This window comes from Castanea sativa, chromosome 2, assembly GCF_040712315.1.
Source record: "Castanea sativa cultivar Marrone di Chiusa Pesio chromosome 2, ASM4071231v1".
Classification (NCBI taxonomy): Eukaryota; Viridiplantae; Streptophyta; class Magnoliopsida; order Fagales; family Fagaceae; genus Castanea; species Castanea sativa.
The window spans coordinates 17,076,388-17,148,476 of record NC_134014.1 but is presented as its reverse complement, the minus strand read 5'-3'; the positions used below and the strand labels follow the sequence as shown (position 1 = coordinate 17,148,476).

Below are 72,089 nucleotides of genomic sequence, written 5' to 3'. Positions count from 1 at the left end.
TCTAAAACAAATTAGTGCCCATCAATAAAGCCCAAGGCCCAAATACCCACCTAGGCTCTTTTAGTCCCCACAATAGCCCTTCAAAACTTTATTATTCCTCATCCGAGGAGAAAAATAGGGTTTTGATCCGACCAGAGCTCCCTTCACACGTTTCGTACATCACCATGCGTGTGGGGGTCGTTTCATTCCTAGAAAATGCCATTTGGCGCTTTGATTTCCAGAACGCGCGCATTTATGACTGCAAGTTACACCCTGTTTCCCACGTTCAACAGTGAGATGAACATCCAATGGTCCTCATCACCTCTTGAAAATTTGGGCGGGAAGAATCCAATTTTGAGGCCGCCTCTCGCACGTCATGACGTTTGGAAATCTGTGCCCTCATTCAATTCTTCAGAATTCAATCACATCAGAGCGTCAATCATCATCTTTTCTCTCCAGAAACCCGTGGAAACTCGCATAACTGCAAACTCGTAAGTCCTTACTTTCTCTACATTTTTCTCCTCGGATTCTGTTCTCGGCTTCCTTCTTAACCACATTCCTTCTTGAAGCTTGCCTTTTCCTTTCTCTTAGATGGGTAGATTTAAGTGTTTAGTTGATACCGCCACTGGGATGGAAGGCTTTAGGACCAAATACCATATTCCCAACGACATGGGTTTGAAATATTGTCCGGCAGAAGCCGTAGGTGGTTCTAGGAAGACGGGAGAGGTTATTATCCCCATGATTGCATTCATAGAAGGTGGGATGACCCTCCCCATGACCAATGCGCACCTAATGTTTTTAGGGTCTTAGGAAGTGTCGACGCTCTAAACGAGCAGATGGGCTTGAACCTCACTTGGCATGATGTCGTCTTCATGTACGAATGCCACAAACTTAGGAACGTAGGCTATTACATTAAATCTCAGTCTAGTGTAGTTAGGTTAATTTCTTGTCTGCCCAAGTCTAATAAAGGCATGAAGGATGACTACCTCATCGCCTCAGGCAACTGGCACGACGGCCCTCACTGCCCAGTTGTATGGGGAGACCCAGGTGTGATTCTTTAGGAGTTAATTTTTCTACCCCGAACTTCAATCTCAAAATCTTCTACTGTTTATTTCCTTTTACACATTGTCCATTTCGATTTCCCATATGCATTGCAGATCTGACCATACTTGGCTTTTTTGGTGTTCTTTCTTGCAGATAAGCAATTCGTGCACCCCCGTCTGAGCCACTGCAACGTTGCTGACCTAAACCGCGTACTTCGCTCAGAAGTGTTTGTGAGCGAAGACCTGCAACTTAGAGCAGCTCACCTAATACTAGGGTACGACCCAATATCCTTGGATTTCTAGGAGATAGAGAACGCGATTATCGCGGGAGATAGGAGGCGCAAGAGGATAAACGTAGCAAGGCCGCACTTTTTTGCTGACTACGACATCCCCGACGACCTCAACACCATCTTGTACTCGCGGCCCATCGCGGCGATCCCTCTCTTGACGCACTCTCAAGCAACTGCTGTCCCGGAGGAGCACGTGTCCTCTTCGCACATGTTGGACGACGAGATAGACTAGTTTCAGCTCAAGGACGTCGAAAGACCCCGAGGAAACCAGTTTGTCGTTCTCTCAGACGAGGAAGAAGAGCCTGTCTAGGCCTCCGAAGTTGCAGGTTTAATAGTTGCCCAGCCTGACGACGATTCCGAGGAGGAAGAAATGGACGTGCTCAGCGGCCTTCTAACTAAGAGAGGCGAGAAAGTTGCCCAAAAAGAAGCGGGAAGGTCCCAAGTTCCTCCGACCTTGCCACCTCCCCCTCCTCCAACTGATCCTAAACCTCCAATTGAGGAGCCTAAGAAGAAAATGAAGGGAGAGGCCGAGGAGGCTAGTGGCAAAAAATAAAAGAAGCCAAGACAGCAGCCACAACAAGCCCAGCAGCGGAAACTGGACAAGGGCAAGGGACGTGCCCGTTCAGTTAAAAATGGGGAAATTAGGGATATGGCCGAAGTGCGCCGAGCGCCGGCTACCTGGTCTCCTGACTTGAGATTGGACAAAGCACCAGTCTCTTGCCAGTCCAGCATTAGGGCACTCCAGCAAGGCCACACCCACCATCTGGTCGAGGCGTTGGAACGTCCCCTTCTGCTACCCAAGGATATGGATGCCTTGGAGAAAACGAGCCAGCCTCAACTGTTCCTTTCTTTAAAAAGGGACTTAGCCCTGGTATGTCTCTCTCCGTGCGTACACTTCGTTCTTTATAATATCTGGCTATTTGTAAATGTTTTACTACTCCTAACCCTCTAATACTTTGTCACAAGCCGTTCAAGAGGTCTTTGCTGCTGAGAAGTTCATGGAGGATTCTCGGAAGAGGGCCGGAATGGAGCAAGAAATTCATCTGGAGACTGAGAAGTCCTTAGGCCAGGCCCTAGCTAAAAACGAGAGACTCTCCTCTCAGTTGGCCAACTTAAAAAGAGAAAGAGACGACGCCGAGGCCAATCTGAGAACGATGAGGACTCAAGTGGAGGGGCAGCGCAAGCTTCTTCATCAAAAGGATGATGAGCTCTCCCAAGCCCAGAAGGAATGCTCGGACTTGGAGAAGGAGCTTGCGTGACTGAAGGAGGAAGCTAGCACCTTCAAGAATTCTCTAGAGGCCGCAAAGCAGGCAAGTTACAAGGAAGGGGTAGCTGCAACGGAAGACCAGCTGACAGAGGCTTTCGCGGTCGTGTGCCGAGAATACCAGCAGGTCTGGGGGGAAGCCCTAAACGTAGTAGGAGTTCCTTCAGCCTCCGAGTTGAGGAAGTCCGAGAACATTTGGCTTCCCCTGGACATACAGGAGATAGAAGAGGCTCCTGCTGCTGCTCCTGCCCCTAAGACAGTTCCTCCTGCTCTTCCTCCTGTGATCCCAGAGCTCATTCCGAATCCTATAGAACCTTCAGGTTCCAATAAAGAGAAGGAAGGGAGTGGGGGTGCCGAGAAGGGCCTAAGCCAAAGTGTGGAACCTATCATCCCTCCAACCACTACAACAGACAAAGGAAAACAAGTTCTGTCTTCCTTTGAGCTGGAATTAAAAGACACTGAGGCTACCATCACTTCTCAGCAAGACCCTCCTCCGAAAGCTTAGGGTCATGCTTAGGGCTTCTTTTTCTCTGTACTTAGAATTTTCCATGTAATGATGTATATCGACATAATTAAAGAAAGACAGTTTTATTTGATTTTGATCTGAATTGTGTTTATTTCATCTTTTCATCTTTATGCTTACCATAAAAGTTCTCATTAGCACACAGCGAAAGAAAGAATGAGATAAATAAGTCCACTTTCTGGTTTAGCTGGTAAGCAGTACCTCATTTTGCAAACCTATGTGATGCTTAGGACTTGTAACCTAAAATGCTAATTTTAGTAAAGTGTGGGGTCCGAGGACCCTACCTTATCAAATTTCTGCCTGACACTTAAAAACATATAACTTAAGACTCCATTTTAACCACGGTTTTATTCAACAAACAATCAGATATCAATTTTAACAAGGTATAGGGTCCAAGGACCATACTTAACCAAGTTTCAGTTTGATATTTAGTAATATATCAATTTCCACCAAGTATGTGTCCGAGGACCATGCATAACTAAGTTTCTGTTTGAAATTTCAGAACAGTAACTTAAGATGTTAATTTCCCCAAAGTAGAAGGCCCGAGGACCCGACATAACTAAGGTTCTGTTTAACAAATACTAAGATATCAATTTTCACTAGGTATGTAGTCCGAGGACCATGCATAACCAAGTTTCTGTTTGACATTTCAGAACAGTAACTTAAGATGTTAATTTCCCCAAAGTAGAAGGCCCGAGGACCCGACATAACTAAGGTTCTGTTTAACAAATAATAAGATATCAATTTCCACTAGGTATGTAGTCCGAGGAACATGCATAACCAAGTTTCTATTTGACATTTCAGAACAGTAACTTAAAATGTTAATTTCCCCAAAGTAGAAGGCCTGAGGACCCGGCATAACTAAGGTTCTGTTTAACAAATAATAAGATATCAATTTCCACTAGGAATGTAATCCGAGTACCATGCATAACCAAGTTTCTGTTTGACATTTCAAAACAGTAACTTAAGATGTTAATTTCTCCAAAGTAGAAGGCCCGAGGACCCGACATAACTAAAGTTCTGTTTAACAAATGATAAGATATTAATTTCCACTAAGTATGTAGTCCGAGGACCATGCATAACCAAGTTTCTGTTTGACATTTCAGAATAGTAACTGAAGATGTTAATTTTCCCAAAGTAGAAGGCCCGAGGACCCGGCATAACTAAGGTTCTGTTTAACAAATAATAAGATATCAATTTCCACTAGGTATGTAGTCCGAAGACCATGCATAACCAAGTTTCTGTTTGACATTTCTAGAGTTGTAATTGATAAGTCCATATACATTTATAATTTAAACCATAAATGACAAAAGTGCCTTTTATTAATAATAATACCTTTGAAGGTTGTTTACATTCCATGGGCGTTGTACAACTTTTTCATCTAAATCAGCTAGTCGATATGACCCTGTGCCTGCTACAGAAATAATCCGATATGGTCCTTCCCAGTTCAATCCTAGTTTTCCCCAAGCTGGGTTTCTCGTAGTACCTACAACCTTTCTCAGAACCAGATCCTCAGGCGCAAGTGGCCTGAGCTTCACATGGGCATCATACTCTCGTTTAAGCTTCTGCTGATAATAAGCCATTTGAACCATAGCTGTTTCTCGCCGTTCCTCAACTAAATCTAGGCTCTTCTCCAGGAGGCCGTTGTTATTCTCTAGGCTAAAAGTACTCGTCCTTAGTGTGGGGAAACCAAACTCTAAAGGTATCACTGCCTCGGCTCCATAAGTCATAGAGAATGGCATTTCTCCTGTGGATCTACGCGGCGTAGTTTGATACGTCCACAGAATATGTGGTAGTTCTTCCACCCATCTGCCCTTCGCATCGTCCAGCCTTTTCTTGAGTCCACTAACTATAACCTTGTTAACGGCCTCGGCTTGCCCATTTCCCTGAGGATAAGCTGGAGTGGAGTATCTATTAATGATGCCCATGTCACTACAGTACTTCCTAAATGCTCTACTATCAAATTGAACCCCATTGTCCGAAATGAGTGTATGTGGTACCCCAAATCTAGTGACAATGTTTTTCCAGATGAACTTCTTCGAATCAACGTCCCTAATATTTTCCAAGGGCTTGGCCTCGACCCACTTGGTAAAGTAGTCAATGCCCACGAGTAGCCACCTTTTGTTTCCTACTGCCCTCGGGAATGGCCCCACTATGTCCAATCCCCATTGAGCGAAAGGCCAAGGACTGGAAAGAGGGTTAAGAACTCCTCCAGGCTGATGTATGTTAGGAGCGAACCTCTGGCATTGATCACACTTTCTTGCATAATCCTAAGCTTCTCTCTGCATATTGGGCCACCAATATCCCTGAGTCAGGGCCCTATGGGGCTAGGGACCTTCCCCCAGTGTGGCTTCCACAAATCTCCTCATGCAGTTCTTCCAAAAGTGCATCCGTTGACTTGGGGTGCACGCATAACAGGTATGTTCTGGAGAACGATCGTTTATACAACTTCTGATCCTCAGACAACTAGAAACGTGTTGCCTTTCGACGGATCTTGTCTGCCTCAGACTTGTCCCCGGGAAGAATGTCATTTTTTAGAAAGGATATCACAGGGTCGATCCAACTAGGTCCAGACCTTATTAAATGGATACGGGGTGCACCGACGATGGCAAGAGCTGGCTCTAGCAAATCTTCAACAAGGATAATCCTAGGCAATCCCTGGGCTGAGGATGTCACCAAGGTAGCCAAGGAGTCTGCATATGTATTTCCACTTCTAGGGACGTGAGACAGGATAAAGGAATCGAATTTAGATTGTAAACGTTTGACCTGAGTCAAGTATCCTTGCATTCTAGGGTCCCTAGCCTCCATGGTCCCCATCACTTGGCCGACCACTAACTGAGAATCCGAACGCACATGAACTCCCTTTCCGCCCATCCTATGCACCATGTTCATACCGACCAAGACTGCTTCGTACTCGGTCTCATCATTAGTAGCCGAGAATGCCAACCTCAGAGATTTTTCAAAGACAATTCCCTCAGGGGATACCAGGACAAGTCCGATGCCAGATCCATTCTAGTTAACTGCCCCATCAACGTACACTTCCCAAGTGGGAGGTCCTATGCCCGTGATCACGCCAACTGATTTTTCATCCATGTGTGATTCCTTCACAGCTTCCTCCAACAATGGTTCCGCGAATTCCGCCATCAAATCTGCAAGAACCTGGCCTTTTATTGAGGTGCACGGCATGTACTTGATATCATAAGCTCCCAAAATAGTTCCTCATTTAGCCACCCTTCCAGAGTAGTCAACGCTGCGCAAAACTGACTTAAGAGGCAGTTGGGTCAAAACCACAATGGTGTGGGACTGGAAATAATGAGGAAGTCTCCACGTGGCATGAACTATGGTTAAAAGTGCTTTTTCCAAAAGTAGGTAACGCACCTCGACCTCATTCAGAGTTTTACTGACGTAGTAGACCGGTCTTTGCACCTCACCGTCGTCCCTTATGAGGACTAGGCTGACCGCATGAACGGCCACTGCTAGATATGCAAACAGTTACTCATCTACTTCAGGCCGAGACATAATAGGTGGCCGGGAAAGATATTCCTTAAGTTGTTGGAAGGCTACAACGCATTCCTCGGACCATTGGAACCCCCTCCACTTATTCAAAATTTGGAAGAAAGGCTTGCATCGGTCAGCCGACCGAGAAATGAACCTGCTGAGAGCAGCGACCATTCCGGTCAATTTCTGAACTTCTTTAGGATTTCGAGGTGGCTGTAAGGTCTGAATAGCTCTGACTTGCGCTGGATTCACCTCTATACCTCTATGAGTGACCATGTAACCCAAGAACTTCCCAGAAGTTACACCAAAAGAACACTTCGAAGCTTTAAGACGCAACTTGAACTTTCTAAGTACCTGAAAAGTGTCGGCTAAATCCTTCACGTGTGCAGATATCATCTTACTCTTCACTACCATGTCATCCACGTATATCTCAATGGTCTTTCCAAGCTGCAACTCAAACATTCTGGTCATCATCCTTTGGTAAGTAGCCCCAGCATTCTTCAATCCGAACGGCATCACTTTATAGTGATAATTCCCTGTTGGAGTAATAAAGGCAGTTTTCTCCCCGATCTTCGCTGCCGGTGGGGATTTGGTGATAACCACCGGAAGGCATTCAAAAAGCTCATCCGAGGATGTCCGACGGTGGCATCCACTACGGCCGATGCGCGGCATCGGGAATGAGTCCTTTGGGCAGCTTTGTTTAAATCTGTGAAGTCCACATATACTCACCATTTCCCACTTTTCTTTGACCACAACCGTGTGCGCCACCACTCCGGATAGAAAACTTCCTTAATAGCCCCGGCCTTCGAGCTTCGAGCACCTCTTCCTTAACGGCCGAGTGCTCCCGCGGAGGAACGCTGAGGGGGCTGCCTTCTAAGTGGAATAGCAGGATTAACGTTCAAATGATGACAAATGAAGCTTGGGTCAACCCCCGGAGCCTCATAGGGGTCCCAGGCAAAAACATCAACGTTTCTCTTTAGAAACTCCACCAATTCCATCTTCTCCTGGTGTGGTAAACATACCCCAACTTGGAAGAACCTTTCAGGATCATCCGATATCAAAAACTTCTCAAGGTCTTCGCATATGGCCTCCTCTGCTGTCACCACGTCGGGCACATCCAGAGTCGTTAATTGCTATAAGTTTTTCACAGCCGAGGTCGAGGACTGCGGTTCGGTCTGATGCAGCACTACGGCCGATATGCATTGCCTGGCCATCAATTGGCTGCCGAGAATCTCTTCAATGCACTCCCCCGAAGGGAACTTAACCTTAACATGCAAGGTGGAGGAAACGGCTCCCAGAGCATGCAGCTAGCGCCGGGCAAGGATGGCTGTGTATGGAGAATATGCATCGACAACGATAAAATCCACCTCGACCGTCTCGGAGCCAGATTGCACGGGCAACTGAATCTGTCCCTTTGGTATAACGGCTTTCCCTTCAAAACTTATTAACGGCGAGTCGTAAGGGGTGAGGTCCTCTAATTTCACCTTTAGCCCCTTAAATAAGTCAGGATACATGATATCTGCGCCGCTGCCTTGATCAATCATTACCCTTCTCACATCATAATTCCCTATCCTCAGAGTAACCACTAGGACGTCGTCATGGGGTTGGATGGTCCCAACCTTATCTTCCTCTAAAAATCCCAAGACGGGCACATTTAGCTTCAATCTCTTCGACTTGGACCCCCCTCCTCGGCTTGGGAGTCCAAAACTGCCATCACCCTAGTAGGACATGAGCCAGTCCTACCAGGCGCAATGAAGATAACGTTGATCGCTTCCAAAGGAGGCCGAGACGAGTTATTCCTCTGATTATTCGAGCCAGACTGACTGCCCTGCCTGCTAGGTTGGTACAGGTGCTGCTTTAACTTTCCTTCGCTAACAAGCTACTCCAAGTGATTCCAAAGGGTCCGACAGTTCTCGGTAGTATGACCCACGTCTTAATGGTACTGACAAAAGAGATTCTGATTCCTCTTGGCAGGATCCCCTACCATCTTACTGGGCCATCTGAAGTAGAGTTCCTTACGGACCTTCTCCAGTAGCTGGTGCACCGGCTCTCGGAATACAGTATTAACTGTCTGAGGTGCCGACGAGCCAGACTGGCCGGAGTAATCTCTTTTCGGCTTGTTGTTGTGATACCTGTCCGATCTGAAATCCCTTCTCCCCTGCGGGATAACCTTTGCCTTACCCTTCCCCTGCTGTTGGTCTTCCTCGATTCTTTTATATTCGTCAATACAGTCCATGAGGCGACGTACACTCCGTACGGGTTTTTTGGTCAAGGACTTCCTCAAGTCATGATCAGTTGGAAGGCCCACTTTAAAAGTATTGATCGCCACCTCATCAAAATCACCATCTATCTCATTAAACATCTCCCAATACCTGTCGGAGTATTCTTTCAACGTCCCGCCCTCCTTCATAGCCATAGACAACAGTGAGTCCAATGGTCGCGGAACTCTGCTGCATGTAATAAACCGTGGCGCGAATGCTCTAGTCAGTTCCCCAAACGAACTTATAGACCCTGATTTAAGACCGTTGAACCACCTCATAGCAACAGGTCCCAAGCTAGAAGGGAAGACTTTGCACATCAAGGTCTCATTGTGAGAATGCACAACCATTCTCTGGTTAAAGTGGCTCACATGTTCCACTAGGTCGGTCCGGCCGTTATAAATGGTGAAGGTGGGCTGGGTGAACCTCCTGGGGAGCCTCCCATTCTCAATCCTGCGTGAGAACGGCGATTTGGAGAGCTGGTGCAACGCCCAGGTCATGGCATCGTTCCCTAAGCCCCTTGAGGGGAGCTTCCTGCTCCTATGACCCGATAGGCCATCCTCTTCACAAGAGGATGTTCTACTGGGGGGCGACCATGACCTCGAACTATAACTACTTCCCCAGGATTTCTCGGAAGAGGTACTGGATAAGGGTGAAGCACGCCTCCGCCTGACGCGACGCAGCTTCTTCTTAAGGTGATCAATCTCCTTCTGCATGGCTTTAGCACCATCTTCATGGGCGGTACTGGCACCTCCACTGTGAGTATGACTCGTTCTAGGATACTCGATGTGAACGCTACCCTCTCGATCCCTTCGGCGCTCAAGACGCTTGAACAGATCCTCAAGTTGCGATCCCTGAGATTCTGCTTGGTGTGAGCCTAAGCCTGCCATGGTGTTCAAGTTCTGCCATGCTAGATTCCCACAGACGGCGCCAATTGTAAGTGCACAATTGCGCCTGGACCCCAAAAACACACGTGGGCTCAGGCCCAATGAGCCTTAAATAATGAAATTTGTAGAGTGTGGGCTCGTAATCTAGTCTAGTGACATTTGAAACTTGATGAACAAGCTAAAATATTACAGTGTTTGCAAATAAGAGACAAACAGGGCGAAGTAAATCTCCTCGGACATAAGCCGAGGACCAATTATATATTATTTCTCGTTTCTTTCTCTCAAATGTCACAGTTCTTAATATCTCTCTCGCTTTTCTTTGCTCTCTTTCCTCCTTAAATACTTCTTCTTCCCTCCTTATTCACGTGTAACACAAATCACCCTATTAGACACCTATCCCATCCACCACCCTCTGGAAGTCTTTAAATTATAGCAAGAAGGCTGACTTCTACTATTCAAGGGTCACTCCCCCATTAATGCGGCCAGGGAGGTAGGTGCATGGTTTTTAATGTGGAGGTAGCAGCCTTTTTCTAAGATATTTCTCTCACACCGTTGCGTCTGGAGGGTGCTTATATCTCCCTTTTAACCAACAGTTTTTCCAGAACTCTACCTTGATCCTTTTGGCGAATCTCAAGGTCATTGCGGGTCTGTCCGAGGAGAGATTCGTCCTCGGATGCATCCTCGGACTCTCGACCCATGGGCCGACCTGCATCCTGGGACAAATTAGTGTCCATCAATAAAGCCCAAGGCCCAAATACCCACCCAGGCTCTTTTAGTCCCCACAAAAGTAACTATACGTTTATTTTTATTTTTTTAAAATAGAAAAATAAGTTAAACAACTCACACTGTTTTTTTCCTTTAAAAAAAAAAAAACCTTATATTTATCCAAAAACAAAACAAAATATCAACAAAAAAAAAAACTACTAATAGTTATCAAAAAAAAAAACTAAACTACTAAATAGATATATACACTTATAAATTAGATTCTCAATATAAAAATTATATATATAAAATAAAAAAAAATTTTTTTTTTTTTTGCTACGACCACTAAAGAAAAAAGAAAGCCTCATCACACGCGCAAAGCGCATGTGATGAGGCTAGTACTATATTAACTTATTTTGACCATCCTAATAAAAATGTTAAACAACATAACCTAAGAATCACTAGAATTTGAATTCATAAAAAAAAATAATAGTAATGCTACATCCACAATATTTTCACAATAAATTTGATGTGATAAGCTGTTACTAATTTTAATTTGGGCTTGTTGATGCTCATTTTGGAAAAGCCCAACAATATAGGCAGGAAAAGAGTTATTGGATTGGGCAGGAAAAGAGCTATTGGATTGGGCAAAAAACTCATCAAGCCCAAATGACAAGAATAATGGGTCATAAGCCCATAAAGTAAACAAATGGGCATTGGGAAAAGCAAATGAGCCTAAAGGAGCCCAAAGGAAGAAGCAGTAAACCTATGGGCATTATATGATGTAAAAAAGTGAGAATGGGCCACAGCATGCCCAAAGTAATGAAGTATGAAAGTAAAGGGTTGATGAAAAGCCCATAAACCTCAAGGATGAAGGATATGGAAATTAGGCCAAGGAAGTTCAAAAGAGTTAATAAAAACCCATGGGAATGTAGAGTTAGAAATGGGCCAAGGATGCCCAAGGGAAGGAAATGGGCCGAGGATGCCCAAGAAGGAAGTAATAGGCTAAAGGAGCCCACAAGCAATGTAATGGGTCAAGAAAGCCCAAAGTAACACGAGTATAAACTCAATGACAATATTAGGACATTGTAACTAATTGAGGGAAGAGCATGTAGTAGGCTTGAAAGAGGCCCAACAAGCATGGATCAAATAGCACCGCAGCAGGAATAACAGAATGGCATGGCAGGAATACTGGCAAGCCAATGAAAGGAACAAATAGTGGACTAAAAGAGAGAAAAGCTCACACTCAAGCAAGGCCCAGCCCTTGGGGAAGCAAGTCATAAAGAATGGAGAATCAAAAAATAGTTCACGCCACAAGAGGTCAAGAATGAGCAGCAGAATGCACAGGCAAGCCTCTAGTCCATGGCAAACGCATGAGCAGCAAACAAGCTTTGGACATACACGGAAGTGGAGCACGCACAAGGTCCAAGCACCACCAACCTGTACCCAACCAATATAAGAGTGGTGGGTCATGGGTCAAAGGTAAGAGAGGGTATGGTTTGGCGGTGGGGAGAAGGGAAAGCCTATTCTGCGGTTCGCGCTCAAACTCTTTTGGGGAAAATATCCTGCTAGGATGACATACCACCCAAAAGAAAGAAGGATGAGTTGGAACCACTAGGTGCATGCTATGAGGGATAGCAAGAGAGAATACCCACACTGTGGTGGATAAGAATGCCATGGTGAACAAGTAAACAAAACAATTTTCTTTGTCTGGTAATGGGGAGTAACACAACCAGCACAAGTAAATGGTGGTGGTTGGGCAACTGACAAACCAATGAGTGGTCGAGAAGGGCACCCACATGCAAACAAAAGTAGTTAAAAGGTAAAATGGTAAAAACTAGTCACGGCAGGCAGTATATAAAGGGCTCTCGCCGTGCACAGTATCATCATCACAACAGTAGCAACCACTAGGAGAGAATTACAGCATCACCAACACCATAACACTACACAAGTAAGCACTAAGAAAGAAAGAAAAGGAGTGGGAGAGAATCAAAGTTACAAAACAAATCAGGAGGAGAAATAGAAAGTGTGGAATGGCAAAAATGCATCAATAGGCCAATCCATTCTCTCCCTCTAAAAGCCTACCTTCTGTTGAATTCGTTTGGACATAAGCCATTCAGACTCGTTCCCTCAAAGTGGATAATTTCTACAGCAGGATCCTCCTGCGAGGTTACTCAAGTTGAGGAAGTGGTTCCCTTCTTGGTCTTAGTCCCGTAAGACAACTGAATACGGCAAACTAACCTTTTCCTTTTGATTTTATTATTTATCGTAATTATTTCCTTTCTTGCCTTTGCAATTTCATTTATATCGTGTTTCTTATTGCTATATCATTCTTTTTTTTTAAGGATTCCTTATTTATTTCATCTAACAGGAAGCATATTGCCTTTATTATTGTCATACTATACTTGTCTGCCATAACTCTTCTGTAATAGTTTCCCCTGCCACGGGCATGTGACCAAAGTTTCAACAAAAAGGACAAACTTTGTGCACAAACCAGCCTAAGGTGGGTTGTAATTGGACCGATCCCAACTCTCCTATCCAGAACCCTTGGGCCTCAGTACAGCAGGAGGCAGTCCAGCCCAAAATCATAAAAGGCCCACCACAGGGCTCAATATTGACATATTTTACCCATCAATAACAACTTGTTGCTTAAAATTTGTTATGAACTTCTTATAATTACTTTATTATTTTCATATCAGCATTTTCAATTTCCACTTGATCTCTTATTAGTCTTTTTTTTTTTTTACTTTCTAATACAAAAAATTGTAATATTTCATGTATTTGCGTTTTTTTTTTTTTTGTGACATTGATATATTTAAGTTGTCTCTTTATTAAATTTTGTATAATTTAAGTTTCTTAGTGACCACTCTAAAAAAAATTTATAAAGCCGCCACTGCTTTTGAGTAGAGGTTATGGTGTATCTTTGTATTAAAACATATTTTCCTCTCCTTTGTGTGTGTTTGTTTCTCATAAAAAAAAATAAAAACACTATTGAGCACAATCATTAAAATCACCCCTAAAAATTTCTCCACATGCCGTGTAGATTAGAGTAATGCATTTTCTTCTAATGAAATCCAAGGGGATTCAAGTGGATTAATTTAAAATGGGACAAATCAACATGTGAATAAATTGGGGTAATGAGGTCAAACTGACTTTCATAGTGTTTTTTCCCAATAAATTACCCATAAAAATGATTGCATTTCATCTAAAATTGCAATGCATTGGGTTGAAATCAAATTTTTTGCTGATTTTAGCATTGTCACATAAACATGCATATTCATGCATAATAGCAATGTTTATACATTCTTAGGGATTGGTGTATTCTTGGTGTAAAACTTTATGCTATGTTTAAGTTTATTTTGCTCTTTGATTCATGTTTGTTTTATTACATTGATAGTTGGGGAGATTTTTTTTTTTTTTTTTTTGCATTTATCATTAATTTTGAAATATTTTATTAGTTGTCAAGTTTGCAAAACTATTTAACAAAATAGCATCTCGCAATCTAAGGCGGAAGAAAAAATCCACGTGGAACTCGAGTTCCTTCATTAAGAAATACCATTCAACTGCATTTCTTCATTCTGGGTTTCTTCATTTTCCTGGGTTTCTTTTTCTTCTTCATCTTTGTTCTATTCTTCTTCTACTGGGCTTCTTCTTCGTTTTGGGATGCATTTATTCGAGGCCCTTGTTGTTTGATTTTCGATCGGTTCAAGCAACAGCTAGCCAATCCCAAACCAAATCAGCCCACAACTTCATCATTAAGGTTGAGTTTTTTTTTTTTTTTGGAGATGCTTTTCTTGTTTTCTTTGTTTTTTTGGTTTTTGAAAAAAAAAATCATGTGGTTTTTTGATGTTCTGGGTTTCTTCTTCTTTGCTCTGCTGGGTTTCTTCTTCTTTGTTTTGCTGGTTTTCTTCTACTGGATTTCTCTTCTTTGTTCTGCTAGGTTTCTTCTCCTTCTTCGTTCTTCTTCTCCTCTCTGTGGAACTCGGGTCTTACAAACTCAATTTCCACGTGGCTTTTTTGTTCCACATCGGATTTGAACTCAAGTCTGTAGGACTCAATTTTCATTACTGATCTCAACTCTTTAATGCTCGAGATGCTAATTTGTTAAAATGTTTCCAAAACATATCAACTAAAAAAATAGTTGCTAACAATAATGCTACTCTGCAAATTACTCCTAGTTAGGGATAAGGAGATTTAAATCCTAACTATTTGTTGGAGACACAAGAAGTATCAACCAATTGAGGTACAAGCTTTTTGGCTTTTGATTAAAGCTTATAGGGTTCCTCAGAGTTAAATTATTTGATCATTATTTCTTGTCAATTTTAATTTGTGTATTTAATTATAAATATGAAGTACCCAGTTTTTTATTTATTTATATGTTATGTTCAAACTAATTGTATGATGCATGTGTAAGTCTATTTATATTGGTCATAGTACCCTATAAGTTTGGTTTTAGAACCGAGGAGGGTACATATCACATTCACGATCTATAACTTTAATCTATGAACTTAGTTTAAGAAACCTAGATTTAGCCATAATATTCTCTTTTATTAGATTTTATCTAGAAAAATAAAAGAAGATTTGTCTTCATTCTTCAAGCTCCGCTAAGAGAGATGTCTTCACTCTTCGAGCTACACTGAAATAAGTAACATTTCTCTAAGGCTTCGTTTGGGAGTTCATAAGGGAATGAAATGGAATAGAATAATCATAAGGGAATGGAAAAGAATGGAATGGAGTGGAGTATATTTAAGTAAGGGAAAGGAATGGAAAAGAATGGAATGGAATGAAATTAAGTAGCCTTGATTGAATGTTTTAAAATAAAGGAATGGAAATGATTGAAAATGAATGGAATGTAAGTAATCTTGTTTGGGAGTAACATGGAGGGAATGAAATGGAATCATTTTATAACAATATTACTATTAGACCCCTATTTTAAAATAAAGAGTTGAATATATAGGGGTATTTTGGAAGTTTTAGTAAAAAATTCATTAAATCTAATTTCATTCCCTCTCATTCCTCCCAATTTCGGGGGAAATGAAAATTTGAGATTTTAAGGAAATAGAGATGAATGAATGTTCCCTCCTACCCATTCCATTCCCTCCCACTTAAACTCCCAAATAAGGGAATGAACTTTCCATTCCCTCTATTAAAACTCCCAAACAAGGGAAGGGAAGAATATTCTAAAATTATTCTTTTAATTTCTTTCCTTTCCATTCCATTCCTTCCTCCCAAACGAGGCCTAAAGTTCTCTAAAATGTAATAGATTGTGACGTGTTTCATATTAATGGGACATTTACTGTAATTTTTTTTTTAAACTAATCTTTAAAGTTAATAAAAAGAGAAAAAAAAAATCTCTTCAAGCCCCCTTCCCCCCCCCCCCCTCTCTATTTTCTCACCAAATTAGAGAGAAAACAAAATCACCATAAATAGTGGGGTAGGAGAGAAAACTCTTAGACCTCACCAAAATTTCCCAAGCTTAGTTCTTAAATTGTATTAAGCCGATCTTTTGATCACACTCTAATATGTGAAAGCAAACTAAGGTTGATTATGCTCTTGTGGTAAATGGCTAACTTCTTTTGGTGTCATGGCAACAGAATTGGCTTCCTTAATTTTGGATTGCATGGCCATCCTGGACCAAGAGTAGATTTTCTGTCTACATCACATCTTCAGCGAAGCCAATGACGTGGTGGATGGACTAGCAAAGAGGGGTAGGGAGCAACTGAACCGGCTAGAAGAATACAATTAATGTCTAAATTTTATTTATGACAACTATGCTTGGGATATTCTGCAACTTGGCAATTCTTATTCCTTAAGGATCCGTTTGGGAGTTTATAAGGGAATAGAATAGAATGATCATTAAAGGAATAGAATGGAATTGAATGGATTTAGTATGGAATGGAATGAAATTTAAAAATCTTGTTTGGATGTTATAATATAAAGGAATGGAAAGAAGTGGAATGTAACATTGTTTGGAAGTGACATTGGAAGGAATGAAATAGAATTATTTTATAATAACATTACTATTATATCCCTCATTTTAAAAAACATAAAAAATAATTCTAGTTTATAGAAAAATAAAATTTTATTGTAGCTAAAAAACAAGTTATGTATATTTCTATGTTGCAAAGCAATTCACGCATTACATATTTATTTTCAACAAAATAAATATTGTCTAAAAATGCAAACAAATATATATAAAAAAATAAAAATAAAAACTCCTGTAATGAGTTTTGCCAAAAAAAAAAAACCATAATCCATTCCAAAACTAAAGTTAGCCAAGAAATCCCATACTTTTTTAAAAAAAATTTAGGTCTAGACATCAGTGTCAATAGGACACATTTGCGCTCATGATTTGGGCAACCAAAGAACGTCTCCTTATATGTTGGATTTTCTATAAAAAAAATATGTAGGCCTCAGTCTTTGATATTGGATCCAAGTCCAAAACGCCCAAAACTGCATGAACTTCTGCTCCATATGACTTTGAAAAGTACTTTACCATAATCTCAGTCGCCCTATCAATTGCCATTGATACATTATCAAATGACTAGGAAATTACATTCCCAAGTTCATCATCTTCTGCCAGTCATCTTTTCTTGATTTTAGAAGACATTGCATCTTGTGATGACACTTGAGAACGTGCAACATTAATTTCTAGTGACCTCTGATCATCTTCCACTTCAAAGTTTTCCAAAGAAACTTCATTTTGAGAGATCAAATTATCAATCTCATTAATAGTGGTTGATGCAGCATACCTAGCATATTTTTCCTTTTGCTCTATCTTTAGCCCAAAGTTATGCCATCTTAGAGTAGTTGGGCATAGATGTTGTCATCCACTTCTTAGCCACAAGTTTAGACTGTTACAAGCCAAGAAAAATTGTTATACAATAGATATAATTATGTAATATAAAATTAAACTCACAAAAAATAGTAATTTATCGCTATGAGTAGCTCCCAAACTTCTAGTTCAGCTGTCGAAATATTTAAAGAATCATTCCATCCAAAACCACTCAATCCATCTTTAAATATGTCATAGCATTAGTGAAAATTCTTTTTCAATGTCTTTTGTCGATTTTTCACTTTATCCTTATTAATCTCCATTTGAAATTTTTCATCCAGCTCTTCAATATGTCATCATATGCCTTAGAGGCAAAAGTTCCATCAACTCTAGTACCTATGATCATCTGATGTGAAATACCATCCTTTAAAACATCATCCATAACACTACTCCATTGTACTTCTTTGCTTGGATCTCTACCATTCTTCTTTAATATCTTATCCATGCTATAATTAATAGGACAAAAAACACAAATAAAATATTATGTAAATATTAATATTGATTATCAAATGATAGAGAGCAATATCAAAATGACAAGAGAAATTTGCATAACATTTAGGTCTAAGTAATTGAAACATAACATAGTCTTAAATGACATGACAACAATAAATCCAAAAACTATCACATTTGGACATAGTTTTGCCACATGGCTCACGCTATAGAATCTCTTATAATATCTCCTTGCTTAATATCCTCATCATCTTCTCTTGGATTAGAGGCCGCATGTTCATGATGAGAATGTAAAATCTCTTCATCAACTTCAGCAATAAGACTTTCATCAGGATCGACACCCATTAAATAATTATAAAGTATGCAATATGATAAAATGATTTCATTGTGTGTGTCAACACAATAACTAGGCTCTGTAGTACTTGCTATGATAGGAAATTTCTTTTTAAGTACATCAAATGCTCTTTCAATAGCATTGCACAATGATGCATATCGCAAATTAAATAATTCTTTAGCATTTTCAGGGGGACAAACAGAGTACTCTTTTAAATGATAATGCACTCCCCTATAAGGTGCAATCAGAGGACTTTTATTCATGTATCCTGCACCAACAAGATATTATTTACCTAATAAAAAATAACAATTGTTAATTATATACCATAAAGTTTTTAATTATAAAGAATACATCCTAATATGTATTTGAATTCAATTTACTTGTGGGATTTTCAAATTATCGTTTCTAGTTAAAGTACTCTTTATTATTCTCGAATCTGAAGCAATTCCTTCCCAACCCGGTAATACGTACATGAATTTCAAATCAAATGAGCATGACACCAACACATTTTGTGTTGGGTAACCCTTCCTACCCCGATATCTTGGTGAATCCTCATTAGGCACTTTGACACAAATATGTGTTTCATCAAGTGCCCCCATACAATCCTGCAATTAAAAATATCTCTCAAAGACATTTACCTTAAAATATACTTGTACTAAACTATTATCAAATATATAATATATACATGATATATTTACCTTAAAATATGGATTGAATCTACTACTCTGTAGTATTTCAAATGGCACTGGGGTTCCATCAGCTGTCAAAGGAACTGATCCTCTAACATAATTATTGATCTTAACACATTATGAAAATGGCGACTAATGGTCTCACCTGAACGACAAAAAAAGGACATTGTATGGGTCTTCACATTATGTGATAGAGTGTGAAGAAATTTGGCAACTTGCTCTTCAACCGTAGCACATTGTGTGTCTTGAAGATCACCTTCTCTTCACAAAATGTCACACAAACCTTGAAAAGCTTGTGGACCCATACATATTACATCATAACATTTTTCACTAGATCTAAGTTGAAGCATTATATCATCATGAACTAATTGTCTTTCTATAGTTGATTGGGTAGGAATGTGGGGAACACGTCTTTTCAATTGTTGCTTTCAAAGAATAATGTAGCACAAATAACGGCATGAAACATGAACCAAGGCTAGTTTCCGCATATATTCCGAAAAAATTATAGTCTTAAGTACCTCATCATTCAAATCCAACTAAGTAAAAAAAAAAATAGTTATGTTATTAGTCAAAGAAATTATAGGCACATTCATTATAAATTTTGGACACTTCACAATATGTTTTTGCATTCTTTTAAACTGTAAATTAAATATTTTTTATATTTTAACATATAATTAAATATATGAACAAGAAACTTTTACAAAAGAAATAAAATGTCAAATATTTTAATGGTAGTAGACAAAGTGGCATAAAGTGTGTATCAAATAATGTGTATAACACGTAGTCTTATGCATATCACGGTAGCAGACAAAGCAAGAAAGAAAATACTAATGTTATGATACCATTCTGGACCCCATTTCAATTTGTCCAATGAAACAAAATATTTCGATACTGACTTATTTCGACGTACCGTTTTAGAGTGTTTCAGGTTTCCAAATATATAAATCATTTTGTAACTAGACACTCCTTACGGGTGTCAACTGGTCAAAACCAATGTGTATTGCTCTTGTTATTAATGAATCAACCCCTCTTTCTAACACCCAAAAAAAAAAAAAAAAGTGCTAATCATTAGCTTAACTAAATTCAGTTCCTTTTGTAACTAGACAATATTCCGGTAGGGGTGTCAACTGGACAAAACTAATGCGTACTAGTCTTTTTATTAATGAATAAACCCCACTTTCTACCCAAAAAAAAGTGCTAGTCATTAGCTTAACTAATTCAGTTTGAGTAATTAAACTACCTAAAAATAATCTAGCAAACTCAGGCCAACTTGGTCTTTAAATCTAATTGATGTCGACTTGGTCTGAAATTCTGAATATATTCTATGACAGCCAACTACACCTTTAATTCATTGACTTTTGTTTTTGTTTTTTGTTTTTTTTTTGAGAAGATTAACGCAACCATATAATATATATTAAAGCCATTATTTTATAATATATGTGCTCATATATTTCTTATATATAATATCATAGGTGAAAGCTATATATCTAGGTTGCACATAATTGAACTAAGTATTACATTTGTTGTAAAATGTTTAGTAGCTTAAGTGTTTTATTTAACCATCTACAATATTTTTGTGTCTTTTTATCTCTCTCAAGGGTCTTGTCTAGTTAGTTATTACTATTAGTCCTTACTTATTATATTTTATTTTTGCCTTTTTTTTAATACTAAAATAGTAAGTATGCTAAAAGACATGAAGAATAGAGAAAGGTGTGGTGTAAACTTAAGCAATTAATGAGATAATAATAAAATAAGTTAATGTGAACTTTTGGGTAATAGAAAGAGAAAAAAAAAAAACACTTAATGAAAAGAAGTAAAAAATTCCTACTTTTCAAAAAAAAAGTAAAAAATTGCTAAATACAAAATTAGAGTGTCACATGGTAGGACCTCATGCACTCTCACATGAGGTCTCTGCTTATATATATAGATTGATTTCTCGGACGAGTTTTGACAAATTTAACAATTTTTTGTATTGTAGATGCCGATTTTGTCCAAAAGGGTTCAAAAATGACTAAACCAGATCACCATAAGATCCAAGCAAAAGGATATATAAATTCAGCTCCATTTGGTTTGCAATTGCGTTTGGAGTGGAGCGTCTGCATCTGGAGTCTTTTTTTTTTTTTTTTAAGTCCAGCGCCTGTTGCACTATTCATGGAACATGTACAGTGCAATCAGGCCAATGAACAGTAAATTCATTAATAAAAAGTAACCAAAATATATATTTTTTTATTGTTTTCAGTTTTCAGCAAAATAAACGATATCCAAACGCACACGAAGATTGACATCTTTCTAGAAATACAATAGTAAAATCTTGGATCCTTATTCAGAAAAGAACACCCAAACTAGCTACAAAACCTTATTATCATTTATCAAACCTTGCATTAACAGGCCATTACAACTGCCTCGCCAACAATATATACTTGGTCTACCTAAGCTTTTGAAAAATAAGAAGCAACATATTTTAAGGGTGTTTTGTGTATGTGGCAGTAAAATACTACTTTCTGTCCCTCTCTCTTATCATCTCCTCTATTTTCTTCATCCTGCTATATTTATGTCTAGTTAAAATTCGAAATATTCTTTTGTCTATTTTTTCATCCGCCTCATAAAGTGAATTTTGAACTTGACTTTATTTTTTTTAAACCTAGGTTGATTGGGCAAATATCCAACTTATTTTGCCATTCCAAAAATCGACCCTAACATTTTGGTGACTCCACTGGAAGTCAAGCGGTTGAAGTCGAAGAGATCAAGCCACTAAAGACATGAAACTCGTGACAAATAAAAACAAAAACAAACTCTTGGTAGCGTGAAGGCAGAGCACTGTTGCGATGCCCCTCTTAACCGAAATTTGGCTTCACTGTGCCTAACATTTAGAGGCAACAAATTATGATCCAACTTACCAAACCCATAAGCATGTGTTGTAAAAGCCATAAATTCTGCTTGGTTCACTATCCAGTAATAGTGTCTTCTTCCTTGTGAGGCACGAAAAGAAAAATGATTCATGTGTCAGTGTGTGTGCTTGGTAGATAGGGTTTTTTTTTGTGTGGTCAGAGTAACCATTTTAAGAGAACCTAACAGTTGTAGTTAATTTCCAAGGTATGTCATCACGTTGGTTTGAAACCCAAACCATCATCTAGCTTAATTGACAGCTGTGAAAATTGATAAATGTTTGCTATACATACAAAGCCCAATAGCATAGTGTGAGCTAGAAGTACATAGCTGTTTTACTTTGCTTCTTCCTTCAATATAATTTATTTTGAAACTTTAACAAAGAGATAAGGTTTGCTGCGGAACGTCCAGGGCATTGAATGTTTTACATTCCCATCCATTAAATTGTTCCACACAACTTGACTGAAAAGCTCATACAGCTAATAGCTTCCATACTAGTGTTTTATTTTGATCTTTCTTAAATACAGTCCTAATGAATCAGGATGGGCCACATCTATTCTCATTCATATATTTCGTTGTTCTAGGGGTTTCTGTTGAACTTTATATTCTGAGTCCTAATGCTAACTCTCTTTACATGAAAACAGGGACGGAGGCATTCATTGACCAAGGGGGGCAGTGGCCCCCCCTAATTTAAAAAAAAAAAAATTTATATATATATATATGCATTAATTTTAGCAATTTTGTTCTATAAAATTACATTTTACCCTATTAACAATATTATTGAATCTTTTTAGAGTAACGTTAAAGATACAAACTTATTTACAATATTTTTATAAACTATTGAGGTACAAATTCTTATTGGTTCGCATCTGAGTTTATTGCTTGCATAATTTTTTTACTTATCAATAATCACTCACTATATCATCAATATACTTCTAGCACTTTTCTCATTTTAAAGGCCATTAAAATTTTATAGATCTAAAATCTAAAACAACATATACTAGCCCAAAAACATTTGTGCAACAACAAAAATCACCAATAGCAAAGCTAAAAAAAATTAAGTCTAATTAACCAATTTTACTCAAATAAATAATTGCCCTTTAAAAAGTTTTAAATAGAATAATTTTGTCTTTACCTAGCAAATGCACACATTAAAAATTAAAAAAAAAAAACCTCCACGACTAAGAAGCTGCCAAACTAGAGGTCAAAGTCGCCCCCCTTAACTTAAAATCTTGACTCCGTCCCTGCATGAAAACATCCAACTATGAACTATATAAGTAACATATTATTTTCCTTTTTGATTGGCCTTCCAACTGAGTTTTCTCGACTTCTTTTAATCATTACGTTTTTCAATATCTTCTCTTGCCTCTTATAGGCACAATCCCCAAGTTCCAAACTGAAAAGGCATATTTAGATTTATATTGTTTGAAATGGATTTCATCTTCAATAGACAAATCATTGGTGGGATTGTACCTGCATTGTTGACAGTCTCAATCCTAGTGGAAATATGCTTTGCACAGAATGTTCCTGCTTATTTTGTTTTTGGGGGATTCCTTGGTTGATCCTGGAAATAATAACTACATTGTATCACTCGCCAAGGCTAATTATATTCCTAATGGGATTGATTTTGGAATGCCAACAGGCCGATTCACAAATGGAAGAACAGTTGTTGACATCATAGGCAAGTACTAATTCTCCTGCACTTCGCATGCCTAGTTCTATTTTGCATAAAGTACAGGCTATTAAAGTACTAGATATGCAAATGAGAATAGTATTTTATTCGTCAAAAGTTTCTCACCAGGTCAGGAATTGGGTTTTAAAGACTACGTGCCTCCTTACTTGGCTCCCACTACAGCAGGAGCTGTGATGCTGCAGGGTGTCAATTATGCTTCCGGTGGAGGTGGAATTCTTAATGAAACTGGAAAGATCTTTGTAAGGTTTCTGCTCCACTTGTATAATATTTTTCCGTAGTAAGCACTAAAAAGCAATTGCTCCTGTGGTTATGAAGACTTTATTTTGCTCGATGTACATACTACTATTCTCATAACCATTCCAATGATGTTGTGAATGAATCACTGAAAGAAGATTAGGTTGTAGACTTCCAAGTAAACTAATCAGTCGTATGCTTGTACCCTTTGCGCGCAGTTTTTATCCTATTTGATAAATATGGAATTCAAAATAATTTTGAGCAGCATTTCAGTATCTTCATTGTGTTAGGACTTAGGTGTACAGCTATCAATAGGTTTACATAAACTGTTAAATTTGTATATGATGCATAGGGAGGTCGGCTCAACTTAGACGCGCAGATAGACAATTTTGCAAACAGCAGGCAAGACATAATCTCAAACATTGGAGCACCTGAAGCTCTAACATTGTTTGGAAAAGCATTTTTCTTTGTTACAATAGGCTCAAAGGATTTCCTTGATAACTACCTGACACCAGTCATCTCAGCCGTCAAGCAAAAGTTGGTCACCCCAAATGTATTTGTTGGTGCCATGATTTCAAGATATAGACTACAACTTATGGTAATATTTTAGAAACCTGTTGTTTTAAAGCCACGTTATTTCAATTCAATTCAAATGTTACTGATTCTGTTACCAGAGGCTTTACAATTTGGGAGCAAGAAAGATTATTGTGGCAAATGTTGGACGTATAGGGTGTGTACCTTATCAAAGGGATATCAATCTATTTACGGGGATGCCTGTGTTAGTTTTTCGGGATAATTACACTTTGTCCACCTGTGGTTTGCCTTTAATTCTATGTGCCTACCCGTGGTTTAAGTTTTGACACTTTGCCCACTTGTGGTTCCCACCGTTACTTTGCCGTAACCCGCCTCTCATTCAGCCGTTACTCTAACACGTTTTCTTTCAAAATCAAAACACAAAACATATCAAAAAGTTAGGTTTTTTGATTGCTTAAAACATATGCCCAGGAAAATCAAACCTAGGTCAACCATTATAAATATCATATTTTCCTTTCTTATATCATAACCATTCATTCCTCGGAGACCAAAGATTATATGATATTTATAATAAAAGAGAGAGAGGGAGAAAGAACGCAGCAGAGAGAGAGAGAGGGGGAGAAGGCTAGTGGAGATCAAGTGTCGCTAGAAGGACAAAGCCGGCGGTGATCGGCGTTCACCAAGCAGCAATGCCTCATCCGCCTCCCCACTACCGCTATTCCTCCTCCCCACTGCCAAACTCGGAGCACCATCCCCAGCTTCACCGATCCGAGGGATCACCAGACACTCCACGCCCGGTCAAGATGAAATCTTCAGAGCACCATCATGACTACGATCACGACCGTGACTATGATCGTGACCATGACTTCGCCGGTATATAGGGTCAGATCAGCTTTCTCGCTTAGATCTCTCTCTCCCTCCCTCCCTCTTCTTTTCAAAGTTTAGATTTTTTTTTTGTTATAGATTGTTGATGATTTTTTTTTTTTTTTTATTGCTGTGAAGTTTCAGGATCAGTGGGTTTTTTTTTTTTTTTGAATATGAGGCTAATTTGTTTATTTACTGCTTCAATTGGTTTTAGAGTAGTTAAACTGATAAAGTTCAAATTGTTATGCTTTAATGTTATGGAAAGTTGCAATTTTGAATTGGGTTCGTTGTAATTTTCGTGATCTTGGAGATACGTTTTTGTACAACGGTTGGTTGGCACTTTGTATGTACTTTTAATTGGTTTTAGGAGCAATGTTTGGTTTTTCTTTTTACAAAGAAAAATCGCTTTCAGTGTGCTAATTGAACAGTACCTATATTCTATCTTAGTTACATTGTAGTTTGAAAGAGTTGGCTGCTAAATTGTGTGGTGTAAATGAATTTGTGGTAAAATTTGATTACTGTGATTTATTTCATTTCAACATGTTGTATCCTGCTTGCTTAATCTTACTTTTTTTAGTATATTCTTATTGGCCAGTCTGTTAATTGTAATTTTTTTGGGCATATGTTCTTGTAGAAGTTCTTAAATAATAAGAAACCTTAACTTTTTGATCTGTTTTGTGTTTTGATTTTGAAAGAAAACGTGTTAGAGTAACGGCTGAGGGAGAGGTAGGTTACAGCAGAGTAACGGTGGGTACCACAGGTGGGTAAAGTGTCAAAACTTAAACCACGGGTAGGCACATAGAATTTGAGGCAAACCACAGGTGGGCAAAGTGTAATTATCCCTAGTTTTTTAAATCAGTTGGATCAATTATTCAACGCCGAGCTGAAAAGCCTTATCACAGACCTCAGCACTAATCTTCAGGGATCAAAATTTGTTTATGCAAATGCTTAAAGCATCGTAGAAGATATCCAGAAAAACTACATATCCTATGGTGAGTATACTGAAGGTTTTATTGCCAGGTCACATAGGATAGGAGTGTCTTAAATTGTCACGCTCATTTAAATTTACAATTTCCTAACAAATTAAGCTTTTGGTATACGTAGAAGAATTTGAACCATGTCTTCGCTCTAAGGAGAACTTCATGTTTTATTTAACAGGTTTTGAGAATGCCAATTCTGCATGCTGCTACCTTGTCGGTCGCTTTGGGGGTTTGACGCCTGTGGTTCTCTCTCAAAAGTTTGTAGTGACAGATCCAAGTATGTGTTTTGGGATCCATTTCATCCTACTGAAGCTACTAATGTTCTCATTGCAAGGCATTTCATGGATGGTGACACCAATGACATTACACCTATGGACATTAGGCAATTAAAAGGAGAAAAAGTATGAGACATATCTTTCTTTAAGAAGAACGACGGAGTGAGGTCGACGGATTGATACCGCAAGGATACATATAGGACGGATCTAATATTTGGTATCCGACCAATGTGAGTAGTTGTCATAAATTCTTAATCACACGATATGTTTGACGTGGCTTTGCTTTATCTCTACACAAGCGTGCACACCGGGAGTTCTTGCGGTATACGCTTGACCATAATAAAAAGACTCCTATATGGAAAGGAATTCTAAGAGATATGCAAAATCCACGAGTCACTCTCCAAATAAGGAAAGAACTTCTTGATCAAGGCGTGAATTTAGGCCCAACGCAACTATAAATACCCAAAAACACTCACAAAGCAAGGTACGCATAATTATCTCGACTCTAGCACTCTAGGGTTGTAAAAAATAAGATTCTAACTTGACCTTCGGAGGGTTTTTGGCCGGCACCACATCGGTGCTCTCTTTTAGGTCCTCTATTTTCCTTTTGCAGGCGTTGCTTTGGTTCGAGGAGTGCTTGCAGCTTATTGGCGATTTTTCGGCATCATCATTTGGCGCCATCTGTGGGAATACCTACTCTTCCAGTCCCTATTGGAGTCCGGTGTATCACTGACGAGCCTCAACAACGGGCTCCTGGCTACGAAACTGTACATTCCTTTTGACTTGACGATCTCCGTCGGACAGTGACAGTGGAAGAATTCTTCCACCGTCAACCTTCAAGCACCATCAGACATGGCCCCGTATAAAACTTCTACGCCTATGAATACTCTCCAGGCGTTTGGGGAGATCTGAGTGATGGATAGGCCAAGGTATTGAAGCAGCCGACGGTGGAGAGAACTCAAAGGGAATCTAAGCCCTGCCTTTAGGGCTTGCTCATAGATCCCGACACCGTCGACCCCCCTGTAGTAACATTTCTCGGACTTGTGGGGGAGACGTAAACGGATGTTATCGGGTATTTGATACTTGGTCCTAAGTGTTTTGAGGTGGGATTCAGTGATTGAGGACCTAAAATCATTCACTGTCCAGAGAGGTAGCATGACGAACTCTCTAAGACCGTCCGGACCAATCACAGATTGAACGGGGGGATCCACACCATCTAAGCTACTACTTGACGACTCTGAACTCTCCGTCTCCAGACCATCATCATCTAGGGAAGGAGAGGTACTGGACGGATTCCTTTCTTCACTTGAAGTGTCAGGATCTCTTGGACCTGACGGGAATCTCTCATCATAGCTCACCCCGTTGCAAACAAACGATTGGTTACTTGACGCACTAGACATTACCTACAGTTATGACGGTATAACCTAAGACACTGATGGATCTAAAGAAAGTGCATATATATAAAATAATAAAATAAAGAGAAAGACGGAAGAAGGGTTTAGAATACATACCGGATCGAGATCGAGCAAATATGAAATGACGGATAGACTAGTTGGACGACAAGAATGCACAATAGAAATGACAGTGGCGCTCTGATTGCAAATTTTTTATAGGAAGAGAAAAATGAAGGAAGAAAAGGCAGGCTTTTATAGAAAGAAGGGCACGGAATACGAAGGGTCACCTTGTTTGAGGAGAACAGCAAATCAATAAGGGCCACGTGTCCTTCGTCATAAATATTGGCCACGTGTCCTTCGTCATAAATAAGCTTAGACTGACATGTCTCAATAGGATGCCATAAGGACGACTGCCACTCCATGAATCCGTCTAGTATTTAGCGACGGACTCAAGGAGTGAGGGGGCAACTGAAGAGGAGAAAAAGTATGAGACGGATCTTTCTTTAAGAAGAACAACGGAGTGAGGTCGACGGATTGATACCGCAAGGATACATATAGGACGAATCTAATATTTGGTATCCAACCAGTGTGAGTAGTTGTCATGAATTCTTAATCACACGATATGTTTGACGTGGCTTTGCTTTATCTCCACACAAGCGTGTATACCGGGAGTTCTTGCGGTATACGCTTGACCATAATAAAAAGACTCCTATACGGAAAGGAATTCTAAGAGATACGCAAAATCCACGAGTCACTCTCCTAAGAAGGAAAGAACTTCTTGATCGAGGCATAAATTTAGGCCCAATGCAACTATAAATACCCAAAAACTCTCACAAAGCAAGGTACGCATAATTATCTCGACTTTGGCACTCTAGGGTTGTAAAAAATAAAATTCTAACTTGACCTTCGGAGGGTTTTTGGCCGGCACCACACCGGTGCTCTCTTTTAGGTCCTCTATTTTCCTTTTGCAGGCGTTGCTTTGGTTCGAGAAGTGCTTGCAGCTTACTGGCGATTTTTCGGCATCATCAGGCAACTTGCTCAATTGTGATAAAAGCCTAATGATTGTAACGAGATGCATTCCAAGATTGATTTGAGCAAAAGTTAGTTGGATATTTGTACTCTTTGGATGACAATAACATGGCGTATTTTATAAGACTTTATCAGTATGAATAAACAGGAGTATCCTGAGAATAGTGACAATGAAGCTTATTGAAAACCAAGTAATAATTGAGGTGTGCTGTATAATGTGCTAGTTTTTAAATTTTTTCTAGTTGTTATGCATTATATTTGGTACCGATAAAGGACTTTAAAAAATAAAAAATAAAAACCATTAACCCAAGCTCTTAGACCCAACAGCCAGACCTGGTCAGGTTCTTTCAAGAAGTTTGTTCGCAATCCACCAGGACCACCCATTGGAAAGCCAACGCCGCCATCCCATCAAACGATTGAAGCTCCATAACCCCATGTCGGTCAGACCGCACCACAGTGAGCCCCACCATGACCCTCACTTTGCCCAGCACCATGCGGCCGCAATCCCACCATCAAAGTTCAAACTAGCGACTCCATCTCAAGGGTAACAATAACTAGCCTTTTATTTAATTTTAAACCCCGCCACCTTCTTTTCTGTTCAAACTCTTCCCCTACAGTGTTTAAGATTAACTAGGAGATGTCTCGCGCGATGCGCGTGTTCGTTATTAGTTATTTTTTAATTCTCATATGTGTTATAATGTTTGAAAAATTAATTTCAATTATATATTATACGTCACTAAAATAATGAATGAAAAAAAAATTGTAATACAATATATCCATAAGTAATCATAATTAATTAGACTATAAAAATGTCACTATATGCCCTTTTTTGTTTGATCACGTGTACATGTATATTTAGTTTTTACATTTGACTATTTCCAATATAAAATTTTTTATCATTTTTTTTCAAAAGTATTTATTTTTTTTAAAAGAAAACACGTGAACTTTTGAAGGCTAAACATCTAAGATTTAAGGTTTATAATTTCTAATTCTTAAAACTAAATATACATGCCAAGAGATTAATGAGTTTACTTGCGTCTGAGTACCTTAATCACTTACAAAGATTAAACACTTTCCAAAAATATAAATAAAAACAAAAAACACATTCCTTTTAGAAACCCCATATATATGTTGTGAAAGTATTGTATCAAGCTTTGATAGTGTTGTTAAGGGGTTTAAAGCATATGTACTTGAAACCAAAGGCAATTTCATACTCTTTTTTACACTAATTTCTCACTCTTTGTCTCTCTATCTCTCCAGTCCTATTTTTCTTTTGGCCTCTTGATATTTTGTGAAACTGGAATATATAAAAGAACATGAAAACTAACATTGAATGGAGAAAACCTTTCATTTATTAAATTAATGAAACTAAAAGTGGAAGAGTTCAAGAAGTTGAAAAAGGAAGTAGAATCAAATCTTTTAATTTTCTACATTTATGGCTTAAACTAATTATTGATAAGAAGATGGAAGGTGAAAGACTAAACAAAAAAGTACTCATACAAAGTTACAAACCGACACATGTCAGAGCCTCATGCACTTCTGCATGAGGTTCTGCTTTTATATATATATATATATATATATATATATATATATATATATATATATATATATATATATATATATTGACTTGACCCGGTCCATCTGAAATAAAGAAAAAAAAAGTCCAAACCCATTAAACTACCTGAAACAGTCAAAACAATTTTTTTTTTTTTTTTTTTTGAGAAGGTACAATGAGTTTGTTGTTTTGACTGAAACAGTCAAAACAACAAACTCATTGTACCTTCTCAAAAAAAAAAAAAAAAAAAACTCATTGTACAGTTACACGGTCACACAAGCCCTTGACCCTGGTAACAAAACCCAAAAAAAAGCCCTTGACCCAACCCAATAAAAAAATACCAGACCCGGTCCATTTAATATCACAGGCCCAACCCGTATCAGTCCCCAAAAAGAAAAAGAAAAAAAAAACCCTTCAACTCAGCTTTTGACCCAACCCAAACATTCAAAAAAAAGAAAAAGAAAAAAAAAACATGAGGCACAGTCAAGCTCCCTTGAATTTCATCAGCTTAACGCCCACAATATGATCAGTCCAGTAAACATCCGTCATTAAGATTCTTGTTCATTGACTTATTATGGTAATATCAAAATCACCTTATTTTGATGGTTGTAAACATAATCCATGGGATTTTGTCGACTAGATAAATGGTATGAAGCAATTCTTTGAGCAAGCAAATTTTGCAAATGACATAAAAGTTAGGCATGCAAAGTTAAAGTTAACAGGAAGAGCACAAATGTTTCGGGAGGATCTTGAATATTTCCATTATATAAAGTATGAACGGACATGCCATTAGTTCATAGGAAGATATGAAAGAGAAGTTTTGTGAAGAGTATTTGTCACCATTTTTTCAAGATAAGTATCTACCCCAATATCAATGTAGTAATTTTCAAGTTGAAGCAAATACGATGAATTATCATCCCATTTCATGTCCTCAGTGCACTTTTGAACAATCTACCTTTTGTAGAGGCAAGGAATTAAAGGAATTATCTAAAAGCTCATGAAAGGTGTTCAAGACTTGATTACTCAGGTGAATGATGATATCTTGATAGTGGAAAAACATCAAGTAACACCAAAGCCTAACATTGCCAAAGACGTACATGCCCTGACAAGTGTTGCTTTAACATGCGTGCAAGGAAACGAACCTATTAAAGAGCAGCAAGGTGAAGAGATGATTTCTAAAGAGAGTATTATGTTAGAGGGTGCACATGATGTGATATTGGAAGTTAATGAATCTGTTTTTGATCAACCTTCCATGGTGTGTGAAGACAAACAATTTGCTAAAGTGGAGAACGTGGATAACATGATGCTTCCAATGGTTCAAGATAAGATTGTGTGATTCCACACATTGATTTTGTTTTTCCAAAAGAGTTTGACATGGGGGAATTCAACATATTTCTTTTCTTTGTGCTTCCTAAGGTGATTCCAGACTTTAAGCAAGTGTTACTTGTCAGTATCCTAATCTTTCAATACTTTAAAACTCGAGGTCGAGTTTTCTCAAACTAGAGGAGAATGATGCAAGAGAAGCAAGAAGATTTTTATTTAGTATTATTTATGTTTGCAAGTCAATTGTCTTTTTATGTTTTAAGTCCTAGAAGTTTATTAAGCTATTAATATTTTAGTTTGGAAGCTAGGTTATTATTGTAATAAGGCAATTAGGATTTCCTAGCCAATTAGAATTAGGGTTTAGCAATCCTTTATAAGCAACCTATTGTACTCCTTGAAAAGATAGTTGATATTTTGATGAATAAAAAAAAAATAATTGTTTGGTCTCTCTTTGGTCCAATGTTAACTCTAGGTCCATCCTAGGTGCTGACTCCTAGTGGTTTTCCCGCTTGGTATTGACTCCAAACAAGGCCTAGGTGCTGACTCCTAGGTCATATCCCTTTATTTTCTCATTGTTTAATTTTGTTCTAGTTGTCTTGCATCAGTTAGTAGCTGATTAAATTTGCTAAGGGTATTTGAAGAAAAATATGTTACTTGCTAGACGATCGGCTTCATTTGTTTCATTCCTATGACTCACATCTTAAAAGGATCACACATTCCAAAAACTGTTTCCGATTATGTCTTAATTTGAAGTTTGTGTAGTAGTGCTCAAATAGGCCATACCAAAATCTATGAAAGCTCCTTCAAAATTTGGAGCTAGCAATGATCAAACTTCTGTAATAAGTTCATACAAAATTGGAGTTATAAATTATATAACTCAAACTAAAAATTTCAATTAGAGATACAATTCCTCTCCAATCATACCAAATTGAGTAAATTTATTGTTTTGATGTGTAGTCCAAACCAATTACAACCATTCGGCACTTCGATGAAAGCAACACAAACCCAAATGATAGTTTGTTGTGAAATAATATGTTTATGCAAAAATTAAAGAAGAGAAGAGAGAAATAAACACACAATTTATGTGGTTCGACAATGAGCTTACATTCATGGGAGAGAAAGAAGCTAATAATCTACTATATGATAAAAAAATGTTATAGCAATGTTTATATACAATAAACCCTACCTGTACAAATTTTCCAATTCCCTTTATTGTACCGTTGGGCACTTGCCACCTATATGCCCTGTTCCATTCCATATGTTGCACTCCAACTTAGTGACCTAATAACAAATATGAGCCAACTCCTATGTTGTTGTTTGGTACTTTGGTTACACAACTCATAGCCTCATGCATCTCACCTCCTAAATACATCCTTTCCAATTTTGACATCGGCATAAAAATAAAATGAGACACTACCTATAGATTTTGTGGGTATTTTATGTGGCAGCTATATGCTCATATGCGTTGCATCTACTCTCTCACATATTGTAACTTGTTGGGCTCACAACTTGTAAGGCTCACATGTTGAGAGAGATAGAATACATATAATCATTGCATAAGATAATTTTCTCACACATCTCAAATTCAAACTTCAAACTACAATCACTTGACAATAAGGCCAAAACTCACAATTTAAATTTCTCCAGCTAAAAAAATAACAATTAAAATTTGGAAAATTATCTCAATGTTTGATTATATTAAGGCTATCCAACATCTAACCGAGCCTGATAAACCCTCTCGACCCAAAGTCATCTGACTTGAAATCCATCTAATCCAAGCGATGGTTTGATCGACGGTGGGTACAATCTTTCAATATGATCAAGATCAGGTTTAGTGGTAGTTCGCCCCACCCATATATTCAACTATGACCAATCCTCCATATACCATCGTAGTTCCTCCATCTCTAGTGATTCACGACTCATTATAATGATAAAACCCACAAATCCAATGAAGATTTCCCCAGTGTTGAGATCTCCACCAGAACCGGTAAGATCTCCGTTCATTTGAGGAGATTTGATGTGATCTACCTTAGATTCCAACAAATCTCTACCACACACCACGATCTCAAGGAGGATGATGTGGTGACTTTGACCAATCTAATTGTCACAAATGTGAAGCTTTTGTGGTCTGCGACTTGTGATTCTATCAGTCAGTGAGGGGTTTGTGATTTTGAAACTCGATTTAGTTGGGTCAAGTATGGGTTGATGGACAATCCAACTACACCCAACCCATGAACACCCCTAAATTATATGCAATTTAGTCAAATAGTACTCCAAGTGATGGAGCTAACTATTGATATGTAGGGAAAAAATAACGGACTACTCAATGTTTTGACAACGAAATATTTAAAAGAATTTTTTTTTTAAAAAAAACTATTAATTTTTTTAGGGGTATAAAAGTATATTTATATAATCTTCAATTCTATTAATAGATATGTTGCCTTGAGGATTATTTTGGTAAAATCCTCCTCAAATTTTTCTACTATGAAACTAAAGTTTCATTATTTTTCATGGTTATCATTTTTAGTGTTTATATGATCTATGCTTGTTTGATATACTAATTAATCTATTCCAAAACATAATAAATTAATTTTTTATTTAGTAAAGGTTGATTAATTTTGTGACAACTGGGCTTGAAACCCTAACAACTTTCTATTAATCTCATTCTATTTGTTTTCTTTTTTGGGTGAAAATGCTAAAGCTACTAGACATTTTACTACAAATATGAAATTCTTAGTTCAATTAGGTATTACCTAGATATATAGCTTTATATTATATATAAGAAATATATGAGCACATATATTTGTCTGTCTCGAAACTATTTATCTAACTTTTTCCTGGTGCACTTAAAGTATACTTATACCTTGAAAAATGTGAAAAAAAGTGAAAAAAAATGAAATATTAAAAAACTATATATAAGATATAAAAGTTAAAAGCTAAAAGTTAAATCTAATGCCAAACAGACCATAATATAAGAGAAATGCAATGTTCACAACAAATTTTGAGTGACAGGTTTTTCTTTGTTATTATAGGTTGTCAAAAAAATAATTTATGAATTCAAATAGGAACCAATAACAATTACCATCCATGATTTATTTTGTTGTGAAAGTGGCACTTCTCAGAGTATAATGAGTTTAACATATAATAATGGTTGTGTTAAATGTCAATGAATTAATCTTCTCAATGGGATTAATATTTTCTGCGCTCCCCCAAAATGAAATAATTAAATAATGTCTTCAAATCTCTCTTGGGAAACATGCTTTTCTCAGCAAAATTACAGCATTAAGCATAACGATCAACTCGAACATGGTAATTAAATAAACCAAACACATGCCATATCACAATCAGAATGCAGTGCTGGAATCAATGGTAATGTTTATGGTTACAGGTTTTGTTTTTCTTCCAGGTCAGAGCACTTTAAATAAGAACTTATACATCCATGCTCCATGTATAATATCTCCACACGTCTTCAATAAAAAAAAATACTGGAAAGATGCAATATTTCTTTATCTCACTCTTGAATCTATTGGAATGGAATGATTTATATCGTTACCCCTTTCCTAAAGATAAATCGAAACATGCATGAGATTACATCGAGGTCTAACCTAATGTAAGCAATTTTATTATTTGCCCAAAAATAGAATAAAATACAATAATCCTTGAAAGAAAAGGTTACTGCTCCACAGACATGAGCGGTGTAAACAATTTTAACTTTAGTGCAAAATAAAAAATAACCCGGTTATTGGCATATCCCTGTCACCTCCAGTGCACAAACTGGAAGGAAGCCAAACCCTAAAGTAGGGAGCTAATGTATAATTTGACAAAATTTTGGAGCAATATTTTTTGACAAAATGATTATTACTGTCGGACATTTAAATAAGGACACATAATGAACCATTCAAACACTACCTCTATATTCACAAACATACCTTTGTTGTATCGACCAATTTTGCCGCCATTGTTATTCTCTGAACAAAATCTTTACAGCACAGGTAAATAGAGCTCCAAGCAAATGGGTATCTGCCCAATTTCTCTACAATATCTTTGATTCGTACAGATTGAGAAGCAGAAATAGCTGTCTTAAGAACTAGTAATGCTAAGTGCAAGCTTTACAAAGATTGTGGTATGAATTAGTGAAAAAATCAAAATGAAGTCTATTATCAGTTTACATCAGTGACTAGCAGAAAAGAAAAAAAAAATCAATACAGGAAAGAAAATTCACCATTTACAGTAGATACACATCAGGTGAATAGGTGAGATAAAAGCAAAGGATCATGATTCGGTAAGACTAGGTGAAGCCTAAAGGTGTCTAATGATACAAGGCAAAAGTTAAGCCGTGAAAAATTGGCATTGCAGACAAAATTTCTAGTGCAAATTCAATTTTTTAATGGCAATGGATCATCTAGTCTGGACAAAAATCACCCACAACAGTAGACATCATTTGGTAAACAATGTAGCATCCATCATTCTGCAACACAATACTGAAAAAGTAAGAGGCATATTAAGCCCTTAGATAGGGAAAAAACACTTAATTTTGCTATGGATCAACAGTTAAAAAGAACAAAATGGGAAGAAAAAACTTACTCATACTAATCTGCATTCCATCCAACTAGTGCGCTAAAGACACGATGGTAGATGAGCAGGAGGTTAAAATTCCGTGGTTTGCTGGTAGATCCAGTTGATCCCTGGGCATCAGAATGTATCTAGTGAAGAAATCTAATTGAATCTGTCATACTTTTCTTATCACTAATGGTAAATTAAATCTAACTGAAATCATATCTATCAACATAATAGTGCCTCTCAAAAGCAAACAATGTTCAGCAAAGATAGGATAAAGCTCCATTCAAGTTTTCCCAAATCAACATTTTTTGTAATTCTTCCTCTGTAGACAATACTTTTGCTCAGTTTAGTAGTAAACCTAGAGGGTACTTTAAGGAAGCATATTAAAAAGATGATTGTGGGCCAGCTAAAGAACCTGAAGTTGCAAGTCCAGTAGAAAAGCTTTGCTTGTCAAATTCAAAATTACATGCTTGAAGTTTAACATCAGTATGCTTTTCATACATGCATCTTCTCATGCAAGTTGGAAAGACTACAGCAAAATGCTAGTTCAGAAGGATTCACATGGATTAATAGGATATTAGATTCTTGTTAATATAATTGTTATTGATTTAAAAATGTTAGGAAATATATTTTGAAAAATTAATATCTATTTCTCCATCAATGTTCTGTATTTGGTTCAGCAACAAGGCAATCTATTTATAATATTTGGTAATATCTTTAATCAAAGTCGTGACTTCTCTATCAAGAGACTGCATTTGTTATGCTAAACCTATAGTCTTCCTTTTTTAAAGAACTTTTCCAAGCAAGATACTAGACTAAAATCTAACCTAAACCCACCTCTTTATCATTTGAGCCAAGACTCAAGACTCCAGAATTTATATATCAACTTCATATCCGCATGGAAAAAAAAGAAATCCTCTTCAATCGGTTTCTTTTGCAAGATGACATGCCACTGTCCAACAGTAATTGAACCATTCTGTTTTTGCAATAAAAAAATTTTTAGCTATCCAACAGAAATGTGAAATGTTTTGTGTCTATTAGACTTATGGTTAAGTGAATAAATTCACCATTTCCTAATAGCTTAAACTTTTTGGACAATCGGTAATTTAACATGGTATCAGAGCAAGAGATCCTAAGTTCGATCCCTGGCTTTACTCTACCTCCCATTTAAAATGTTAATTTCCCACTTGTTGGGGCCCCCACTTATTAAGGGGAAGTTTAGGCACACAAGTGAGGGAGAGTGTTAGACTTATGGTTAAGTGAATAAATTCACCATTTCCTAATAGCTTAAAGCTTTTGGGACAATTGGTAATTTAACAATATCTATTAAGTTCAAATTCTTTCCTTCCAGTTTGTTTCATTCCATCACTAGGCTGCAAATTTGCTATATTTGCTAACATTAACAATTGAGCAATGGCTCTTGGGTTTAACTTATCAGTAGTCTGCACTATCTGCAGTATCACAATTGTTTTCATAACCATCATTTATCAAGTTTATTTTAATATATTCCTGCCAACTCAACTCAACTAAAATTTATTTAGAAATTCTCAGTCTTGACTGTAAGCAAGTCATCTTAATAGTAGTAACTGCAAAAATTTTCAAAGCATGAAATTTAAGCATTTCACTCACAAGTTTCACATATTAACAGTAAGACAGATGTTATCACTTGTCAAATTGATTCCACAAAATTCACTATGCCCTTAACCATGAGTTATAACTTGATTTCACTCCAACACATCCCAAGACAAGAGACATATTTAGATAGATATAACTAGGTCACAAACAAATTAAAAAATCAGACTATGCTTGATTTCACCTATCTAAATGGTCATCAAATTTTCACATTTAAGAGCTAGAGGAGGTTTTGTAATGTAAACTTACTCTTTCAATAAAATTGATCACTCATTTTGGTGTGGATGATGCCCTGTGTTCCAGAAATTCCCAAGCATTCTGCATAGAATTAGACACAGGTTTTCCAAATTCCAACAAACCCCTAATCCATTTAACCCGGTTTACAAGTTCTTCTAGGTCCATGACTGCAACTTCTAATGTATCAGAACGCATGGAATCTAAAGAAATATTTCCATCAGCTTTTATCTTCTTTGAAGACCCAGAGTTATCATATTTTCCATTCCTAGACGCAGTTCCCACCATATCAGCTGACACATCTCTAACAATGTCTGAGCAATTGGTCTTTCCAATTCCATTCTCTCCCATATCTAACTCCAAATTTGTTTCAGGTGTTTGTGTCTCCTTAGATGTCACAGTGCTCAAAGGTCGCTTCACCATTCGTTCTGATCCATCTGGAAGTTGTAACGAGCTAGCTGAACTATGAGAAGAAAAAGAAGAATTACACTTAAGCGATGCCCTAGTAGTAGCCTGAATTCCCTTTTTTCCTTTGCCTTCAGCTTGGATCATCAAATTTGGAGCCCCAGCAACTTATATTAATCCCATGCCAATCAAATTCAAATTTGAAACCAAGTCATTAAATAAACCAAACCAATCAAATTCAAATTTGCCAAGAGCCTTGTAGCTTAATTGGCACCTCAACATATTGTAACTACTCAAAACAATAAACCAAACAGAAGTATAGGAGGCATGGATATAAAATCAAGTGGTAAATAATCAAAGTAACTAATCACATACATCTGTAAAATGTCCAGCTATGTAAAGACAGAACCACTAACTTCTATAAGGTCACGTACAAGTAAAAGCCACCTATTGTACTACTTGCTCCATCCTGAAATAAATGTTTGATTCTAAATAATAAAAAAATGTGAAAGTTTAGTAATATTTCTGAAAAAAAATTTCACTTTATATTACATGTGAACACAACTTTAAATGAGATTCTCATTTACTTGTGACTAAATTGAAATTTACACCCTTAAAGTTAAGAGTCATTTTGATATTTTCCCCCTAATGTTTAACAATTTGGATTTGGATCCCTAATGTTATGCCATTTTTTGAAACAAGTCCTTCCAGTAATTGATGAGCTAGCCGTTAAATGCCACCAAAGCCTACCACATACGAAAACCATGAAACAAGCCCTAGAACAGGCCAGTGATCCCCTAAAAACTGTTATAGCAAAGAACTCTTCCAAAACTGATGGCTCACTAATCCAATGGGCAGAACAATCTCTGGACTTCAATTTAAATCAAGGAGGGCATTAGAGTGATGATGCAGCACGATTAAAACAAAGGGCTTCAATAGCTCCCAACTGATGGTGCTAAAAATATATGCACAGAGAAGGACAAGTAATTATAGATTAGAGTTTAAGATAGAGATTGAAAAGAGAGGTTAACAGACGGGAGGTAAATGGCATATTCTTTCATCAATCAGCAAAGGGCTTGGTGCTTCATGCTGTCTTTACAAGCAATAGTTCACCTCATACTCAGTGTTGTTAAAAGCACGCTTAAAACTCAAAAATCAAAGCCCAATGTCTGAGAGGCGAGCACCTTGCTTGCTTGAAGTGAAGCTAATTAAGTGAAGCGTGTCTTGGGCATTCTCTCTTTCTTTTTTTGTGCTTTTTGAAGATGCAAAAAGCACACCTAGGTGCGCTGTTTTATTTTTTGCTAAAATATATTTATAATTAAAGTCAACTCCTTGATCTAGAAGGAAATGTCAAGAACATTGACAGGGTGTTTGGTAAGGGTATTTAAACAACAGTTTTTGTTGTTTAAACAACACAACAAGTATTTCTACAACACTTTTTCACCCACACATATTTCCACAATACTTAAACAATGTTACTAGAACAACATTACCAAACGGGCCCTGAATTATTAAACAAACATTATTCTTAAGGTGCTGTATTGCTCACAATTTTTTGTTAACATATCGAGACAATAATTTACTATTCCTTTGGTTTTTGGTCTTTGCCTTCTATATTTATTTTGATGAACCATATACTTCATTTGATCATAGCTATCCTAATTACGTATTTTCATAAAACACAAGAGAATTATACAAAATGTTCTGTTTAAACTTCATATGACTAGATCATTATCATATTACCATCCATTAAAAATTGTTATCAATTATACAAATTTTAAGAAATTGAAATAACTGTAAAATTTGAACTTACAAATTGTGCAATTGCATTATCCATTTTAACTAATTAACAAAACATATTACTATTTTAAATTCATCATTATCAAACTTACATATTGCTATGTATTTTTTATTAGAGATTATTATATTTATATTGACAAATATGCGCTTTACTTAAATAAGGTGTGCACTTGCACTTTACGCTAGTGCACTTTGGGCCTAGACTCCAAGAGAGTTGTACACTTAAGTGCACTTAATGCTTTTACCAATACTGCTTGTAACAACACTTGTTTGCATAATTGTTTGAATCGAATTATATTATTATGAAATGTTAGTTAAAATGATAATCATTTATGAAATGTAATTGTATTATATCTATCTTTAACTTTAAGTAATTTTCAGTTAAATTATTTATGATATCACTATTCAACCTCAATTGAATCCCCAATCAAATCTCTAAACCATCTCACTTTAAAGGTTTCCTCAATGATTCAGTTTTCAAAACAGTAGTAACAATAGAAATATTGGTGTGAATTATAAGGTAATGCCCCAAATTTAGTAGCACCAACCCTCTCTCACCATAAGTTGTGAAATTTACTGGCAATTTATTTAAATATTTAATATCACATAGTAAATATTGTTAATTTCTTGATAAGGTTTTTTTTTTTTGAGGTTAAGTGTAAATTTTGTAATTTCACTTTTTATTCTATTTATTTGAAATTAAATTATTTATAACATCATAGTCCAACTTTAAATTCTTTAATCAACCTCTAGTCAAACCTCTCACTTTTTCTCAGTTTTCTCAACGGTCTGATTTCTAAACCACAGTTAACTATTGATAGTGCGATTGCCATGGTCCTAAAAACTCCAACTCATAGGGTATATATCTCCCTCAAAAATGAGAGTAAAGACATATTCAATGTGCAGTAAAAACCAAATGCAGACAAAGGACTGATCATGCATTCCCCAAAATGAAGAATATAAAATGTTATGCCTACAATGACCTAATAGAAGGACTGCAGGCTAGAGCTCACAAAGCCATTGATTATGAAACACACAGTTCCCAAAATTCATATACAAAATTAAGACAAGTGTACACAAAATTGGCAACAATTTAATTCAATCAATTCCCAAAAAATTATATCCTTACCTTGAGTGAAAGGCTTAACAATCCGAGCACAACAACGATCATTTCCCTTCTCCTACAACCACCAAGGCATTGCAAACATAAGTAACACAAGAAAAAATAAGTACCTAGAGGTGAGTCTAACATACCTAACTCTACAGCTACATGATAAAGATTCATCCACAGAACACAAGGCATGAGTTGCATCGGAATCTACAGAATAATTGAAGATAAAATTACATGGACAGCACATTTAAATCTAATCAAGTATCCCTTTGGGATAGATTAAATTCATTTACTTATTTGGCGTAAGAGACAAGTTGTACCCAGAAAGAAGTAAGGCTTTAAAAATCTGCACCTGTACAAATAAATGGGAAAATAAACTATCCCAAACACACACCAAGAGAACCACATTACAAGCAAGTTACATAAAATTTGTATAAGCCTCACTCAAAGTCAATTCAAAGTTGAATAGTACATGAGAATGTTATAGTGGTCTTCATTCAGTCTCTCTAAAAGACAAGTGACCAAACCCAAGTTACTTCAGCTTCTAATACGTAAATATTTCATTAATTAAATGCAAAATGGCGTAACCCAGGTACACAGGATGTATAAAAACCTTACACCAGCATTGAGTATAAAAAGTATAGCTATCAAGCATCTCAAGCAATTAGAGCTGTCCATGGGTTGGGTTAGTGCTCATCCAGGACTCGACCCAACCATTTCTGGTGGGGAAGAACAGAACCCACCATTGACCCTGAAGGAACGGAGATTCAGACAGCTCTGCTCTCAACGGATGGCGATTTGAGACGGTAAAAGGGCAGGGAGAGCAGATCTCACCGGATTTGGTCGATATCTCGTCAGATCTGGTCGAAATCTAACCAGAACCTTGTGGAGGATTGCAAAGAAACCCTCATATCACGGAGAATGGCAACGAATAACAGCAGAGATTGGTCAAATCGGTTGGATTTGGGTTTTCTTTCAACAACCCGTCACTCAACCCGGAAGCCATCTGATTTTAGCAGGTATCAATCCAGTTTGAACAACCCTACCAAGAATATTAGCAAAAGAAAAAAGACCAAAAGCTCACCCACTCAAATAGAGATTTGTGTAATACAAACTTTAGATCCAGGAACAGATTTCTCAGAACCATCAAAAGTTTTAGCATTTATCTCTCCAACTACACCACAGAAGACAATGCGATATCACAATCCAAATTGCTATTTTACTGCATCTACCTAACCTGCCTTTCCAACATGCTATAAACTCCACGGCCCCCTATGACATCATCCAATGTACCCCCCCCCCACCCCCCAAAAAAAAAACCCATACTTCAAAGCTTTCATGCTACAGGGAAAAGAAGAAGTGATCCATTGTTTTCCTAACCATCTTAGACATATAACACTAATCTATAAAGATTAATCGCCTCTTTTTGAGATTATTGACCGCTAAAATTTTCCCCAAAGTGGTTGTCCATAAAAAGAAGGCCACTTGGTTGGGACTTTAGGCTTCCATTAGCTCTTCTAAGGAAGAAACGAGCAGGCTGGAGGGTGTGATACTTTATAATAGAATTTAACTTCGAAGAGATTCCATTTAGATGGAATCCAACATAGTATCTGACCCCTCCTCACCTACTCAGAATCAATAATGTCCATGAATGCTACCATGGATTCCAGCTCCAAATCCCACTGATCACAACAGTAATGACCTGGTAATAATTATTCCTAGAAAATAACAAATGATCTGGCTACCGAACCCTCCTCCTTATCACAAGCAATACATAATAGTTTCAGGAATCTCTCCCCCAGCAGTTGTCCACCACACCAAGAATTATGCCAAAACTGTATGCAAGAACCATCACCCACTTAAAACTAGTGAATTGAACAAAACCATTACAAACTTTCCTTATAATTTTTCATTAATTCACCCCATATGGCCCTGGGGCCTATTAAAGCACTGACCACCCCACATGCTACCATATTTATGGAACACAACCCTTATCTATAAAGCCTCTCTCAGTTGCATACCTCCAAAACCATTTCCCCAATAATACTTAGTGTCCGTTTGGGAACAACTTATTTAGTTTTTTGCTGAAAACGTTTTGCTAAAAGTGTGCTAAAGTAGACTTATACCTTGAACAAATTTGAAAAAGTGAGAAGATGCAAGAAAGAGTGAGGTTTTAAAAAGCTGTGCATAAAAACTAAAATCTAAAAGCTTAAGCTAATGCCAAACAGGCTCCTAATGCCTAACCCTTCACTTTGCATTAGTTCACAAATTTTCCTCCAATAAACCAGAGGGAACTTAAACTCATCTCCAATTCCAACCCCATAAGAAATCCCTTTGCAACTTCTCTATGCGACAAGCTACTCCTATGGTAACAGGATATAGAGACATGTAGTAAGATGGATAATAGAGACAAGTAGGTTGCTAGGTTGGATAAAGTGATCCTTAAATGTCTATGGCTAGGGATGGATGGGACTGGGGCTGCAGGTCCCTCGCTCTTCATAGAAGTACAATACAATTAAACCCAAAAAAGAACTACAATTTAATAGCATCCATGGTAGCATTTATTGACTTATACAAAGACTGCATAAATCAAGCAACAGATATGCATGTTGATCCAATGGTTGCCAAAGTACATAACAGGCGACAAAAAATACTCAACAAAGAAATAAGCCAATGCTTGATTTTATCAAAAGTGAGCATATCCTAGTTATGCAAAACATTTTTTTTTTCAAGTTAACCTCTGTCATTTACAATGCAACTTTTGGAGTGAAACTTTATTTATAAATACATAAGCAAAAACACAGAAGGAAGAAAGCTACCACAAGCTTAGGGACCGTCCAACCATATTCTGGTGTCCAATCTAATGATGGCCGTAGCTCATTGCGAATGGCTTCATATGATAATCCTTCACCCATAGGAGGAGGTGGCAACTCAATCTGGAAAAGCAACAAAATGAAAAATAAGAAAAGAAAAATATAGAAACATAATGCTTCTTTCTTAGCAAAGTATATACTAGTAAGCATTATATTCAAAATTATATGAACACAGGACAGAAGACAATAACAATGATTTTCTTTTTTCATTTTTCTTCGTATCTTTGGCAAAGAACTACTGCCTACTAGTGAAATGAAGTTTTTAAGCTCAGTTTTTTTTTTTTGGATAGGTGTTTTTAAGCTCAGTTTCTTGACAGCATTTATTAAAAAGCAATTCATAAACACTCGAAATCGACAAGGATCAAACAAATACTTAACCTCCTTGTATTATCTTTTGTCCTTCTGGTTGATTCTAATTTCATTTACTTCCTTCAGTTTTAAAAAACAATACTTAACCTCCTTGAAGTTTTGATTAGGTTGAAATCTCTTTTTTTTTTGGGTCAAAACTAACAAAACTGAGCATGTGACAAAGGCACGAGTTAGTGAACGAATAAATTTCTATTTCTATAAATAAAAAAAAATTCATTAAAAGTGCAAAGGAGCTCAACCCATGTACATGGGAAGTATACAAGGAATACACCAACAAATTTAACAAATTTGAAAATAAATAAATAAATAAAGAAATCATGGCTATCCAATCATTAGAGTCTTCAACTCTTGAATTTTTATTCATTTTTAATGATGTAGAATCTCACCAAGGCTGGGCCCTTTGGACCCACCCCTGGGGTCTTCAATTCTTGAAATTGTTCTTTCACAATCTCATAAACTATATGTGTTGTGTTGTCTCCAAGTACAACACCTAATGCATAAAGGAATAGGCATTCACAATGCCTAGATTACAGTGCCTACCAAATCCGCCTTTCCAGCAATCCAGGAAATCCACCAACCATCTAGGCATGACCCATTGCACCCCAAACAAACATAAGATCATATCCCAAAATTCTTTGGCTACTTTAACTTCACAATAGATGAGTAGGTGATATGTGGTTTCCTTGGTCATTTTTACACCAAAAACAACAATCCATCACTATGATGTGTCGCTTTCTTAAAATAATCATCATTAGTATTTTACCTAATGCAACAATCCACAAAAAAAATCTTCTCTATGGGAAAAGGGTTAATTTGAGATTAGTCAAGTAGAAAAAAAGATAAAGGTTCTAGCTCCCAATCTTACATTGTTTTTTTTATATATAAAAAGTTCTCAAGAAATTGGTGTCCCAAAGCAAATTACCATTAGTCAAGTTCATATGATTAGTCACCAAAGCGTCCTTGTTACAAATTACTGAAACAATTTTGGACATGCCTCCATCAAAGGTTGCTTGCCAGTTATCATGCAAACAATTTATACAAATGGCGCGTGCTGTCTCCCACTTCAAATTAGCAAAACAAGAAAACATTCCCATCCCTTCCTAATATATTTCCGTAAGTTCATCCCATTTGGACTATTCATCATATTAGAACCAACCACCACAAAAAGTACCATAGTTTTATCCACAAACTCTCTTTAAAGAGCCTCCCTTTCAATCACATTTTGATATAACTACTTTAATAAAAGTGCCTAATTAAAAATACCACAAAAAGTACCATAGTTTTTATCCACAACCTGTCTTTAAAGAGCCTCACTTTCAATCAAATTTTGATATGACTGCTTTCCAAAAAGGGCCTGATTAAAAAGTTTAACATTCTTAAATCCTAACTCACCTAGCCACATAGCAACATAAATTTTAGGCTAACTAACCAGATGGAATTTAAATTCATCACCCACACCTCCCTGAAAAAGTCTTCCTACAACTTCTCCATGCATTTAACAACACTAACAAGCCTCAAGGGTTTTGTTGGTTCATTACCAGGCTTTAACTTTACAAGTTTTCAAGAATTAAAGATACAAATCAAGAAAATCCTCCCCCCTCTCTCGCTCTCTCTCTCTCCAATACAACCAATAATATAATTCAAGAGAGTGATTATTCAAATTTAAAGTATAGGGGGCACATTGCAAATGACCCCATAGTTTAAGGTGGGAAATAGCAATTCAACCTACACGGCATGGCCCAACCCATTTTGAAAAAAAAAAAAAAAAAAAAGCACACACACACACACATACAAAAACCCCACTCTATCCAAGGTTGGTGACCCATCTAGCGCTGCCACTAAACTCATCAAGGTCAAATTTCTAAAAACAAGGCCACTAAATTGGACATATTATACCTAAATGATTTTGTTGAACCCAATTGATCAAAAATGATGTTGTTAGAGTGATTTTATTCTATTTTATTTTTACTTCAATAACTCATATATTTTCATTATGAGTTTCTCTTCATATTGGATTTAATTTTGGAACCATACAAGGGCTTCTAGATTCACTATTGTCGACATTTGATCATGGATTAAAATAATTTGGGTTAGAAGTTTTCTTCCAATGCTTGGTGCTGATTCCGAGCAAGCACATGTATTGATTCATGGATTCCGATCTTTAGCCCATTCTTGGTGCTTATTCTTAGGTTCTATTTTTCTATTTTTAATTACTTACTGCTAATTACAAGCAAACCCGAAGTGTTGATTCTTATGTCCCATCCCATTGTTTTATTCCTCCTTTGTTTCCCAAACACATGGCTCTTAGAGTTGGTTGTCCAGCATCACCCATTCCTTTTATTTTCATTAGAAAGTGCAACAAATCTTCGCCATTTCTCTCTTCACTAACAATTTCATCAACATCCTCAATCCATGGTCACCATTATCATGGACAATGCCAAGATCAGCATCCTTGTCATTCGCTTCCCCATACTCCTCGTTGTTGAATTATAGAGGCACTAAGACCAAACTTGATTTGAGACTCATCCACCGAAGGCCTACCTATCAAGGGCACTTAGATCACATTTTGAGCTACTTTGCCAGATACGGTGGCTATTATGTATGAGCCTCCTATTTTCTGTATTTGTCAACCTTTCTTTTGAATTCTCTTAAATGTTTTAATTTGTTTTTTTTTGTTTTATTTATTTATTATAAAAACATGAGTACACAAGATGCAAATGGTATGGAGTAGGATTATATGATTGGTTTGAGGAAGCATGAGACTTTCACCTGCCATTAATAGAAAAATAAATATTTAACTTTAGTCCATCACCATAGGTAGGTTGATGCAAGACAAACCAGAACGATGCAACATGAAAATTGAAGTTCTGGAAAATTAAAGTAATAAAACAAACCTAGGAGTCAGAACTAGCAAAAAAAGAACCTCTAGGAGTCAATACCTAGGATTGGCTAGAGTCATCACCAAAATTTGACGCAGGTCAAACAGAACGATGCAACAAGAAAATTAAATAAATGAAAAAATAAATATAGAGAGCCTAAAAGTCAACACCTAGGCTTGCTTGGAGTCAACACCAAGCAAAAGAGAACATCTAGGAATCAACACCAGAGCATTGGAACAAATTCAAGAGATTCTTATTCTTCGTCATAATAATCCCTCCTCATAGGACCACAATACTATGTTTTAGTTAGACTACTAAACCCTAATTATTACTAACATAAGAAACTTGAATTCTCGTTATAATTTATCGTTAAGGAAACCTAATTCTAAATGACTAATGAAATCCCAGTTATTGAATTACACAAACACACTTGACTCTAGGAAATTATATAAAAATACTGATAAACCTAATAAACTACTAATTGACCAATAAAAAATACAATTCACTCCAAAATCAAATAAGATTGAACTTTTTGAGCTCCTCACTTTGGAGAATGCCAGCACCAAGCACTTGCTTCAACTCTTGAATCAACTTTGGTAGCTCTAGGAGTATATAAACCTTGCATCCCACCAGAGGTTTAGTCTCAGATATCTGTGTGCTTCTCCATTCAGAGGTTTAGTATTGGATATCTCTTCTTTTTATTAGTATTGGATATCTCTCTGTGCTTCCTCCCATCAGAGGTTTAGTATTGGATTTAAACGTGAGAGAGAAATTGTAACTGTGGTATACCACAAAGAGGTAAATTGTTATTTTCACTTTTGGAAAAACTGCAATCCATTTTCAAAAAACAGAAAAAGCTTTTCTCATTAAGGATAAATAAAATCAGTAAGAATAATATGCTTCTTAATTTTCTTCTCAATCTTTAAAATTGTTTTATCAAAAAGCAAGTCTAAAAATGAGACCAATGACTCTTAATCATTAAACCAAATTGTCATTAAGGGTCTATTTGGTTGGGAGGATGGAAAAGTGGGAGAATGGAAAATTGAGAAGGGATGAAAAAGTGGGAGAATAGAAGAGATTTTAATTTCCCACATTTGTGTTTGGTTGGAGTGGTAGAAAAGTGGAAAGATGAAAAACTTTTTTATTTGGTTAAGAAGAAAAATGGAAGGATAGAAAATAGAATTTGTGTAAATTTACCAATATACCCTAATACATAAATTTTTTTTTTAAAAGCTAGAATTAATTACCTTTTTTTAATAATAAAAAACACTCCTGCACAGATTGAAAAAAAGTGACCCACCTGACCAAATTATAAAAAAAAAACGCACAGTAACCAAAAAAAAAAAAACACCCACCTAGCCAAATGGAGAAAAAAAAAAAAAATATATATATATATATATATATATATATATCACCCACCTTACCAAATGAAAAAACGCACACACAGTAAAAAAACCCACCCACGCTTTATTTCTTAAAAAAAAAAAAAGCTCAACAGTCAGAACAAACAAATTTCCAGATTGGTTTTGCTCAAGGTATATTTTGCAGATCTAGCCACTGGAAAGGACAATGGCAGGTGGACTCGGCATGAAACTCGGTTGACTCACTATGACTCGTCCTTCACTTGACTGAACCTTCCAAGGGTATTTGTGTCTTTCTCTTTTAGCTCCCATTTTTGCCTGCCTCTTCTCTCCTTTTGGAGAGATCGCAATTTGGTGGGCCCAGAGAGAAAATACCTGGGCCCCACCAAAATCCCTCTCATTTTCTCTCCTAACCAAACACCTCAATAAATTTCTTTCCCTCCCATTTCCTCTCATTTTTTGATCCATCCTTCCTAAAATCCACCCGACCAAACATACCCTAAACCTAATGGGAAGTAAATATTTGATTTTAGAGAAATCACTTAATTAGTTGCATTAGAAACAAAATAACTTGGATAGTGATGATACAACCTGTAACCAAAATATTAACATCAAGGTAGGTAGCTAAAGCAAGTAATCAAGTGGTTAGAACTAATGTTACAAAGGTAAATGACTATACTATCCAAATTTCAAAAAACAAAACAAAATAGGTTATTTAAAAAAGAAGGAATGCTCAAAAGTGAGCGCCCTTAAAGAATTACAACCGGACACTCAATAAAAAATAAAAATAAAAGAGCAACTAGATTATACATAAAAAGGTCAGTATGACTAACAGCATAGAGCAAATAACATATCCACAAACCATCTCAAAATTAGACATGAGACAAGATGATAACAAGCAAGCAAATCCAGTATTCAATACAAAGAGGATGACAGAAACATTACCTTTACTTTCTTGTCCCCCAATAATTCAATTATTCTTCCAGACCAATAGCAACCATCAGTAAACCAGTCTACCAAATCCCCCACTTTCAAAACATCATCAAAAATGACTACCACTTCTGAGATGGTATTAACATCAGGCATTTCACTTTCACGGTAGATAGGAGGAAAGCAAGGACGAACCATCAATTGACTTTTTACCTCCTTTGAATTAATGGGCTTTTGATATAGCTTTGTCCATTCCATTTCTGTAAAGGACGTAAAACGGAAGAATTATACTAGTTCTTCCAAACAAAAGCACAAACATTTCATCATGTAAATGCAAGCAAGATGGAGATGGTTTAGTTTTAATTTAGTTTTATCTAAATTTAGGAGTCAGAGATATTTCTATATTATATTTCTAGACACTAGCTGTACTTGTAGCCAATTAAATCTTATTTTGGATTTTACAAGCAATAAGATGGTTTTTATTTTATGTTATTTTATTTTAATTCAACATTCAGATATTTCTGAACATGGATATATCTGTGGTCCACAAAGAATTACTTTAGGTTTTATTATGTTTTGGGTTTTTATTTGTAGACATTTTAGGGTGAGGTATTAGGTATTGGAGTTACTAATCAAGTCCCATTAAATCCAAGTCGTATTAGGGTGGTATTAGTCATCTTTTATATGAACATGTACTATTCAAGAAAGAATATGTTTTGCAAAAATATCAGAGCTATGAAGATTGCTTTAAGGTTTCTATGATGCAAGCCTTTTTCCTAGGTGTGACACTGAGCAAACCCCAGATATGATTGGCACCCAGTGCATATACTCCCCAATGATTGGTAAGAAATCATACCCCCAAATTTTTTTTGGGGAGAGGTGATTGGTAAGTAGCCTTACCCCAATTGTTGTTGTTTTTTTTTTTTTTGGGTGAGAAGTTGAATCCTGGACTCAAACTTGTGGCATGTCTCTTTGAGTGGAAGGCACTTGCCTTCACACCAAGGCCCCATACTTACCCTAACATCTATGAGATTAAACCTCAAATCCTTCTCCCATCAATTAGCACCCAAACACTCCTAGAACAAAAAAATAAATAGTGTTCTTGTCATATTCCTATTCACAACACTAGAACAACCTCTCATTTTTGCCCTTCCTCACCATAATTTGAGTCCAAATCCTTTCCCTCTCCAGAACCTTTTGAAATCCCAATTTCCCACAAGCGGAAGTTAAAAAAGCCGATAGAAGCACTCATTCTAAACTAGCAAGCTCTCTCTGTCTATATGGAGATCATACTCATCCAGATAGGCGGGATGATAAACATAAAAGACTGGAGAGAAGGGGAGACATTTGGAACGAACAGAGGTAGAGGCGGGGATTCAATCACTGATATACTTCCTGTCTTTCTTTCACTTGGGCAAGACGTTGCTAACGCTTGACTTCACTGTGCGACTACTCTTCTAAAGCTATAAGCAAAGAAAAAAAATGACTCAACAGGCACGGTACTCGGCTTCTTCTGTGCTGGACTTGGATACAGTTTCTTGTTTCTTGCTTTTCCAACAGATCAATGATGAGCCAAAGAAAACACAATAGCCTGTCTCTTGCACGACCACTACCTGAGATTGAGGTCGAAACAAGGGGTCAGATCAACCTGTGGGGACATCTTGCGCGGAACCTCTCTTCCTTCTGATCAATAGTATGGATCCCCCTTAGAAGGCTCTCGTTTTTCCTGTTGATGGACCCAAAAGAAGTAATCCTAAGACGGTTATTGCCATCAGATTTGGTTGGCTAAGGAGAAAACATCTTTGGTGGCATACCATTTCTGGACGTGGCGGAAGAGGCCATAGAATGCCTTGCCTTGATAGCAAAGAAAAAAGGCAGACCCGATGCGAGGATCGGTGGGATGCCATAGCTTTCAGAGAGAGGGACAGAGGCAAGAAGAAAGGGTTCAATGAACGCTGCAGTTCACGATGCATAGCTTCCAACTAGCTCGGAAAGGCAAGAACCCTACTTTAGAGGTATAGGTTGCAAAGAGAAGTTACACAACAGAAGGTGCTGCGGGATAAGGAGAAGAAGTGCGGGATACAAGTACCAGTGCCATAAAGAAATGTCACGAAAGCCGAGAGCCATCACGCCCGAACCAGCAACCCCTATGTCTTTTACTTTACAAAACTCCGAAGTTGATGATTTCGCTTCCGATCAATCCGTGCTAAGAGAACGAAACGATAGGGGCTCGGGCTCGTGAACAGTAGTGCTTCTGCGAGAAGGGCAGGTATGTCGATAAGAAGGGATCTAATGTGTCAGGTATCCTTAAAAGCACACCAAGGAATCTGTCAATCCAAGTTAAGGTCTCAATCCCAATCCCATGAACCACGGAATGTACAGTCAACAACTTGGAGGTATGGCTGAGTGGCTTAAGGCATTGGTTTGCTAAATCGACATACAAGAAGATTGTATCATGGGTTCGAATCCCATTTCCTCCGGCACGGAAGTGGAACGGGCGGGCGAAATTACATGAGAGAAAGAAAGAACCTCTTGGTTGAATTCCCCGGAGGACAGAATAGCAAGCACTACTTAGTGACTAGGAGCGGAGAGCCCGTTACGCGTTGTTTTTGTTTGACCGGCCTATCTTCTTTCTATAAGCAAGCTCCCTCCGGCCGCCCAGTCCCTGGGCGGCTGCTCTCGGTTCTTGAACATGTTGGGAGATTAGGCGGCAGTTGAAAGAGCTACTCGAAAGCTTGACGAACAAGCGAAAAAAGCCCTATCTATATTTTCTTAGTAAAGGGCTTTTCCCTTACTAGTCAAGTGGTAAGGTAGGGCGCTATTCGATGAAGAAAACAGACTTTAGGAAAGTGGTTCAGGTAGCTCAGCTGGTTAGAGCAAAGGACTGAAAATCCTTGTGTCAGTGGTTCGAATCCACTTCTAAGCGGGCGAAGGGTCCAAAGGACAGGTAGCCGGGAGTGAGCTTTTAGGATTAGGAAGCGAGAGGAAGAGTGAGGGTCGCCCCTATCTTGCTGGAGGCAGATTTTCTAAAAAAAGCGGTGGATTACTCGGATTGGTTCTCGCGTCCCTGTGCCCAAAAGGATGGGCGAGTTCGGTGCAAGTGTTCATCGATCGGGTGGATCTATATGCTCCGGGGGCTGAGACGAGGTGTAGCGCAGTCTGGTCAGCGCATCTGTTTTGGGTACAGAGGGCCATAGGTTCGAATCCTGTCACCTTGATTCCGATCTTTTTTTTTTGTTTGTCTCATCATGGGTTTAGATTTGAACCTCCTTTTCATTAAAATGGAATCCTTAATCCTTGCAAAGGGGCTCTCCTTTTTTTGCAAAGGGTTGGGTTTACAAGAGGTATCCTTTTGGCGGACATTGGGGGTTTGTTTGATATTGAGTTGACTCCAGCTAACATGATGGTGGCGTCAAGAGCTTCTAGTGCATCAAGCTCGGGAGGAAACCAAGCGCCACTACCACATGTTCCGCAACCCCAATCTCCTGCGGCTAAACTCGATGGTGGTGGTGCCGCTAATAAGAACGTGGAGGTAGGGTTGTTCTGCCTGCAGAAAGCTCGATGAGTAAGAACTCTAACCAACCCATTTTGGATGCACCACCTCCTCCAGAGGGAGACCAGGCATCTCACCATCATGCTCATGAGACCCTCTCTGAGTCCCCGTTTGTTGAGTCTTCAAGGATTGCTTCCCCAGGCAGCGATACGGTTTCTGGATCGCCTGTAGTCGGTGAACAGAGCTTGAACCAGGCACCAAACTCCTACTCCTACCTAGACGAAGATCTCGACTCTATTCATGAGAGTGCCGAAGAGACCCTTTCTAACCTTCTGCAGCATGCGGGGATTTCAAGCTTCGAGGATTTCAAGCTCCACAGAGCTAGACTCAAACTTGTGACATGTCTCTTTGAGTGGAAGGCACTTGCCTTCACACCAAGGCCCCATACTTACCCTAACATCTATGAGATTAAACCTCAAATCCTTCTCCCATCAGTTAGCACCCAAACACTCCTAGAACAAAATATAAATAAATAAATAAAATAGCGTTCTTGTCATATTCCTATTCACAACACTAGAACAACCTCTCATTTTTGCCCTTCCTCACCATAATTTGAATCCAAATCCTTTCCCTCTCCAGAACCTTTTGAAATCCCAATTTCCCACATCTTAACTACCTCCCCCCCCCCCTTCCAACCAGTCTCTTCAACCTCAATCTTTTCAAGTTTACAATAAAATAACCATAGAAACATCAGGTTGCTGCCTTCCTAATAAGATTAGATTAGATTCTTTGGCTCTTTGTCCTATATCACACATCCAATGGATTTTTAGCATTCAATACCTAGAAACAAACTACCTCTCAAAAAAATTCTAGAAACAAACTAATCCAGTAGATTTTCAATGTATTTGTTTATGAAAATAAAAAAATCTTGCATGTCCTACTACTCAATAGTAGTAATTGTCTATCAGAGAAGCTAAGAAGCTCATTCATTTCTTTGACTCTCACATCCATCACCTGTTTATACATATATAATATTAGGATCGGATAAGCCAACATTATCTTAATGGCAACAACTATTACTTAAGTACAGACCATTATGTAGGTGTTTATTTCAACTTTTTGGTCACCAAAATGTGATTTTTGGGTGAAAACCTATCAACTTAAGTGAGACGTGAGTTTTTAGAAGCCTATACCAAAAATTTGTTTTCAAACTCATTTATTTGACAAAAATCACTCTTCTGCTCCATTTGCTTGAACACTAATGTTTTCTAAAAAATGAGTCATTTCCCAAAAAGTATTTTTTGGAAATCTATCTCATTTTCCTTCATTTTGTAGTGTCCTTAAAATGAAATAGAGTTGTTTTTAATAGTTTCCGTATTGCCTCTAAACTTTCTTTATTTAGTATGGCATGAGATAGAGTTGTTTTCCAGAAATTTTTAATGAAAAACGATCTCTAAAAAATAAGATACATTTTTAATAGGATTTTCCGTTGACCAAAGATAGTTGGTTTTTTTTTACATATTTAATTCGAGGCTATCAAACACAAAAAAAAAAAAACCGCAAAACTATCTTTGCAAAAGATTTTCCATTGAAACAAACAGAGTTCTCATAAAATTACTAATTTGATACTTGCTTTTTGAGACCCAATTTACTTTTTGGACAAGTGACAACAAATGAAGCCTAAGAAGAACATAGCACTATTTTATTTAATGAGGCTAAAAATTTAACAGGCATGACCTTGGAGAACATATATTATAAGGTATACCAAGCAACATTGACCGAAACAGAATACTTACTTTCATCTGGAAAGTCAACATATTCTAAGTCATGCCCCATCTGGCCTTTTTTCCAGCTAATCTTCTTTATCTGATGGAAAACACAAGGATTATCCAAGGGAATGAAATAATTATTTATTTATTTATTAGTAGGTGGCCTAACTCCCAAAGGGAGAAAAAGGGGTGGAAGGAAGGGAATAACTTAAGCAAAAATAAAAGATTCACTCTGACGTTTTAAATGTGATTTTATCATTAAACATCATGATAAAAGGATCAAGCAGGTGGTAAAAGGAATTTTCCTCTAGATCCCAAGTAGTCTCTTTAGCGAGGTATCTGATAATATAATTTTAATCATGGCATCAAATAACCAAATAACGATTAATTCATGGATGAAGTATCATACTATCATGTGCAACCATGATAGGAGTCAATGGGTAGGAGTCAAGAGTTGCTTTATTTGACTAGAGTTTATGAGGTCAGCAACCATAAACCACTCACCACTATTCTCATCCCACATTAAGAATATAGGAGGTCACCAAAATTTCTCTACTGACAGAAGAAATATGGAACAGAATCCAAATGAGTGTGTATCCATTGTAGCCCAGCTTAAAATTGTGAGGTGTCTACAAAGATTGCAGGTAGATAGGTATCTTTCTAGTTGCACAAATACAAAAACCTTCAATGAGTCTTAGGCATTAGGTTTTCAAAGCCTGGCTGCAACGCTTTGACACTTGACTCTTAATATACATACTTGTACTATCCATTTCTCCAAAAATCAAAGGAATAAACTTGTGCCAATAGAAACCCATGGTGGCCACAATGTTCAGTCATAAACAGTAATTCAAACACCTCCCCCACTATCCCAAAAAGCAAAACAGAATGAGAAGTAATTCAAAGCTTTCTATGTTAAGAGATCACATTATTTTCTCCGTTCCCTTTGAAAAGTGGATACAGCTATAAACAACAGAACATAGATGCATAACTAGAACAGAATCATGTTGATCATCAACAAATGTTATTACGGTGTCAGATATAACAAGAAGAAGAATAACCTATAGATACCTTGCATCGGAACCATGCACCACGAAAACCTTGGATAAAAGATCTTGACTCTGCCACTTGTCCAACTTCAAAAGGAAGGTCTTTATGCCCCATCAAACAATGTATCTGCAGCATAAACACTTCCCAGCTTAGAAGCAGCTTCTAGGAAAGAAATATAGACAGTGATCCTTGACGAACTTTACTTATGAAAAAGAAAGAAAAAGCTAGTCACCCCCTAAACTAACCAACAAGCACTACAACCACAAATCATTAACAGGAAACTTGGACTCACAGCAAGTGTGCTGGTGATACAGAACACCTATTCATGCACAAAAACCATTCATTGGTAAAAATGAGATGTTCCATAACAGTCCCAACCTATAGTAGCCAAAAAAATCAATAGTGTGCTGAAGTATGACCAAAAGTTCCCTCTTGAACGCAAAAGTAGCTTAAGTTAGACCCTGTTTTAGAGTGTAGTTTCCTTGGAAAGATATTTAGTGTGATAAAGAACCTAAGAAAGATATTTAGTACAATATTTAGTGCAGTTCACTTCCTCAACCTTTTTAATTCCCTCAACTTGGATCAACTCACTCTTACTTATGATTGCATTGATCACTCTCCTCTAAAAAATTATCAAACCATCTCAAGTGACTCTCATCTTTTCATCAATAGGAGCTTCCCCTATCTTTAAGGGAATTTCCTCATTTCAATTCTTATCTTTCCATGTATTTCCACTAATCCATCTTAACATTATCATTTCAGCTAGACTCATTTTATGAATATGTTGCTTCATAACAATCCAAAAAATTGACACCATAGAGCATAGCTGGTAGTATAACAGTCTTATAAAAGTATCCTTTTAATTTAATAGGAATTATGCAATCACACAATACTTCTGATGCGCTTCTCCACTTCATCCACCCTCATCTCATCCTATGATTCACATCCTCTTCAATCTCTTTATCTTTACGAATTATTAATCCAAGATATCAAAAGTTCTCACTATTTAGTATCTCTTGGCCATCAAGTCTTACCACTCCATCTCAATTCCTACTTTTAATAAACATAGATTCCACATACTATGTTTTGGTCCAACTTAATCAAAAGCCTTTGGATTTTAGAGCATCTCTCCAAATTTCTAACCTGGCATTAACTCCACTTCTAGTTTCATCCACTAAAACTATATTATTTGCAAAGAGCATACACAAGGTGATGCAACCATGGAAGATGGATTTGCTTTTATTTTGCAAATTCGCCTATTCAAAAATTATTTTATGGGGTCCACTTGTGAAGTCTAATTTCCGTGAAAGTCAAGTGGTTTTAATGGTCTAAGTATGAATTTTTTAAGGTAAAAAAAAGTTGTTATTTGGGTTTTATTTTATTAGTTATTGGAAATATTACATTCAGGAGCAAATTTGTAATTTCTGCAATTCCTGCGACTTAAGGGCATTTTGGTTGTTTGTTTGAGTCTAGAGTCTTCTAGGAGATCCTAAGTGTTAGGTTTTTTTGGGTTCAAGTTAAGTATTTACTAGGTTTGGTTGACTAGTCAAACTAGGAGTCCTATTACTAGTAGGAGTTCAATTACTACTAGTACAAGAAAGAGTTTATATATATTGCACTCAATGTATTCAAATGTAGTAGATAGTTGATTTATAAAGTTATTGAATGTTTTGAGCATAGAGTCACATTGGCGTTTGTGGCTTCTTTTCTTCCTCCTTTTCTCTTCTTTCTTTCCATCTCTAGATATTGTTCACAGATACTATTCATACAGCCCCTAAACACCCTAAATACACACCTAAACAAATTCCTCAATTTGTCCAACATCACAAGGGACTTCCTCTTGAATCAATTTAGCGAACTCATCAATCACTAGTGCAAAGAGTTACAGACTTAATGTTGATCCTTGATGGAAACCTGTAGTGATAGGAAACTCACTTGTGATTCCTCCACTTATTCTCAAGTAAAATACAACTCCGTCATACGTATCCTTAATCACTTAATATACTCTAGAAAACTGCTTTATTTTCTAAAAGCCACCACATAGTCAATGTAAACCATATGAAGATCTTTACAAACCTTTCTACATTTTTCCATTAGTCGTCTAAGTAAGAAAATAGCTTCAATGATGGAACATTCAGTCATAAAACAAAATTGATTATTCAATATTCTTGTTTCACGTCTTATGTTCAATCACTCTTTCCCAATGTTTCATTGAGTAACTCATAAGTTTAATTCAACAGTAATTTGTACAATTTTGAATACCCCCTTGTTCTTGTAAATAAGTTTAATTCAACAGTAATTTCTCTACTCACTAGGCATTTTTTTGCTAATACAAAAGATCTTGTTGAAAAGGCTTGTCAACCAGCATACACCCACATAACCCAAGTACTTCCAAACTTCAATATAAGGATCTCATACACTCCCACTACTTTTCCCATTTTCGTCCTTGGGATTTCATACAATCCCATGGCTTTTCCCATTTTCATCCTCCTTAATGCATCATTTACCTTTATCATTTACCCAAATCACTCCAATCTTTCATATCGTTTCCATTAAAAAATTTATCAAAACAACTTATCATTTCTGTTTAATCTACTCTACTTTTGATATCAAAAAAAGAACATCCTAGAACGTAGGAAGTGTACAAGGGTCAACAATCAAGAATAAAAATTACAAGAATCAATAAAAACAAGAAGAGAAGAGAATGATTGGTTTCGCAAAATAGACAACCAATCCAATAAAGTTCTAAAGAAAAAAAAGCTTGAGGTCAGGTATGGATCTCTCAATATCATCAAAACATCTACTATTTTTTTCCTTCCAAAGACACCACATTAAGCAGTGGGGAATGATTCTACATATATTCCCATTTTGATGACGACCAAACCGACCTAGCAAGCAAGCTAGAAGCCCGACAACTGATTGTGGCATAACCCAACTTACTCCAAATAAACCAAAAACCATAGGCCACAAATCCATAGCAACCGGGCAATGAAGAAAAAGATGATTAAGTGATTCATCATTACACTTGCACATATAACTCCAATCCAATATCCAAATCTTCATTTTTCTCAAATTGTCAATTATCAAGCATTTTCCCAAAGCAGCAATCCAAACAAAGAAAGCCACTCAAGCAGGAATCTTCTGCTGCCAAATGCTTTTCCATGAAAAACAAAAATCAATAGAGTCCGCTAGAAGACTACAATAATCTTTAACCATAAATCCCTTACTTCTATTTGGTTTCCAACATATCTTATCCTCCCCAACCACCCTTATTGATGAGCCATATATTGTAGCCATGAAGCTCGACACAGCATCCAATTCCCGAACATGAAAAACCCTAAAGAAGCATACATCCCAAAAAAGGAATCCATTAGTGAACTTCATAAGCTCAGTCACACTTGCCTCCTTATTTCTGAAAAATCTAAACAATTTTGGATAACTAAGAGCAAGAGATGTCTCCCCACACCAATAGTCGTGCCAAAATTTTACCCTCAACCCATCACCAATATCATACAGAATGTAACAAAATAAGGAAGGGCATCCCAGACTTAACATTTTTCCATAACCCAACACCATAAGGACCAGGAAACAAAATTGGAACACCAACGACCCCATCTACAACCATATTTCACTTCTAACACTTGCCTAAACAGAGCATCCTTTTCAAGCCAAAATCTCCAAAGCCACTTCCCAAGCAAAGCTTCATTAAAAAGTGTCACTTTCCTAATCCCCAAGCCACCTAAAGATACAGGAGTACAAACAGCAACCCATTTAACCAGGTGAAATTTGGGTTCATCCCCTATCCCACCCCATAAGAAATTCTGCAAAATTTTTGCAATTCAATTAACCTCAAAAGCAGGAATAGAAAATAAAGATGGAAAATAAGTAAGCAAATTTGATAGAGTGCTTTAATTAAAGTAACTCTCCCTCCCTTGGATAAATATAAATGTTTCCATCCCGCTAATAACACTCTTTGATCTTCATCTTTTACTAACACCCACTAAACTATCATCATACTAAATTTGACAACTAATCATAGTCAGCCATCAACTATCCCCTTATGTAGCATGGATTCCAACGAAGACACGATGATACAACAATTCTTGAAAAACTAGGATACAACACGATATTGACACGCCAAATATTCTAAGTGGACAAATAAATTTGAAAATCAATAGGAGAGTGACCCTAGTTTTTAGGCAATATTTTAATGGAAGTTATGATTGTATTTTTACAAGATTATCCTTTAGTTTTGTCTCTATTTAAACATAGGGATGTAGGGGTATTTTAGAACAAAAAAAATCTGATCTAAACAAGAGAAACCCCTTAAATAGTAGTATAGATATAAAAAAATTTGGTATCTATTGTGTATTTTAGGTTGTAAAATACGTCACACCATCTAAATATGTTTTAATATGTTAAAACATGTCTAATATTAGTTAAAAAACAATAGTCTATAGCAAAGATGTACAATGATAACCATAAATAAGAAATAAATAAAACAATGTATCTAAATGATCTTGCTAACTAACCATTTAACAATAATCTTAATGATAAATCATGTATAATTTTAATGGAAATTAATTTAAAATCAAATTTTTTAAAAAAAATATTCTAACCTAAGTACCTAACCCAACTATCCAGACCTATCGGTAATAATTTTACCAATGGATAAAAGGACTAAACTAGCAAAAGGTCCAACCAGTCCAAAAGGACCAAATCAAGTAATAATCTTACAAATGGATAAAAGGACTAAAATAGCAAAAGGTCCAACCAGTCCAAAAGGACCAAACAACAAAACTAACTGAAAGTTGTAGAGGAAAAATACTAAGCAAGCAGCAAATGCTAGGGTGGGCAAGAGACAGAGAGTTGACCGAAGGGGTGTGATGGGTTGCTTAAAGCACTAGCATTGGATCTTTCATTTTTTTTTTTTTAAACCTACTTTAACGCATCAAGAAATTACTTTATCTACTTTAACATACCATTTAACAATACACCCTACATCTCATCTTCTATTTTAACATTTGATACATTAAAATAATATAAACAATCTAAAAAATAAAAAAAATAATATAAACAACCTAAAAAATAAAAAACCTTTTTCATTCATCTCTCTCTCTCTCCCCCCCAATTCAACGTTTTTCTTCTTCTCAAAACCCAAATCAGCTAAACCCAACAAATCAAACATCAAACCCAAAACAACCAAACCAAATCCAACATCCACACAAATCAACCGAAAATCAACCCAGCAACCACCACCCACAACCTACCATCACCGCCAACCTTGAGAGAATCAGCAAAACCTTTTATGAAACCCTAAAAGCTAATATGCATAAATCGAAACCGAAACCCTAAATCGCTTTGGTCGAAGATGACCAAAACAAAAACCCTTCTGTTGGAGGGGTAAGATCCCAGTACAGAGTAGAGCTCCATGGGCCCAGCCCGAGGAGGTGGAAGTGCTCATTCCCTCATTTGTTCTGACCCAATCCACAGATGAGAGCCCGAGAATAGGGGCCAAAAAGGCCGACTGCCCGAGGAGTCCAAGAGCGTGTTCCTCGAGAGGCATTGAGTAGGCCACTTGAACCAAAGGACAAAATACAGAGGAAGGCGGTAGAGACATGCAAACAAAGAATAGGGGAAATGTCCAAGTAAAGTACCCATCAACTCCACATTCAATGCATTGCACCAACTCAGTTGGCCGCATTAATGATAGAATGACCCCTAAATAGTACCCTCACAACTTGCAGCACATTCTACCGACTCTAACAAAACCCTAATGGGACAAGCATCCAAAGAAAGATCAGTGGCTGTACAAGTGGAGGGCTAGGATGCAATTCAGATAGCTACATAAAGAAAGGAAACACCTCCAAAAAGGGAGGACGAAAAACTTGGAAAACAAACATACTTTGCGTAAAACTACCATATAACCGAGCCTTGAAAATTGTATGAACTAGCTCTTCTCGGACCAACCTGAGGAAGAGTTAATATCAAAATCTACTTCTCTTATGAGTAACTTGATATTTTTCCATTAACTTAAAAGCTAAATCATATAAGCACACTAAGGTTGACCTTGAAAACCCATTCTCTACAAATTAATTGTATTGGGCCATCATATAGTAGCTCTCTATCTAGCTTGAGTTTAAACTGATTTTCACTTGCTTACACCTTCAATTATGAGATAAGGACAAAGAGGAGAGAGAGCAAAAAGATCAATGAAGCAATAGAGTTTCAGTGAGGGAATTTGTGAGAGGAAACTGGTTGAGAGAGCAATACCCAAGCTTTCAGTACAGAGACAGAGAGAAGAGAAGAAGAGGAGCGGCATAGGGTGATGGGTGAGAGACGATAACAAATAGTTTCTTATTAGAAGGGAGAGAACATTTAATAAAAAAAAATAGAGAAAAAATATATATCAATTGTTGTTGTACACTTCCATCAGTATAAGCACATTGTAGCTCATGTCAAATTTTTTTGGCATTTGAGACATCCAATGGAGGTGATTTTTTTGTTTAGTGTGCTTAACACTAAAAATTTAGCATTTAGAACATCCAATGCTAGTGCTCTTATGAGTCATTGACACATTGATTGTTGGTTGAGAGCATGAGGTTTGCCAAACATTACAACACGATGGCCCAGAGAGAGAGAATAGAAGGGCATTGTTTAAGGAGAAATTTGCATGTTGAAGGTTCAATCTGCTACCAATGACTATGAGCATGCCAAGTAAGCAAATCAAAGCATTTTTCTCTCAATTTTTTTAGCCAGTCATGTTGCTACCTTATCCTTGCCATGCCCCAATTAAAAAATGAATTTTTTTGTTTAGACACTCCGTAGACACGTGACAAGGATGTACAGACGCATACACAGGCACGGGAATGACATGGAGGCATGACATTTAAAAAAAAAAAAATAGGACCCATGTACAGCATGACACGTCTAGTAAATAATTATCAAATATATTGTTAAGCATTTATTTTTCATATAATGTAAAACACATTATCAATCTAAGAGCAATAATGGATAATAAAGTGATTTCATGACTATTAAAGGATTTTCTTTTTTTTGATAAGTAAGAAGAAAATATTATTAAAAAAGAAGGAATAGCAAGAAAATACAAGGAGTTCACGGTAGCGAACAAAAAGACACAAGTAGCCACAAACAGCCAATAAGCTATTCTAATAGGCGAAAAGAAATCCATAAGGATAAAACAATCCGAGAGACCCCAACATCGAGACCAATCAAAGAGGGTCTGTTGGCATAAGTCTAATAACTAAACCACAGTTTTCCCCTTATCCTCAAAAGAACGCCGATTCCATTCAATCTAAATAGTCCACATTAAACAACCGGGGACCAAATTCTAAATATCAGAACTATGCTTCCCAAGCCAATGATACCAACAAAATAATAAGTCCCCTACTGAACCTGGCATGATCCAATCGATCCCAAACAACTGAAGCATATACGTCGACAAAGAATGAGGTATTGGACATAAAAGTAATAGATGATCCACATATTCCGCATTACAACAACACATACAACGACTCGCCAAAGGGCGACCACAAAACATAAGGTTATCCAAAGTTAAAATCTGACCATGAGCTGCTGTCCACATAAAAAATGCCACCATTTTAGGAACCTTGACTTTCCAAATGCCCTTCCAAGGGAAAGTGGAAGGAGCTACATTTCGAATCTTATGATAAAAAGACCAAATGTCAAACTTCCCACTTCCATTAAAACCCCAACAAAGCCTGTCACACCCTTCACCCCTAAGAATCTGGGTTTCGATGAAATGGAGTATGAAGCCGCTAACTCCCAATCATCAAATTCCCTATAAAATCTCAAACTCCACACTCTGTCATTATCACCCACTAGAATGCTTAACACTTCAGAAATACAAGCTTCTTTATTGGCTGAACACAAAAATATGTGAGGATAAAGAATTTTAAGAGGAACATTCCCAGTCCATTTATCATACCAAAAAAAAATACAAGAACCATCTCCCACCACAAAAGACAAATTCTTAGCGAAATTTTCTCACCCTTCACTAATACTCCACCATAAACCACAACCATGAGCCCTTCTGCAAACTCTTGTGCACCAACCCCCTTTCCCCTCCCCATATTTCATGGCTATGACCCTCCGCCATAGATGAGTGATTTCATGGCCATACATCCAAAGTCATTTCCCTAATAAGGCCTGATTAAAGGACACCAAGTTCCGAATTCCCAATCCACCCAATTCACGCGATAAGAAAACTTTTTTCCAAGCCACCAATGGATATTTGAAACACTCAACTGAAGAACCCCACAGGAAATTCCTCTAAATACGTTCCAATCTAGTCGCCACAGCTTTAAGGATAGTGAAAAGGAAAAGGTAATAAGTCAGAAGGCTTGAGAGGGTACTTTTCAACAAAGTGAGTCTACCACCCTTTGACAAGTAAAGCCGCTTCCAGCCTGAAAGCTTCTTTTCCATCCTCTCAAGAATCGGATTCCAAATCGAGGCTATTTTAAACAAGGTTCCCAATAGCATGCCCAAGTAAGTCATAGACAAACTACCCACCTTGCAGTAAAGAATATTAGCCAAAGTCTGAATATTGCTCACCTCCCCAATAGGGACAATTTCACTTTTCCCCACATTCACCTTCAAACCAATAAAAGCTTGAAAACAAGTCAAAACCAACCTAACAAAAAGAATCTGCTCTCTAGAGGCTTCACAAAAAAGAATTGTATCATCAGCGAATAAAAGGTGAGAAATGTGAATACCAGTTGAATGTTTAGGACCCACATGAAAGCCTTGAATGAGGCCACCTTCCTCAGTTCTCTTCAGAATACGACTTAAAACCTCCATGATCAAAAGAAAGAGAAGGGGAGACAAAGGATCACCTTGTCTTAGATCTCTAGAGCTACCAAAGAAGCTAATAGGAGATCCATTAACCAAAACTAAGAAGCGAACAATAGTGACACAAGTCTTCAACCAACTCCTCCATCTACCCCCAAAACCCATCATCTCCAAAAGATAAAACAATGTGTCCCAATTCACATGATCATAAGTTTTCTCAATGTCTAACTTACACACCACCCTTGGAGCATGACACTTCAGTCTACTGTCTAAACATTCATTAGCAATAAGCACCGAGTCCAAAATCTGCCTGCCACCAACAAAAGAATTCTGCGACTCCGAAATGAGTTTATCCAACACCAACCTCAATCTAAATGCTTTCTTTATTTTGTGAAAATGTACTCGATTCCTCTTATTCCAATTGTGTCCCTCCCAAGCCCGGTAATTTTTTTTTTTTAAAAAAGGACATAGCTAGGATATGCATGCAAAAGCGTCCCAAATGTGTCACATGTCCGACATGGATACAACACCCCAAATGAAGTGCATGTGCATGGACATGCGGGCATGTTCAAGCCATGTCAAGCCATTTTGCTAGGTTTGTGCCTCATGGAAATGATGCCCCAAACTGATTGGATTTTTATTTTTTTTTAAGAAAGATATTTGATTGGATATTGATTATGCATTGTGAGATATTGATGGTGCAATAAGTAGGTTATTGATTGTGTTGTGTGTGTGTTCTAACTGCCACATCAAGCATATCCTAGGTTGATTTGAGTTTTATAAATTGCTATCAAGAACCTCAAAACTATAAATACACTAAAAGTTTTGGAGAATAGCATAGTTGTAGCTAGTGCTTTTTATTAGGTTATTACAAATGGAATCAAAGTCAACCTAGTAACTTTGTGTGGGCTTGGAGCAATGCCCGTAACATGGCTATAACACGGCCCTAACAGGAACATCAAGGATTTGAGTAGAGGAATTTGTGATTCCCTGGATTGATTGGATATTAATTGAGTGTATGTTGTGTGGGTGTGTTGCGAATCCCAAATCCCACATCAAGCACACACAGGGCTAATCTAGGCTTTATAAACTACAAGAAGTCTCATTGTGACTACTAATCCTTTTGCAATATAGCACAAATGTGGTTAACACATTTCCTTGGGTCATTACAATAGCCATCTCCTAAATACACCATTTTTTTTCATTTCTTCTCCTCAATTACCTCCCTCAAAGGCTACCAAACATACCTTATCTAGTCCAAGGTGTGGGATCCAAGATTTAATAAACACTAACCAATAACTTAGCATATTGGAGGAGACCAGGGGAAGCTCAATCAACAGGGAAAAAGGCCACAAAAGACATCGCCATGCTCTGACACCATCCATGGCCAAATAAGAGATAAAAGAGAAGTGTGTAATGCACCGCTTCAAGGCCTTTGTCATCAGCAACAATGGCAATAATTAACTTATAGAACATTTTGATTGATATGTTAATAACAAATCAAAACAACCAAAAGCTTTCTTAACAAGATGATATGCGAAGAGAGACAAAATTAGAGTTCAATGAGAGAGGGATATAGGGCAAGGCAAGGCCGAATCATGGGTGTCCCAACCCAATTCCTATTCCATCAAACTTTTGGGTTGAGCGAGGAATTTTGGTATAGGAGAAGATGAAATAAGTTTTCCATCCTTAATGAGGTGGTTTAAACATTGATGAAAGAAAAAAAGAGAGGGGCAACTGTGAGAGTACAAAGAAATGAGTTTTTTGAGAATAGAACATCGATAAAAAAAATATTATATATATTGATAATTTCAATATTAATTTTAGGGATAATTACACTTTACCCACCTGTGGTTTGCCTCTAATTTGATGTGCCTACCTGTGGTTTAAAGTCTGACATTTTGCCCACCCGTGGTTTATTCCGTTTATGCTCTGTAACCCACCTCTGTTAAAAAGAATGGTAAATATGTATTTTTGCACTATTCTTATGTCTCTCTCCTCCCAAAACATAAAAAACATAAAAATTCAAGAGAAAACAAGATCAAAATATGCTATTGGTAAAAAAAATTATGCAATTTCTTAGAACTTCAACTTGTATTTGAACCTATCATCTCAACCACAAGCAAACAACTATTCAAATTTAGAATCAAATTTTTACAGATGAATTCAAGAACAAATGAAACTTAAGAACAAATGAATTCAACCCAGGCATATATTTGAAACTTAAGAACTAAGAACCCAAATCAACCACCACCAGAATCTCAGATCGACCACCGTGACAACCCAAAATCTCAGATCGACCACCACCAGAACCCAAATTGCAACCTACATGTCACGCTCCTCAAAACCCAGACCCAAATCAGTCATGCTCCTCCTCCACAAATCAAAACCCAAACCCATAGATTGGCCAGAAGAACTTCGAGTTCCATTTGAGAGATTTGGAGCTATCAGGGACGTGTATATTCCCAACACCACCCACGGCAAGCAAACCCAACCCATTAGTAAGCAAACCCAGCACCACCCATGCCCATGGCCAAAACCCATCACCCACAGCCAAAACCACCCACGTCGATTTCACAACCCACTAACCCACGCCAATTTCGCAACCCACTGACCCATGTCGATTTCGCAACCAAAACCATCAACCATAGATCAACCCATCAACAAATCATAACCACTGATCAACCCAGAACAAACCAATCCTGAAACCCATTAGACCTGAACCCATCAAACCCACGAACAACCCATAACCACCGACGGGTTGGCAAAGACTGAAGATGGGTCGGTGACGAGAGAAAAAATAAAGAAAATGGTGAGAGTGAAGACCGAAGCGATGAAGAGTGATGAAGCCTGAAGACTGAATAGAGAGTGATGAAGAGGCAAAGAAATGAGAGAGAGACGTGGGAGACAGAGAAGTGGGAGACAGCTAGAGGAGAGAGAAAAATTAGTAAAACATAAATACAAGCATAGTTCACCTATATTCAGTCATGTTTGCTAGTTTGGATGAGCTTCTGGGCATAAGTTCTTAAGCAATCAAAAACCCTAACTTTTTGATCTGTTTTGTGTTTTGATTTTGAAAAAAAACGTGTTAGAGTAACGACAGACAGGGAGGTGGGTTACGAAGCATAAACGGAATAAACCACGGGTGGGCAAAGTGTCAAACTTTAAACCACGGGTAGGCACATCAAATTAGAGGCAAACCACAGGTGGGTAAAGTGCAATTATCCCTTAATTTTATATATAATGTTAAGATGAATAACCAAGAATATACAAAAATATAAGATTTAGAACAAAGGAATCCTCTTATAGATAGGGCTAACCCTTATTAATGATAAAATGGTGTAGAGTCGCTTGACATGGTTCAATCATATTCAGATGAGAGAAATTTTGTAAGAAAGAGCAAGTTGATTTAAGTTTAGGAAACGGGAAAGAACAAAAATAACATTAGTAAAAGTATTAAAAAGGGACATGTCAATTAGAGAAGTAACACAATATGACTTCAAATAGAATAAAATTGAAAAAAAAAAATACATGTGATCAACCTTAACTAATTTGTCAAGAATTCATAGCTGACTCAAAAAATTTGGGACTCAGGCTTAGGCTTTGTTGTTGTTGACAAAAGGCAAGGCAAGACAAGTCTTATCCTCAAAGCAAGATGGGAGAATTTTCCCATCATTGAGTTCAACCATACCAATTCCATGGTTGATATGAAAATTTTCAACCAAGACAAAACAAATTTACAACCACCTTTGGGCATTTCATAGGGATGAAAAGAGAGAATGGAAGGAGAAAGTATCTCATACATCGAAATATGCACCTACATTCTTACAACATGCAAATTTGCATGGCTATGAGATCCACACATTGTTACAAGAATATAGAATAGAAGTAGAAAGTATCTCATGCATTGAATACATGCACCTTCCTTCTTACAAGGTGTAGAACTCACATTACTGTGAGGTCTATACATGGTGAAAAGAATAATACCTATATAAGATAATTATTGGAGAGAAGAAGTACGAAACAATAATTAAAGACAAATTACTATTTTTTGAAGAGGAAAGAGGAAAAAAACACATAAGTAATTGATAATGTCAAAGATAACAAAGATTTCATGTCATTTCAAAATTGATGTATCTTTTTATCTATCCATTTTCCATCATCTCTCCTCAACCTCTTATTGTCTCTTATTTTGATAATTTACTAATAGTTTCCTTCTTTACACCAAAGCACCAAGAACTCTTGGGCACCCTTTCTTGCAAAGCCAATTTTCAAGAGTGAATTCTACCATGGTATTAGAGCTAACCACTACGTTAAATAATTAGACGTAACTCATTGAGTATGGGATCAAATGAGTTGCAACTTGTGGTTAGATTTCAAAGGAAGCGACCTAGATATTAGACTAAAATAACTGATAGATAAGTAAAGCTGCCAAAAAAGAGAAAAGACTACCATCGGACCAGTGAGCCATCATGGACGTCCACATGATAAACTTAACTATATGAACATCTACATAGTAAGTTTAACTATGTATTTATAATCTTTTGAACACCCCTTTTTCTAGAATAAGTTATACACATGAGTTCCTAACAAACCCATGTTCTTAAAAGGAAAACACTTACTCTTAAAAGGAATAAAAATAAGAACCAAGAACATACAACAACAAAACTTGGTCTTATAATTTGGGGTTAATTATATATCAAAATTAATTATTTTTTTTATCTATTTATTAAAAAATTAGGCTACAAATAGTAGGATTTGTGCTTATAAATTTGAATTTGAGAGATTAAAATCTAAATATTAAATAAATTTAAATCATCAAGAAATTAGATTTTACAAATTCATTATGATTTTAAAGCTTTAAAACCCTTGAATTTGAAAATATAACTAAAATCAATAGATTTAAAATCTATTGATTTAAAATCCAAATCTAAAGTGATTTGAAACCCAACCTAAATGATTCAAAGATTTTCCTTTCCTTCAATTTCCCTTCAAATTTTGAAAAAAAAAATAGTTGGAAGAAATGAGGAAATAGAGAAGGTACCTTGAGAGATCAAAACCCCAACCCCTTTTCGGTAATGAGCTTGCGTTCTTCGCAGTCGCCGCTCAGATCTACAGGTTCTTCGGCTTGTCGAAAATGAAGGAATTGCAGGTCTAAGGGCAACCGCTTGGAAATTTATAGTGAAGCAGAAGGGTAATTTCGTAAACATACTACTTAGGGTTAGCGCAACTGATTTCATTTGCCTGCGCCTGAAGGTTCGCGTTCGCACAGGTTTTCAAAATGCATTTGTGCAGTTAGCTTTACTAATTTCACGCCACCGTGATCCAGGTGAGAAGTGGGAACAGACCAATTATATACATTCTTGGGCACTCAAAATTGGCAAAAATAATATCTTTGGTTACATATTTTGGCTTTATTTCTAATTTTGTTGTGGCGAAAATGCACTTTTGGTCCCTATATTTTGGGTCAATTCCTATTTTGGTCCCAAAATTGATTTCTTTGCTAATGTCATCCCTAAAAAAAGAAAATCGTTTTTAAAATGGTCCTTTCCGTCAGCTAAACGGAAAAATTGACGTGGCTAACGGAAGCGCCCTATTTGCTGACGTGGTCGTGGCTATTAAAATATTATTAAAAAAGATTATTTGGCAAATTTTAAATGCCATGTCAGCATTTTAATTTTTTTAAATAAAGCCACGTCAGAAATTTTATATAAAAAAGAAATTAAATTTAAAAAAAAAACCTTAAATCTAATTTAATTAAAAAAACAACTTGTTTCTCAAAAAAAAAAAAACTAGGTGTTCTTCGTGTTCTTCTCCATCAAACACAGGAAGAACTCAAACCCAACAACAAACACAACCCAACCTTAAATCTAATTATCTCTCCTCTCTCACTTCTTTTCTTTGCCCTCTCTTCTCTCCCTCTATTCTCTGTTCTCGCCGCCGAGACCTAAACCCACCAACCCAGCAAACGTCGCGGCGGCTTCTTCTTCTCTCCCTCTGTTCTCTGTTCTTGCCGCCGAGACCTAAACCCACCAACCCAGCAAACGTCGCGGCGGCTTCTTCTTCCCTCCTCTCGCTCTCTCGTTCTCGCCGAGACCCAAACCCACCAACCCGGACCCAACGTCGCGGCGGCTTCTTCTTCTCTCCCTCTCGCTCTCTATTCTCGCCGAGACCCAAACCCACCAACCCGGACCCAACGTCGCGGCGGCTTCTTCTTCTCTCCCTCTCGCTCTCTGTTCTCGCCGAGACCAAAACGCAACAACCCAGCACCCATCGTCACGTTGGCTACTTCTTCTCTCCCTCTTCTCTCGTTCTTTGTTCTCTCTTCGTGGGTCTGCGTGGATCGAAGGAGTCAGCGAGCGTGGATCGAATGGTGGATCAAAGCGTGGGTCTCGTTTGTTCATGGGTCGGAGCGTGGATCGTAGGAGTCGTGGTCCGATTTGGTTGATTTGGTTTGTGGGTTCTTTTTTTTTTTTTTTCTTCTTGTGGATGGTGGTGAATTCTTGAGAAGTTGTGGAGGAGGAAGTGGTGATTTCTTGTTGTGGTTGATTTTTTTTTTTTTTTTCTAATGCATTGATTTGGGGTTGTGGCAGGTGGGTGACGGTGGACGTGGTGGTCAAATTTGTGGGTTTGGCCGTGTGGTGTGCCGTTGGTTTGGGTTTTTGTTTCGTTGTGGTGTCGTTGTGAATCTGCCGATCTGGGTATGTGTTTGTTGTTTGGTTGCTGGGTTTCTTTTTTGGGAATGTGGGTTTGAGTTCTTCCTGGGTTTGATGGGGAAGAACACGAAGAACACCTAGTTTTTTTTTTTTTTTTTGAGAAACAAGTTGTTTTTTTAATTAAATTAGATTTAAGGTTTTTTTTAAAATTTAATTTCTTTTTTATATAAAATTTCTGACGTGGCTTTATTTAAAAAAATTAAAATGCTGACATGGCATTTAAAATTTACCAAATAATCTTTTTTAATAATATTTTAATAGCCACGTCAGCGCCACGTCAGCAAATAGGGCCTTCCGTTAGCCACGTCAGATTTCTCCGTTTCTAGCCTGACGGAAAGGACCATTTTAAAAACGATTTTCTTTTTTTAGGGATGACATTAGCAAAGAAATCAATTTTGGAACCAAAATAGGAATTGACCCAAAATGTAGGGACCAAAAGTGCATTTTCGCCTTTTGTTGTCAAGTTTTTGAAAATTGTATTCACATCAATTATATATTCACAATATTTTAACAACATTGAGGTAAGAAATAAAGCCATCACCAATTAACTCTCTGGCAA

General features: G+C 37.2%; 2 protein-coding genes, 2 non-coding genes and 1 pseudogene across 7 annotated transcripts; 3 read left to right on the top strand and 2 right to left on the bottom strand.

The window, feature by feature from the left end:
* Window positions 1-5,565: 5,565 nt before the first annotated feature.
* Window positions 5,566-5,907, bottom strand: LOC142624965 (uncharacterized). The gene has a single exon (XM_075798683.1). The coding sequence runs from the start codon at window positions 5,905-5,907 to the stop codon at window positions 5,566-5,568; it is 342 nt and encodes a 113-aa protein (XP_075654798.1).
* A 17,161-nt stretch (window positions 5,908-23,068) lies between these two features.
* Window positions 23,069-31,532, top strand: LOC142624964 (GDSL esterase/lipase At4g16230-like; annotated as a pseudogene).
* Window positions 31,533-35,488: 3,956 nt separating this feature from the next.
* On the bottom strand, window positions 35,489-70,154 carry LOC142624411 (uncharacterized). Of its 4 annotated transcripts, none has more exons than XR_012842327.1 (9): window positions 69,859-70,153; window positions 56,004-56,108; window positions 54,963-55,032; window positions 49,689-49,933; window positions 44,081-44,197; window positions 41,280-41,331; window positions 37,961-38,517; window positions 36,104-36,204; window positions 35,489-35,987 (listed from the first exon to the last, which is right to left on the bottom strand). XR_012842327.1 is itself a non-coding variant. In XM_075797976.1 (8 exons), the coding sequence occupies exons 2-7, from the start codon at window positions 56,094-56,096 to the stop codon at window positions 37,982-37,984; spliced, it is 1,113 nt and encodes a 370-aa protein (XP_075654091.1). In that variant the 5' UTR covers window positions 56,097-56,108; window positions 69,859-70,154; the 3' UTR covers window positions 36,211-37,055; window positions 37,961-37,981. The 4 variants fall into 4 exon arrangements, 1 of the variants encoding a protein (XP_075654091.1); XR_012842328.1 differs by having other exon boundaries at window positions 35,975-36,000; XR_012842329.1 differs by lacking the exon at window positions 56,004-56,108.
* Window positions 52,526-52,599, top strand: TRNAF-GAA (transfer RNA phenylalanine (anticodon GAA)). The gene has a single exon. It is a non-coding gene; the product is annotated as a tRNA-Phe (tRNA).
* On the top strand, window positions 52,817-52,891 carry TRNAP-UGG (transfer RNA proline (anticodon UGG)). Its single transcript has one exon. It is a non-coding gene; the product is annotated as a tRNA-Pro (tRNA).
* Window positions 70,155-72,089: the final 1,935 nt, after the last annotated feature.

Coding starts and splice junctions, on each gene's coding strand:
- LOC142624965 (XM_075798683.1), bottom strand. CDS start 5,907: ATGGAGGCTAGGGACCCTAGAATGCAAGGATACTTGACTCAGGTCAAA.
- LOC142624411 (XM_075797976.1), bottom strand. CDS start 56,096: ATGGGGCATAAAGACCTTCCTTTTGAAGTTGGACAAGTGGCAGAGTCA. Junction 41,332..44,080: donor GGACGGTCCCTAAGCTTGTG/GTAGCTTTCTTC, acceptor TGGTGGTTGTAG/GAGAAGGGAAATGATCGTTG. Junction 38,518..41,279: donor TGTTAAGCCTTTCACTCAAG/GTAAGGATATAA, acceptor GATTAATATAAG/TTGCTGGGGCTCCAAATTTG.